This window comes from Propithecus coquereli, unplaced genomic scaffold, assembly GCF_000956105.1.
Source record: "Propithecus coquereli isolate 6110/MARCELLA unplaced genomic scaffold, Pcoq_1.0 Scaffold85, whole genome shotgun sequence".
Taxonomy (NCBI): domain Eukaryota; kingdom Metazoa; phylum Chordata; class Mammalia; order Primates; family Indriidae; genus Propithecus; species Propithecus coquereli.
Genome location: NW_012154729.1, coordinates 2392724 through 2464812, shown reverse-complemented (window position 1 = coordinate 2464812; position 72089 = coordinate 2392724). Strand labels below are relative to the sequence as shown.

Sequence of the window (72089 nt, the reverse complement as noted above, 5' to 3'; positions counted from 1 at the left end):
TTGTGCAGGAAAGCAGGATGTTTGAGATCATTGTAAACAGGAACCCGGCGTAGACTTGTGGAACTCAAAGCCCAAATTTTCAGTCCAGAGAAGGACAGAAAGAAAGACTTTACTTTCAGCAGTCTTTACGAGACCTAGACTTCTGTCTGAATCACAGGTGGAGGAAACTTGAGTTTTTCCATCTGAGATAACATTCAGAAGACCTTGCTCTCCTAAATGCACAGACTTCAGCTCTTTCTGAGCAGCATGCACTGTAGAATGGAAATTAAAGAGCTCAGAAAACATTTTTATTGACCATTCTTATTTTTAACTTAGATGCTTTTTTGCTCCAAAGTATTAAAAATTATCATTTATCAAAGACGTAAGAGGGGAAACTAACTTAAATGAAAAATTATCAGATGGCGGAGATCAATTACCGTATAGGCTCAATGCAAAATAATATCGAAGACGCATAAGAGCAGATGCTGTGCTTGGAAACGTCTCCATAAGCACATTTCTATAAACACATATGGTGTAGGAGCTTTCCTATACATGCCACCTCAGTGTTTACACAGAGTTAAATAATTCAAGATGGTGTAACCAGCTCACGGAAATGCGATTCAAAAAACGCTTTAAATAAATTGGGTTGCGGCCATGACAAATAAACTAAACAAAAGAAACAATAATAGCAAAAACACTTAGAGAAGAGGAGATTGGGAAGGTCCCCAAACTGGAAGGTTCAGTATTTGTTGGCAAAAACTCGAAGAACAGGACATTACTAACCTGTACCTTGTGTTCCCACCCACAAATGTATCTTAAAGAAATAGCCCAAACTTTCATGTAGGAACGATTTCTGGCCTTGAAATAGTATTTGTCATTATATGAGTCAGTGTCACCCAACACCATTGCCGATATCCAGAGCTTTTTAAAACTTCTCTTGTAGGACTCCCTCAGAGACGGACTACCTACCTCACAAGAAAATGTTTTCCTTTACTTTTTTTAATCACTTCTAGATTTTCATGATGTGCACTGTCCAGGATGGCTTTAGAGGACCAAGAATGACCAACTCGTCAAGACCAGCCTGAGCAAGAGACCCCGTCTCTACTAAAAATAGAAAAATTAGCCCAGCGCAGCGACACACACCTGTACTCCCAGCTACTCAAGAGGCTGAGGCAGGGATCACTTGAGCCCAGGGATTTGAGGTTGCAATGAACTGTGATCTCTCACCACTACACCCTAGCTTGGGCAACAAAGCAAGACCCTGGCTCAAAAAATAATAATAAAAATAAAATAAAAATTTAAAGAAAAGACAAGTGAAGAATATGTTTCATGGGAAAAGGGAAACCAGGTCTGAGCTGTCTCCAAGCAAAAGGTTCAGCAGGCAGCTCTTTCTGACGTCTTGCTAAGCACTGAGGATCTAAAGTGAAACCTTCTAGAAGACATTGCCATTGGCTCTGGACAGACCTCAGCTTCTCTTTCTGGCTGCTCTATGCAAACTCCCCTTGGGAGCACTTTGGGTCACCATCACTAGATGTATTTCGTGCTTCTTGTATCTCCAGCACGCCAGGCACTTTCCAGTTTTTAAACCACTCAGATCCAGGAAGGCCTGCTACCAGCCAAACCAATGGGCCCCATGACATCAGCCATCCGAAGTCAGACATCCGTCAGCTCACACATCTCGGAAAAGTAGCCCAGTGGTGAGTTGTATTCTGGCATTTATGTTTTCCCCAGCCTCAGAAAGTGGGGGTTAAACAATCTCCTATACAACTGAGAGCTAGAAGAAAGGGAAAGTCCAGTTTATCTTTGCTAGTGAATGATGCAAGAGATGAGGTCAAATATTCTCCCACCTCTTTTGACTCCTGGTTTGTCTCTAGAACAAGCAGCAGTGAAGCATCTGAAACTAATGGAACCTCAAATGGATTTTATTCATTTTTGCCATTTTGGTGATTCTGACATTTCACTGGGACCTACAATCCCAAAATAATAGAAAAGTAGGCTGTAAAGGGCCTCTGAGTTAATGTAATCCAATCCCATCATTTTGCAGAGTAGAAAACTAAACACTAGAGAGAGGCCACTGTGATTTAGTGGCAGAACTAAATAGTCTCCCTTCCATTATCTTTCTAGTGCACCATATCACCTTGATTTATAGCCTTGTTTTATTATGGCTAGACCCTAATGAGAATCTTTCTGGAAATCAAATATCCTCTTGGATCAGAGGATGGCCCTTGCATTAGTATCTTTAAGACCACTAGAAAGATCCACCCAGTCTTTAGCTTATAGCTCCTAGGAAATGAAGTCAGGAGCAGGGAGGATGGAAGATCAGGGAAATATTTTCTTTACTCCCCCGGTGGCTTTAAATTAGAATAACAAGCCTAGTTTCTTTGCCAGAAAAGGAAATGTTTTACATTAAAAGTAAATGATACAATGTAAAAGGACAGTGTTCACTCTAGTAGTTGAACTCCTTTCAAGAATATATTAGCTCATGAATCCCTCTAGAAATTTTAAAAATTATTTTTCCATTTTGCATGGATATTATAAGTTTATATTAATAAAGTAATTGTAATCTTTTTTAAAAACTGTAGAACTCTGTATAAATGCAATAGATTTATTAGCCAGGTGTGGTGGCATACACCTGTATACCCAGCTACTCGAGAGGCTTAAGGCAGGAAGATCTCTCGAGCCCAGGAGTTTGAGGCTCCAGTGAGCTATGATAACGCCACTGCACTCTAGCTCTGGCAAAAGAGCAAGATCACGTCTCAAAAAAAAAAGAAAAAAAAAAAAATTCAGGAGATTTATTTAGAATACTTTATTATTAAGACAAGAAAATTGGAAGATTGTGGTTTTACATCTCCAGGAATTTGAGGTGGGAAAAATCTTAACAAACTGCAAGCACATCATTTTAATATAATTTATTGCAACTAATATTTATAATAATGAAAGTGCTTCTACTCTCCTCATTATTAAAACTTAAGAAACAATCAATGAACATAAACCTTTAGAAATCAAAATGCTATTTAAGTTTTGTTTAGACACACAGTTCTTGGGTTCCTAGAAAAACAAATCCTGAATCAACAGGTCTATTTAAGAAAAACACAGTATTTTTTTTTCCTACCTAATAAGATGATTCCCATGGCTTAAATCCTGGTATTATACTGATTTCAGTGGTCTGGAAGCTTCCTCTGACCTTTCCTTTATATAAGCTTTCCTATGATTTCCCTTCAAGTTTTACAATTTGGTTTAAAACACAAAATCAAAGCCGCAAATACACACACACACACACACACACACACTCATTCTCCTCTCCCAGGGGTCTCCTACTAATCTGATTTATTTTCAAGGAGATTGGCACCTCCTAGGGAATCTTCATTTTCTCTCCATGCTTGGTCGTCCAGGAATGCCAAGCACTCGCTCGAAGATTACACTAGACATGTTGTCCCGACAGCAAGAATAAGCTCTGGACTCAAGCAACTGCCATAAACTGCCAAGAAAAACAGCACCCTCATCTTCCCCACCCTCCACCTCAGGAACTATGTGAGCCAAACCAGATTTGTAATCTGATTAGGATCCAAATTTCTAGCCTAGAGCGTACCAATAATGGCTCCAGGCCAGGCACCTAGGATTCTTCTGACCTGGAAATGACCCACTAGGCAAGTTAAAATCCACTAACCCAAGCTAACCTAACCAGAATCTGTCTCTGAACTAAACCAGCAGTTACTCTTCCTGCAATGACTTGATTAGCTTCTCGTAAAATTAATCAAAGAGGCTCATAACTCCACTCTTTCCAATATACTCCCTGAATATGCCATTGGCAATATACACCGATGTTTAATTGAGTGCTATTGTATTACAGTAATTAAATTTATAACCTGGGATTATTTGATAGTAAAAACATCTTGATTTTCTACATCTGGATTATATGGATCAGAAATTTAATCCTATAAGTAGTATAAAAATATATATAAATAGTATAAATATCTTTATACTAATATTATAAAAGAGATACCATGGAACAAAAAGAAATGGCGACAAAAATTCATGATTTTGTCATAATCTAGAATGTAAGTGTGTGGCATTCCTATGTATATGTTATATAAAAATATTAACTGCTTTTCCGTCTGGGACTGTGTGTTGCCCTTCCCCCTACCCTCTCCCAGCCATGGGCCCCAAGCCCCAGCAAGGAAACAATTCTGAAGTGTCCCGACTTTAAGTGACCATGAAACCACTGAAGTCAAGTGTGTTTACCTGGAAGCAACAAAGTGCCATTTTCTGCATCAGGAAGAATGAGCAGGAGATGAACTCTGGAGGTAGAAATATGGGAATGTAAATCATAAGTTGAGTTTTAGAAAATAAGTTACATTTCTAGCACACCCAATTTTGTGTCCTTAATGCATCATATCCACTACCCACACACATGCACACACACGTACACACATATACACATACAGCTTTGCATATTTGTAAACAAAAGTGGAAGGAATCCTACTGTGCATGCTGTTCTATAACTGCTTTTCTCATTTAATATTAACATATCTGGAAGAGCTTCACATGGACCAAACTTTGAATGCCAGACTGAAACATGCTCAATCCCCCTCACCTACCAAAGAGGCCTCACCAGTATCTCCCAGATGCTCTTCTGCAATATGACCTTGCATTCCCCCATCAAAACGTAGAGTCTAACTCACCTCCCCTTGAATCTGGGCTAGACTTAGGACTCCCTTGTATCAATAGACAGTGGCAGTGACTACTTCATGACTTCTGAAACTAGGTCGGGAAAGGCCACTCAGCTTCCCCTGTTCTCTTGGATTGTTTGTCTGGATGCTCTCTCTTGGAACCCACTTGACATGTTGTAAGAAGCCCAAGCCCCACAGAGAGGCCAAATATAGATGTTCTAGGTGACAGACCCAGTGAAGTCCAGTCATCAAGTCAAGCCAGCCCAGGCACCAGACACGTAAGTAAAGAAGTCTCTAAATGATTCCAGCTCCTCACCTTTTGAGCTACCCTTAGGAATTTGCATATTCCCAGCTGAGACCCCAGACATCTTAGAGCAGAAACAAGCCATTTCCTGCTGTCCTCTTTCAGATTCCTGGCCCACAGAATCCGGGAGCATAATAAAATTGTTGGTCTTTTATATCACTAAATTTTATGCGTGGTTTATTCTGCAGCAATTGAAAACCAGACCACAGGTCCAAGAGTTTCCCTGGAAAACTAACATAATGTTGTCAACTGCCTAAAAATGAATTAACAAAGTAAATCCTTTGTAAATAGCCAATGCAGTATAATGAAAGACAAGCCCCGATTTAAAATTTTTTCCAATTGTCTCTGCTCTCCTATCCCCTTCATCAATGCGTGGCTTCATCATGTGTGGCTAATGCATATTATGTACCAGACACTTTCATTTCATTCACAAGAACCCTGCAAGAAAAGCGTTTTCTCCCCATTTTACAGATGACAATTTGAAGCTCCAAAGAGTTACTTGGCTAATAAATCGTAAGGCAGAGATTTGAACTCATATCTTCTGGCTCTAAATTGATGTGCTCTGCACACTGTACTACAAGATAGCTGCTGTATAGAACTTGCAGAAAGCCTACATAGCATAGTAAAAGCATAATTCCACCACACCCCTAAAAATACAGAAAGGATTACAATGCAATCTGGTCATGGGGAGGATTCTATTACCTTATTCCTAGTTCTTTTCTATGCTGGTATACTCTGGAAATGCATCCACTAACCTTTTATTTCACAGGGATGTTTATATAAGTTAATACCCTTTTCTCAGCCAAAATTTTTATCAAACCAGTTTGTCAGCACATTACAAGTATAAAAGACCCCTCTACCAAGAAACATCAAATATGAGATTGTCAATACCAACATGCATTGAGCTATTCTTTTCTCTACTTTGATTTTCATAAGGACATACGTTGACTGGCATTTATGGTCATAATGCAGGACAGATCAAGTGGGGAGAAGATGTAGGAAGGTAGTGGGTATATGACAGAGGCATTTATAACTTATCGGGACATTAGCACTAATCCTTCCTGGTTTTTTTAACCAAAAAAGGGGGCTCTAAATGTAATATCCAAACTATAATTCCTGAGACATCAGTTATCTAATGTACTATAATGGTTGAGTTTAATATCATCTACTTTGATTGTCCTACACCAACAACAACAATACCATCAACAAGATTAATAATAACAATATGAGGTTGTCATTAGGGAGTGCTCACCATGCACTAGGCACTGGGTTAAATGCTTTAGGCTCTACCTCATTTAACCTTAATAGCACCTCTGTGATGTATCCACTATCATCCTCCACATTTCACAGGTGAGGAAACAGCCTTGCAAAGGTGTAGCAGCTGACCCAGAGCGACTCAGGTAGGAAGCTGTGGGGCTGGACTTGAACTGAGGTCCATCTGACTCCGTGCTCCTAAGCCTGTCCGTCCTCTTTCGATTTGGCATGTGTCCTATTCAGGGTGCCCGTATCTGTGTGTATAATTCCCGTGTGTGGAGAATTTTCCACATTATGAGTCCCACTCTCCAAGTTAGAAATCGGAACTTGGCCTTCTCAGCCTTTCTTACTGCTAGGGTGCTGACATGTGACATAAGCCCTACTAAGCAGATACACCCATATGGAGACTCAATTTGCTGGAGAACAACACAGTGCACGGAACCCTTGCTTCTGGGGAGAGTGCTGGTGGAGGTGACCTTCTCATGGAGGTCTTCACAGCAGCCAGCGGTTGACTGGTCACATCAGTAGCTGACACTGTAACGGAGTCACCCGTCACTTGCTTCTGTAGCCACCATGTCATTTGTTCCTGGTTGTCAAGCCACAAAGCCTAACTCCAAGCTATCAATTAGAACTTAATAAATTAAGTTTTTTCTTTAACTAGCTAAAATTTTGTTACTTGCATGTAAGAACCTGACTGGCACAATCCGTTCAGAATTCAGGAACTAATACTTCAAGCAGAACTACAAATACCTATCTGTTGTTCTGTTTTTCACAAGCTACAATCGATTTCATTATTAATGATTTATTTTAAATGAACACAGCTTTTCCTAAGTGGGTGAGTCTTCTAATAATTCATCAAAAGCAGCAAGGCTGGCTAACCTCCTCAGCTCTATAGAGAGGGCTGACTTTTTTCACCAACTGAGAACCATCGCTTTGTGAGTAGAAATCCCAAAATACTTCAAATATACTTTTTCCCCTTTAGAAGTATTTTCTTACTTTGCTTTTTTTGTCATTAATATTAATGTGATCTTTCTGGTTCTAGTTACAAATTTAATCAAATTCTTATTCTATTGTCTTACCTTCATTCCTAAAGCCAAACTCTGAAACTTTTATTAATTCTGGTCAGATATTTCATTCTTATAAAACGTCATCCTCATCCTCTGTTCTACTGATGGATTAAATGACATCACATAATTGTGAGGCATGTAGAACACTTTTTAAATCTGATTTTGTCTACTGGTTGTCAACTAATTGACAGTCTGCAATGTTACATGTGGTGTCCTTATGGCAGACAGAGTTGGTTGCCCACTTGACAGCAATTTCCCCTTATTTCTTACTCACAGAGCCCCAGTTGGTGCAGGCATAAGGCAGAAATATGCTCCAGATGGCGGGCTCTTTCCTCCACTGGTTTCCCTTTCCTTTTGCTGTGATTGATTTAAGGATGCACATGTAGTAGGCATACAAATCTGACCAATCAAACTGAGGGTGGTCTAACTTTGGAATCATTTATCTTCCTAATAAGATGAGATGAATACATGAAGAAGAACATCTGTACTTTTCTGATTTTGGATGTGTTCACAGGTGGATGTGAGGTTTGGAATTGCAGCAGCCATTTTGTGATCATGAAGATTTTTTTTTAAAAAAACATAAATCCACAAGGTCTGGGAGAACAAAAGAGGAGGCAATATCAAGAAATATTAAAATAGATGGATGAGGAGTAACTGATGACAGACCCAAGAAACTTGAATTCTAAGCTGGTAGTAAGAAAAACTGAGAACCAACTCGATTAGCACTTCAGAATCCTCCCGGGTCTTAGGAAATGGCAGCATCAGGGACCTCTGGAACTGGAGGTGGGAGAAGATGATAAAATAAAAAGGAAGCAGTTAATGCCCTAGAACCCTTGCCTCATTCCACACATTTAGATCAATGCTCCTTTCCCACATCAGCAAAATATTTATGGTTTATTTACTGAAAAAGCAAAATAGAGTTCTCTAGGCTTGAGGATAGTTGAGCTAATGGACATTGTACAGAAATCAGGAGTATTAAGAAACTGTGTGTTCACTGTAGGCTGAATGCTGAGACCCTCACCCTGTTATCTCACTTGGATCCCAAAACATTGGCAACCAGACCTTAATCCTCTCAGTGGGTAATTGGAACACTTTCCGAGTAATCTAACAGGTTCAAGAGGAAAGACCAAAAGACACAGGCTTAGGGATGGGAGAGAATCACTCAGGACATCCACAGTGAGGCTCCACCCACACTCAGAACTACAAGTTGTCTTTACTTTCTTTCTCTGAATCAGAGAAAGACAACTAAGAATTTCCAATCAGCTGAGGGAAGCCCCTAGCATAGACGCTGGAAACCAAACAAACGGAAGTGGGGAAAGTGAAGCAACTTGAAGGACACAGAAACTGTAGAAGAAAACTTCAAAAAAGACTCTCTAACATTCTCAGAGAGAAAAGATAATATTTTCCTTCCATAAAACAAGAAATAGAAATAAATGCTATTTTAAAAGTATAATCTGGCTGGGTGTAGTGGCTCACGCCTATAATCCCAGCATATTGAGAGACTAAGTCAGGTGGATTGCTTGAGGCCAGGAATTTGAGATCGGCCTGGGCAACAGAGCAAGACCCTGTCTCTAAAAAAAAAAAAAAATAGTAAAATCAGTCAGGCATGGTGGTGCACACCTGTAGTCCTTGCTACTCAGGAGGCTGAGGTGGGAGGATTGCTTAAGCCCAGGAATTTGGTGTAGCAGTGAGCTGTGATGATGCCATTGCACTCTAACCTGGGGAAAACAAGACTCTCTCAAAAAAAAAAAAAAAGTATAATCTGAATGTAAAAATGAGCACTTGAAATTTTGAAATATGCTAACAGAATTTAAAACTCAAAATAAGGGTTGGAAGATAAATTTGTACAAATCTCTCAAAAGTAGAGCAAAAAGACAAAGCAAAGGGAAATAGCAAAATACAATTTTAAAATTAGAGGACTAGCCCAGGAAGTACAACATCCAGATAACAGGAGTTCCAGAAAGACAAATCAGAGAAAATAAACAGAAGAAAATAATCGATCCAGAAAAATGTCCCAGAACTGCAGGGCATGAGTCACCAGATTGAAAGGACTCTCTGGGAGCCACACACCACGAATGAAAACAGAACCACTCATGAAACATCAATGTGGAAATTCAGAACCCTAAGGCACAAAGAGATTATTCTACCAGTTCCCTGAGAGGTCACCTATAAAGTATTAGGGATCGGGCTGGGCTATATGGCTCATGCCTGTTGTCCTAGCACTCTGAGAGGCTGAGGCGGGAGGATTGCTTGAGGTCAGGAGTTCGAGACTAGCCTGAGCAAGAGTAAGACCCCCATCTTTACTAAAAAAATAGAAAAAAAGTTAGCCAGGCAGCTAAAAATAGCAAAAAATTAGCTGGGCATGCTGGCACACGCCTGTAGTCCCAGCTACTTGGGAGGCTGAGGCAGGAGGATTGCTTGAATCCAGGAGTTTGAGGTTGCTGTGAGCTAGGATGATGCCATGGCACTCTAGTCCGGCAACTGAGTGAGACTCTGTTAAAAAAAAAAAAAGAAAAGAAAAGAAAAGTGTTAGGAATCAAAAATGGCTTCAGATTTCTCAACAGTAATGCTAAAAGCAAAAAGACTCAGTCAGGATTTGACTGGGAAAACAGATGCCACTCTGGGTACAGAAACAGAAAGAGCTTTAACAGAGGGAATCAGAGGCTCGTAGAACTAAGGGTTGAGGATGTGTCGGTCAGGAGAGCAGCCAGTAGAAGTAAGTGGTACACAGGACTTCACCTGCAAGCCATGAAACATCTCAGCAATCCAAGGCTTCAATCCCAGCTGCCGGCACCACCAAGGCAAGAAAGTCTCGAGAACTCGCTTCGGCCCATGTGTCTGCCTACAGCTGCCCCTGGAGAATAATGGTTTCTTCTTCTTTTTTGCTTTCCTTCTCACACAAGCGCCTCTCGTTGGCAAACTCCAACCCAGAATCATATGAACAAGGGGATTCCGGCACTGTTTTCTCCTCTTTAACGCAGAAGCGACTCTAGAAGGGATAATGGAGATACCAAGTCAGACAACAGAAAATCCAGTACAATGACAGTGAAACATTGCCTTCAAAATTTTGAAGGCAGATAACTTGCAGCTGGAATTGTATTCTCAGCTAACCTATAAATCAAGTATAAACATAAAATTACTTCCATGTACCCACTCTCAAAAAGTTCCAAGAAGGAATCATGAGCCAATTAAATCTCGGCCTGGAAGCCAGAGACAGGAGAAGTCAGAGGTTAGAAGCATGACGGGATTTGGTGCTCCAGAAGTTCTATGCTGGCCCGGAAGAAAGCAAAAATCCATGTTGTGAACTGTCTGTAGGGGCCACGTGACAAGGAACTGCAGGCAGCCTGAAGTTGCTGAGAGTAGTTCCCAGCTGACAGCTAGAAGGGAAAGGAAGACCTCAGTCCCACGACTACAAGAAAATGGATCGCTGCCAATGACCTGTGAGCTGGAAGAGGCCCTGTGAGAACCAAGAACCACGACCCTGGCTAACATCTTGGTTTCAGCCCGGTGAGACCCTAAGCAGAGTATCCAGCCATGCTGTGAAACTTTGAGATAATAAATTTGTGTTGTTTTTTTTTTTTAAAAAAGAAGTTCCAAGATGATTGGCTCTATCAAAATAAGAATAAAGCAAGAAAGAGTAAGAATTAAGAGTAAGGAGGAAGGAATGGGATGCAGGAAAGAGGCAATCCAACATAGGAGAGAAATGAGGGGATGCTCAGGAAGATGACAAAAAGAGGTCCCCAAATGATAACTCTGTGTCAGATGCAGAGGACAATCGGTCCAGATTGGAGCAGTGTGACACAAGACACAGACACATCAAAGGAGCTGTCTCCAAAATACCCTTTGCCACGGGACCATCTTTTTAACTCGAGGTCAAGAGGCCCTGGTGGGTCTGACCTAGATTTTATCTGTGGTTGGCCTCTCTTGACTATGTAACAATGAAGTTTCTACTGTCATCTCCATGGTGGGTAGAATTCTAAAGTGGCCTCTATAGTCTCCAACCCCCAGTGATACCCCCCATGATTACCTTACTTTACATGGCAAAAGAGATTTTGCGGATGTAATTAAGGTAACTAATCAGTTGACTTTAGGATCTATCCTGGTGGGCCTGATTTAATCACATGAGCCCTTTAAAAGCAGGGCATTTTTTGTGCCTGGTAGCAGATGAGAAAGCCAGAGAGATTCTAAGCATAAAAGGGACTCAACACAAGGGAGTGTCTCCATTGCTGAGTGGACGAGGCCACCTGAGAGCAGCCTCTAGGAGCTGAGAACAGTCCCCCTGAAAGAAAGAAAATGGAGCCCTCAGTCCTACATGTGCAAGGAAGTGAATTCTGCTAACAACCTGAGGTGGCTCAGAAATGGACCTGGCCCTAGTCGAGCCTCCAGATGAGGATGCAGCCCACTGACATCTTGATTTCAGCCTTATGAGGCCTTGAGCAGAGAAGCCAGCTAAAATGTGCCAAACTGCTAACCTGTGGAAACTATGAGATAATAAATGTGTGTTGTTTTAAGCTGCTGCGTTTGTGATAATTTGTTATATGGTAATAGAAAACTATACCCCACGATGGCCTGCTATCTGGACGAACTGAGGAAATTCACTTCATCCCATAGAAGGGGTCTTTTTAAATTTCCTCTTGCAAGTAGGTGAGAAGCCATGGAGAGCTTGAAACCTGCAAGTAGAGAGTCTCCCACTCCTTGACTATATTTCTGCAGATGTCCATTACCTGACCCCAAACTACAGCCCCGTTAGATGTCTCAACTGCGGTGTAGCCTGTATTTCCCAGAACTCATGCTTGACCCTGACCTCTGACTTCCCAAAAGCGGCTCTTGCATTCTCTCAGGAATGCTGAAGTTAAACTTGACCCAGAGATTTGTTCAGCTTATTTTTTGAGAGCCTGCCGCAATGGTTGTGCTTGACACCCAGTTGTCAAAAATAAACAATATAGTATTTAAGAATACATATAGGTGGTAAAAGTATAAAGCAAAACAAGGAATAATTATCCAAAAAAAAAAAAATCAAGAGAGTGGTTACCTCTCAAGAAGGAGGAAGAAGAAGATGTTTGAAACAGAGTACATGGAGGACCTTCAAGTCACTGGCAATGTTGTACTTGTTCACCTAGGTAGCAGGTACACAGTGTTCGTTTTACCGTTATTCTTTAAAGTCTGCATATTTTTATGCAGTCTTCTGTGTATACTATAACATAGAAATGCTTAACAAAAGATAGTGTTATTGTAAAATGAAGACATGCAAGACATGAAACTACAAATTACAATTTCATCCTGACTGCTTTGCACTTGAGTTTTTTTCCTTAGAACTTACTAGAATGTTAAAAGTTTCATAGGAAATAGTCTCTGAAAATGAGGAATCCTTTAGAGTTTCCATCAGTGGGGAAAATATGGACTATCTGATTAACAATATTAGATGTGATTCATACCTCAAACCTTACACCAAAATAAATTCCAGATGGATCAAGATTTATATGTGAAAAATTGAAAACTAGAAAGTAAGAGAAGAAGATATGGGAGAATTATAATCTGGGAAAGCCTTTCTAAGCATGATACAAAATATAGAAGCTATAAAAGGAAAGAAGCAAAATATAAACACATTTTTTAAATTCTGCTTAGTAAAAACACCATAAACAGACTGAAAAGACGTGAAAAACTTGGGAACAACTATTTGCATTCCTACAGATTGATAAGAAAAAGAACAATAATTCACTGAAAAAATGGGCAAAGGATATGAACAGACACAGTTCTTAGGAAAGAAATTTCAAATGGCTTTTAAACATATGAAAATATGTTCTGTCTTCTCTGTAAGAAGGGAAATGCAAATTAAAACTACCAGATTGGCACAGATAAAAATTTTGATAACACCATGTGGATGAAGGTTAGAGAAACAGATGCTCTCACATATTGCTGGTGGGAGTGTAAACTGGCTCAACCCCTGTGGAGAACAACTTGACGATATCTATCAAAATCTAAAACGCGTGTTTTGGCAGGCACCATGAGTTGTGTACCCCAAAATCATCCCTCCATATTTCTTGCTAACAGAATCCAATTGCTCAGGTGGCAATGTGCCAAGCCCCAAGTAATGAATTTATGTGTTGGTTCATTCACATTTATTAAGCACTTACTATGTATTAGGTACTGTTCTGGGTTCACTGAAGGAAGCAAACTAAATCCCAGCCTCCCTGACAATCCTGTATCTACTGATGGAGATACCAGAGCAAATGGCCACAGTTTTTTTTTTTAAGGGATGGATCTCGCGTGCTGCCCAGGCTGGAGTGCAGTGGCCACTCACAGGCACAGTCCCACTACTGATCAGCATCGGAGTTTTGACCTGCTCCATTTCTGACCTCGGTCACTTCACCCCTCCTTAGGCAACCTGGTGGTCCCCCGCTCTTGGGAGGGTCGCAGTATTGATGCCAAACTTAACTCAGATACGCGATCAGCATAGTGCTCTACAGCCCGGAATGCCTGGGCTCAAGTGATCCTCCTGCCTCAGCCTCCCAGGTAGCTGGGACTATAGGCATGGGTGACTGCGCCTGGCAACAGTGGTATTTTGACACATATTTCAAATAATAAATGACCATATAATTTTTCATTCAACTTGGGACACTTTTGAGAGTCGATGGAGTGCTACTATGAATACACTGGGACAGCAGGCACAAATTGGGGTTGTCCCAAGCAAAGTGGGAAATATGGTCACCCTTAGTAATCCTAAAATGATGATGGTGTCAATACTGTCTCAGTTGCTTTTCTAAATGATGCCCTTCCATTCTAAAACGACTCTGCCAGGAAACTGGAAGAAAACTGGTGCCCGAACTAGCTCTGGAGAAAATACCAATGACAGATAAACATGAAAAAATGCTCACCCTCTTTAATAATGAGGAAAATTGGATTAAATCAATAATAAGATGCCATGGAAAGATTTGAAAGGTGGAAGGATGTGGTCAAAATGCTTTCAAAACACATGCAACTTTGATTTGAAATTGTAATCAGTATTTAATTTTCTGGACATATCTCCTGACATATTAGATAAAAATGATTAAAACATCATTGTAGGCCCGGCGCGGTGGCTCACGCCTGTAATCCTAGCACTCTGGGAGGCCGAGGTGGGCGGATTGTTTGAGCTCAGGAGTTCGAGACCAGCCTGAGAAAGAGCAAGACCCTGTCTCTACTAAAAAAAAAAATAGAAAGAAATTATCTGGACAACTAAAAATATATAGGAAAAATTAGCCGGGCATGGTGGCGCATGCCTGTAGTCCCAGCTACTCGGGAGGCTGAGGCAGGAGGATCGCTTGAGCCCAGGAGTTTGAGATTGCTGTGAGCTAGGCTGATGCCACGACACTCACTCTAGCCAGGGCAACAAAGTGAGACTCTGTCTCAAAAAAAAAAAATCATTGTGGAATTAATGAAAAACAGTATTATACTAATAGATTTAAGTTCTTAAAACAGCACAGAACACTAGAATACAAAAAACTGATATTAGAATCACTATCCCATCCCTTTTGCCTGATAATAACTTTCCCAGCTTCATTGTGAACCAATAGTGGTCAATGAAACAGGGAAACAACTGCCAGAATTCTTTTGGGAAGGCCTTCTTCTGTTCAAAGTGGCAAATTTAAAAGGAAAGTTTGCTGGAGCTACCTCTTCCCTCACGCTCCAACCTTGAAAGTGGCCGTGATGCCTGCACAGCTATCTCGTAACCACGAAGTGACAATCATGAAAAAAAAAAGTCAGTTTGCTAAAAGTTGCAGACAAGAAAGGCCCAGAAGAAAGAGAAGAAAGAACTCAAGAGACTTGGATGACCTTGTTGAGCTGCCTGACCAATTCTGACATCACCCAAGAGAACTGTAGTTGTGACTTAGGGATGGGAGACTTTCTTCTGTGTACATTTTGGTACTTTTTGAATTTTGTTCTATGTGCATGAATCACCTATTCAAATAAAGGTGTATGCCTGAGATCCTATCAATCAAACCCGTAAACCAAAATCATCTACTTTTTCTTTTTTTTTTTTTGAGACAGAGTCTTGCTCTGTTACCCAGGCTAGAGTGCAGTGATGTCGTTGTAGCTCTTTGCAACCTCAAACTCCTGGGCTCAAGTGAGGAGTAGCTGGGACTAAAGGCGCGTGCCATCAGGTCCGGCTAATTTTTCTATGTTTTGTAGAGACTGGGTCTCGCTCTTGCACAGGCTGGTCTCCAACTCCTGGCCTCAACCAATCCTCCTGGATCGGTCTTCCAAAGTGCTAGTATTACAGGTGTGAGCCACTGCGACCAGCCTTTCATCTACTTTTTTAAGTGGAAATGTAACTTTAAAAAACACACAGTTGGGGGGGGAGGACGCGAAAAAAAAACCCCACAGTTTGATGAAAAATGCAATACAATGAGGTATATTACAGACAAAAGAGGCCTTCAGTATCACCTCTCACATACTGATAAATCTCAAGGTATTTGGATCCCTTTCACCTATTTGCAATTAATCCAAAGTATTGATTTATGTTGTACTTATGGAACAAAACTTGACTTTCTTAGTTTTACAACCCAGAAAGCAGTGCCAAATGCCTTGAGAATTGACTTACTTACTATTAGATTTTTTTTAAAATACTTGCAGCCCAGATGCTGCTTTTAACTTTTTTAAAAAAACTCAGTATCCATACTTATAGGGTCTGATTAAGTTTCAAAGACTAAGCCTGTCTTGCTTGCGGGTGTGTGATTCCTTCCTCCAAGATTCCAAACATTCATCTCCAGGCATCGCCAGGCATACAGAGCGCTGCGTAAAAATGGCTGTGATCTTTGTGCGCTGTGCCTGGTTATGCCTCACTGGGACACCAGAGGGCGCGAGGAGGTCCGGCACTTGTTTTTCTTCAAATCTCAAATCAAAGTCCGTGCGGAGAACAACAAAAGATCCGGAACACAGGGGCCTTGAGACAAAGGGACCAGGGGGAAAAGGCTGCACGCCCTGTTTCAGCGGAGCTGAATTTGCTTCCTCACCGCCCTCACCCTCCAATCCCCTCCTCCTGGCCTTCAGAAACTAGAAATAAACAACTTCAGCTGCAAAATAATGAAATCTTCGGGTAACAAAGAAAACCAGACTAGAATACATTAATCAGATAGGGCTAGGAAGACCGTTTCAAGCCATTTGCTTTGCCTCATATTAGTAAATTTTTTTAAAAAAATTTTTATTGTTTGCTTTTCTGAGCTCAAGAATAATATGTGCACGTAGTAGAAAATTTAGAAAATACAGAAAAGCAAAAAGAACATAGATTATCAGCACACTCTAACACAGATATAACTATTTTTAATATTTTCACTCATTTCTTTCCAGATTTTTTCAGTATTTTTAAATGCATAGAAAAAATAGACTTCTGCATGCCATTTCGTGCTGGCTTTCTTCTTATTAACTAGATCAACTTCATTTTTATCTCTCTTTCTTTTTTTTTTCCTTTTTTGCAGAGACAGGGTCTCGCTTTTGCTCAGGCTGATCTCCAACTCCTGACCTCAAGTGATCCTCCCAGAGTGCTAGGATTTATCAATAAATTCTGATAACAAAACTTTGTAATCACATGTGTTAATCACAGGTAAGAGAATAAAAATTGCTACAGGCATCTTTTTTCCAAAGATAGCACCAACTTGAATGCCAAACCTGAGTCACACATTTGAAGCAAGAGATTTTCTGTTGCTTTGAGTTTAGCAGAGGAAACAAGACCAAAGAAAAGAAGTAAAAACTTTAACAGGCAGATGAATTTGTCCTTTCCAGCAGACTGAGTACTTACCCCCAAAAGGCCAAGGCAGAGTGTGGGTCACTAGAACCCTCTGTTCCTCCCACTGGGGTTAGTGTTTGCCTTAAGGCCAGACAGGTCAGCAGGTGGTCAATGAGGCAGGAAAAATGTCAGGAACAGAGAGGTCACTGATCTCCCACTGGCTTGGGGCCAGTAAACTTAGACCAGCCCGGGCAGATAGCCATAAGGAAAGTGATGGCAAGATCTGAGGCCCTGGAAGCCTCCAGTGGACACCTACCCCCTGAGCCCGCAGATTCCTTTACATTACAGCTACAGATAAAGGAAAGAGTGTTGATGTTCTGGCCACAAGAATCTAGTTAAATCACTGGAGCCCTCTGGGCCTCAGTCTCCTTATCTGTATAATAAAAGGGTCAAAAAGATGTGTAAGGTTTCTGCCAGCTCCTCAAAGTCTATGATTTTTAACTCTCCCCCGTGCACTACAATGAAAGGTAAAGACTTTCCTACCTCTCGCCACTCTAGTCCTGGAAGCAGCAGGTCCCCATTGCTACTTGCTGTTTCCCAAACCCCCACATGCTCTTTCATAAGCTCTGAGCCTTTACGTTAGTGTCTCCCTCTTCCCTGAGTGCTGGGAAACGTTTCCTACTTTCTCTTTCAAAGTTCTTCATCCTTCTTTAGGGCCCATCTAAAAAGCAGGTCTTCTTCAACCTCTCCAGTCCCTCCTTCTCTGTGATTCCATAGTATTTTGCACATGCTTCCATCAGTTTCTACCTTTGTGGCTTTAACCTTCCTCCGCCTCAGTGTCTTCATTGTAAAAGGGAGAGAACCATTATACTAAACTCATGGGATTTAAATAAGGATTAAATTGTGTTTAACAAAAATTATAGGAAGCCATTGGTTTGGACAGAGCTCCTGCACTAGGCCCAAAAGACCAAACCAAAATGGAGTCACTCATACTAAAGTTCCACATCACCAAGCCAAAACTAAGTTGTTTTTCTGAGCTTCCAAGAAACCAGGAGAGTGAATGATGATAGCCAAATACCCCAAAAAAAGCCAATTTTAGCCAGAATGATAAAGAAGTCCCTTCTGCTTTAACCTTTACAAAGAAAGTAACTTTAAACAACCAATCCACTTTTTGTTCTCTGTTTCTGCTTTCCTCAGCCCTTTTCTGCCTATAAAGCCAACCTCCTCTGCTCAGGTCATTGGAACTCTCATTCTATTATATTTTTATGGAAAGAGCTATTGCCTGATTTTAGAATGGCAAATAAAAGCCAATTAAGATCTTTAAGCTAAACTTGTAATTTTGTATTTTGACAATGGTTGATATTATGTAAAGCACTATAAACTCTGCCTCATCTATAGCACTTACCAAATAGTATTCTACCAGTTAGAGGGTCCACCTCCCCCAAGAAATTTGAGTTCCTTGAGGGCAGGAAATGAGTCTTCCTCATTTTCTGTCCCCATTGCCTAGCCCTATGCCTGGCACAAAGGATAAATCAATAAAGATTTATTTTTTTAAATGAAGAGGGAAAGAAAAGACCGAAGTGCTGATTGAACTGGAGGGGGACAGATTTTGCCTCTCAGTTTTAACTTTAGATTATTGTTTAAATAAATTAGGCTGAGCAATAATGAAGTATGAGCATCCTCAACAGTTTTTTCCCCCCTCTTAATAATCTAAACATGTAACCCTCTAGTCTGTCCTCCAAGCCCAAATCATAAATATTCACCTTTGAATTTTATTGTTTATGGAGGGCAAGTTCCCATAACTGTTTGGAAAATTTGGGGTTTAATAAATATAAATAATGTTTCTGTCAATGAATGATTACAGAATCCAAAAACTACCCAAGTACAATTTGGGTAGGCTCTTCAATTATGGGGGAAGAAGGAAGGGAAGAAGAAAAGTTTCATAGTGAGCTGGTCAAAGTTCTCGTTTACATTCTCTTCAAAGGTTGAGTTGAGGATGTGAGAATAATAGAGGGGAAAAAAAAAGGAAGAAACACAAGAAAGAAAAACCAAGTCTCCTAAACTCTATTTAAAACCTTTTCATAGTTTCCCATTATTCCTAAAATAAAAACAAAAGTCCTGCAAGAGCCTGAAAAGACAGGACTCAGCTTAGGAGAAAATGTTTGCAAAAAAACATATCTAATAAAGAACCTGGGGCTGGGCGCAGTGGCCCATGCCTGTGATCCTAGCACTTTGGGAGGCCAAGGCAGGAAGATCACTTGAAGCCAGGAGTTAGAGACTAGCCTGTGCAAAATAGCAAGACCCCATCTCTACAAAAAAAATTTTTAAAAACCTAGTGATGAGCCAGGCACAGTGGTACATGCCTGTTGTCCCAGCTACTCATGAGGCTGAGGCGAGAGGATTGCTTGAGTCCAGGAGTTCTGGGATGCAGTGCTGTATGCCAGGTGTCTGCACAGAGTTCAGCATCAATATGGTTACCTCCAGGCATCAGGGGACCATCAGGTTGCATAAGAAGGGGTGAACCGGCCCAGGTGGGAAATAGAGCAGGTCAAAACTCTGGTACTGATCAGTAGTGGGATAGCACCTGTGAAAAGCCACTGCACTCCAGCCTGGGCAACCTAGCACAACCCAGTCTCTAAAACACAAAACAGAACAGAACCCAAAAACAAAAACAAAACAAAATCCCTGGTAATCAATATATAAAGAACTTTCAAAGCTCAATAAGAAGAAAACAACCCAATTAAAATGGGCAAAAGATTTGGATGCATAAATAAGTCCATGAAAAGATGTTCAACATTATTAATCCTCAGGGAAAGGCATATTAAAACCATAATAAGAGCCCACTGTACACCTATTTTAAATAATGGCTCAAATCAAAAAACCTTACAATACCAAGTCCTAGCAAAAGGACCTCTTGGTGCAATGGTAGCACATCTGACTGCAACTCCTAGCAAAGATGTTAAACAACAAGAATTCTCATGTATTTTTAGTGAGAAAGCAAAATGTTATAGCCAGGTAGGAAAAGTGTAGCAATTTCTTACAAAGATAAACATATGTTTACCCTAAGACCCAGCAACCCCATTCCTAGGTATTGACCCAAGAGAAATGAAGACATATGTCCACAGAAAAACCTATACACTTAGGTTTATAACAGCTGTATTTATAATCATCAAAAACTGGAAACAACCCAAATGTCCATCAACTGGTATGTGGATAAACAAATAAACATCCATACAATGGAATACTAATCAGCAATTTAAAAAAAAAAAAAACTAGCAACATCATGGATGACTCTCAAAAGCATTGTGCTAAGTGACAGAAGCCATATTCAAAAGGTTCCATACTGCATGATTCTATTCATATGACATTCTGGAAATGGAAATCAGACCACTGTTTGCCTGGGGATGGAGGGAGGGTATTGACCCCAAAGGGACATAACGGAACTTTGTGATGAAAGTGATGGGAGGATGGATATAGTCTATATCTTGATTATGGTCAAAATTCATAGAATGGTATGCCTAAAAAGAGTGAATTTTACTGGTATGCAAATTATACCTCAATAAACTGTAACAATAGCAAATAGCTAGGGAGGTAGGTGGGGATAGAGAAGAAGGAAGGAATAAGAGGCTCCCCAAAAGTTCTCAACACAGCCTAGACCCTGCTTTGTCCTACTCCCATCAGCCTGTTGGGCCCCATCTCCTTACTTTCTCTGTGCTTCTTACACTTCAGCCTTCTTACACACGCTCTGCTCACCAGGTTTCCTCTGGTCCTATAACCTTTGCACATCCAGTTCCACCTAGCTAGGAAGCTCTTTCCGCAACTGAAGCTTCTCCATCTTCTTAGTAACTGTCACGGTTTCACTTCTACATTTTGTTTTGTTATTCTTGTACTAGTGATTTGTTATTCTATTATTAGCTTTCACTAAAATGAAAGCTCCTCAAGATCAAAGGTCAGTCTTTTTTCATCGCTGTATCTCCAGAACCCAATACTGTGTTTGACCTACACGATGAGTACTCAACCATTATATTCAATTGACTCCTCCATGTCTCAACCTTAACACCCAAAACTGAATTGCTGATCATCCCCGCAGACCACTGCTCCACATGGTAGGCTGCCATGGTGCACAATTCCAAGGAGTGCCATCCGCAGTGTGGTCTCTGGGTGGCGCCCTGCTTCCTCCCCAGTCGTGCCCTTCGCAGGAACTATGGATGTGAAGGGTGCCCTCTGAAGTGGTGCATTGTCACTCTTTTGCACCTCAGTGATGGCAACTGCATCCTACCAGTTGCTCAGGCCAAAAATTTTGGAGGCATCTTTGACTCCTCTTTTTCTCTCATATTTCACATTCGCTCTATTGGGAAATTCTGTGGGCTTAACCTTCAAAATCTATCAGCACCTTTTACCTTCTCTACCAATTCCCACTCTGGCCTGAACCACTATCATCTCCTTCGTGGATTATTGCAATAGACTTCACAGGTCTCCTTGCTTCTGCTCTTGCCCCCTACAATCTACTCTCAACCCAATAGCCAAAGACCCTTCAAAACATAAGTCAGACCATATCACTACTTTGTTCACAATCCTGCAGTTCCCACGGAAGAAGAGAGTAGAATGATGATTACCAGAGGCTGGGAAAGGGTTGGGGGTGGGGGAGCTGGTGACGAAGAGAGGCCAGCTAATAGTTACAAACACACCGCTAGAAGGAATAAGTTCTAGTGTTCAACAGCACTAGGGTGACAGTAGGGTGACCATAGTTAACAATAATTTACTGTTGAGACAGAGTTCCGCTAGTCTGGCTAGAGTGCAATGGTATCATCACAGCTCAGTGCAACCTCCAACTCCTGTGCTCAAGTGATCTTCCTGCCTCAGCCTTCCCAATAGCTGGGACTGTAGGCACATGGCACTATGCCCAGCTAATCTTTTTTTTCTATTTTTTTTCTACTTTTGGTAGATGCAGGGTCTCAAACTCCTGACCTTAGGCTATCCTCCTGCCTCGGCCTCCCAGAGTGCTAGGATTGCAAGCATGAACCACCATGCCTTGCCTCTATTTCTGCTCTTATCACTGCCTAACATACTCATCTATTTATTTATTATATTCATTGTTTATTGTCTTTCTTTTGTGAGAATAAAAGTTCTACAAGAACAAAATTTATCCACTAAACCTCCTTATGCATCTAAAACAATGTCTAGTACATTTTAGGTTCAATAAGTCAATGAAGACAGGTGCCATGGCTCGCATCTGTAATCCCAGCTACTTGGGAGGCTGAGGCAGGAGGATGACTCAAGCTCAGGAGTTTGAGAACAGTCTGGGCAACATAGGGAGACCCCGTTGCAATTTTTTAAAAAAGTGAATGAATAACTACAGTGACTGCTAAATAATTAGAGATTAGCAAATATAGGAACAAATATAGGAACAAATACAGGAACAAGTGTGACACATGTTGATACCATTTATAAAGTTTTTCTCTCCATAGCATATATTTATTTGTGTGTGTGTGTGTGTGTGTGTGTGTGTGTGTGTATACGTATGAAACTGTGCAGCAGGGTGAAAATTAAACAGGATTTACAGTCAGAAGTTGGGCAATTCTGGCCTTTAACCACTTGCTATCTGTGTGACCTTGCACAAGATTCTCTTTATCCTCCTGGAAAACAGAAAATACTTGCCCGCTTGACCTCACAGGGATGTTGAGCAAATGAAATGAAAGTGAATCATTTTACAAGATGTGATAAGCGATATAGTTCTTTAGGCAGAGCAAGATTTGGAACTTTCAATAACACTGAATGCCATCATGCCATTTACCTCCAAAGAGAGATCTGTGTCCTCTAGACCGCCAGGCAGATTTTAACCTTTACTTTCTTCCGATGCCGACAGCGAGGAATCTCTGAGCTCCCTTACCATGTTCAGGATAATTGCGCTCTCTTTTCCTTTCCATTTTAGGAAGGTGGACAGCAGGTGCTTGCTGAGTTCCCTGCTCCCTGATCTCCGCTGACTCAGGCTGCTTCTTAGTTTCCCCAGGGAAGAAAAAAGGGAGCAGGGGCAACACGTGTATGTGAACACTGGCTTAGCTTGACCAGAGCTTCAGTGGAGAGAATGTTGTCTCTACTGGAGGGACAAAGATTAAGCTGCTTCTCCCAGAGCGTGGAACAGGGGGCAAACACGATTCAGGACACCTGGGTTCCCACTGCCCTGCAACTCTACCAACAGAGAGACCTGGGGCAAGTCCCTTAAATCTTACCAGTTAAAGGACATCATCATAGTTATCACAGTGCCCTCTGAACCTCACAAGAGTTATTGGAGGGTCAGAGTGGAAAGAGGCCCCAGGACAACAACAGGTTTTTTGAGGCTTTGGTGTATTTAACAGTAAAAAAAAAAAACAAAACAGGCCTCAGAAATTGCCATTTGTTTACAATCTGCATTAAACAAATATCCCTTACATCAGGTGAAAAATACCACGTGATCTATGATCTATAAAAGTACATTCATTCATAGCACACTACAAACAAGGGATTCCTTAAGTTCTGTAATGAAACCCTTTCAAACATATCAGTTGATCTGTGGGTATATATATGCTATTTAAAAACAAAGTCAAAAATTTACAGGTGAGGCTCCCCCCCCTGCCCCCCAGTCCCAGAGGCTTGATCCTGTTTATGAAAAGGCTTAGGATGATACGCACTATCCTATTAGTACACTTTCCTAAACCCTAGGGTTCATCATTGGCACGTCCTTGTTCTGGGTTATTTAAACGTATTATTATTTAAGCACGTACGTATTTATTTCTGTCACTTTCAAATAAACTGTAGGCGCCTCAGGAGAGAACGCAACCCAGCAAAAATCAGGTGATAAAATTTCATTTGACCACAGCTGGTCAAATGCGAGAGCGCTTTTGTGTTACGAAAGCTTAGAAATTGTTTGAACAGGCACGAGACTGTGGGACAACCCTGATTGTCCCAGACATCTGGCAACCAGACGATATCCTTGAACTTCAAGTTCAGAATGAAAATATACATTCGTGAGGGTAACGCTCTGCTGCAACTCATATTCATTCACGATTTAAAAACAAAAACAAAAATACTCACGCCAGCGACCTAAATCATTTGGAAAGCGTAAAGAGCCCTGGGAAACTATTTTCATCCAATTTATGAACGTTAAATTTAACGTGTGTTTGCTTCATTTATTCTAAACCTTTTCTTCTCTCCGTTAACGAAAAAGAGTCCAAGGCGCCCAGAGAGGATAACAAGCCCAGCAGCGGTTCCAAAAATGAGGTTTCTACACCTCGGCAGAGGGAAAGCGGACGAGCCCCAGAGGGGCCTCAGTATCCTTGAAGGCACATCTAGGAAACACAAAAACAACGGCTCCTCGTTAGTATAGTGGTTAGTATCCCCGCCTGTCACGCGGGAGACCGGGGTTCAATTCCCCGACGGGGAGGTGATGACCTTTTACTGATCCACTAACGTCCTCCGTTGCACTTACTTGCACGGTGGTCCTGTCAAATATAATACGCTAAAACCTGTCTCTTAAGTGCCCAACCATGTCTTCTCAAAATGGTTACTTTTAAGCTACGTGTTTAATAAGAAATGAAAGCCACCCCCAGAGAAAGTGCTTTATTTTGTTGGCAGAAGAGGAGGGAAGGGATAAAGAAAACGACCTGAGAAGCCCCAACACTTGCCCCCAGGCGCCAGCTGGCAAACGCCTGCGCGTGCGCAGTGGCGCCCCGCCCGACAACTCGAGGTCAAGAACTCAGAGCGCAGAACCCGTGGGGGAGGGGAGAGAGAGGGCGGAGTCTCCGCGCCTAACGGGGCGGGGGCAGGGCGGGTAAGAACGGAAATCGCTTGCTAGACAGGAAGGACCCGTTTCCTTTGACCCTGAGGACCCTACTAAACGGAAAAGTCCGTTCTCCCGCCTCAGCTCCTTACGTTCCGACTTCGGTAGGGGGTCGACTGTCAGGAAAGTTTGGGCACTGAAAGAACGGTCTCCAGCTACTACAGATACTGGTGAAAGGGCAGGGGGTGAAAGGAAGAAAAGGCGGCATGCTCCTCGAAGAAACCCCCGTGTTATCCGAGTCCTAAGAAACTGCACGAGCCACAGCCCAGCAGGACCTCGTGGCGCAACGGTAGCGCGTCTGACTCCAGATCAGAAGGCTGCGTGTTCGAATCACGTCGGGGTCAAGGCTTTTTTTTTTTTTTTTTTTTTCCCCTTCCCCCACTTTAAACCACCTACTTCTGTAAACCTAGGTGTAGTCCCGCCATTTTTTGAAAATGCTTTTAATGCTAGAATTATCTCTTCCTCGTTCAAATATTATCTTAGTAATGCTTGGTCTGCAGAGAGATGAGGCTTACTACTGAAGAGCCATAAGGCTGATATTTTTTCTGTTTGGCCTTTTAAAGTGAGTTTTTTGTCATTTACCGTGCATAATGCGTAGAAAGGTGGACTGTTACTGCTGTGCATGAGTGGGCATGTCAGTCCACCGGTCCATCACAGGAAGTGTACGACATATACTGTACAACCTGTTTTTCCAAAAACGGTTTTAGACTGTTTGCCTTTTGAAAGCGAGTACAATAGAGTACAGTTTCTAACTTTGAATATTATTGTAAAACTGTACATGTTTTAGCCCTTACCATGTGCCAGACACTGTAAACAAATCTTGCAACGTGAGATTAATATCCCACTTTTACAGACGTGGCTTTCGCACACAGAGAATTAGTGACCTATCAAGGGTCCCCCAAGATTACAGATCCCCCTTTATAATAAATGTTTTATAATAAAAATGGAAACAAACTGTTGAAAGAATGAGCTAGAAGCCGTTGGACTTAAGTGATACGCCAATGCACCTTTATATTTTCACCGATTCTTGCCCGTGGTGACTAGTCACATACCACTTTTGACTATTAATTTCTTTAGCAGGGAGCAAAGCTTGCTTACTCACCTTTGTAAGCTCCAGGACTCTTAGTACTGAGTAGTGCCTTGCAGGTATGCGTCAAATATTTGTTGAACAAAAAACGAATAGCAAGACTATGAGAAATTAATATTTTTAGATTTTTATTGGATATGTTCCACAGAAGTCCTGAGTTTTTCTGCTCAGTACTTTGAAACTATCAAATACTAAGTTCTTTGGATTCAACCTAATGTAGCAATATAACTGGACATTGTATTTTCATTTGGTGTAGTTCCCTCTCCTGTTTGGTTGGATTGAAATTAATCATTCATTTCAACAGATAACTTACGTACTGCCAACTATGGTGAACCTGATACTGTGCTAAGCAATGAGGATGAAGATACACTAAGTGAAAGTGGAGTTTTTTGAACGGCAGAAGACAGATATGTTAACCCACCAAATACTGTCATTACGTTGGGATAAGTGCTGTGAAAGCATGAACAGAGTGGTGTGGAGGTGCTAAAACAGCAAAATTAACTCAGCCTTGGGTTGTATCTGCCCATAAAAAGGTGATACAACCTGCTCTTTCACAAAGACCATAAAAAATGGCTAAGAGGTGTTCCAGGACCAGCATCCTAGGAACAAGTTAGAAAAGCAAATTTTCAGGCCCCACCCCAGACCTACAGACTCAGAAAACTCTGGGCGTGAGGCACAGAACCAAGCCTTCCCTGTGATTCTGATGCATGCTAAAGTTTGAGAACCTCTGGCCTCTAGAGCAAGACAAGACTGGAGATCCTACTTACTTCACAGGTTGTGAAGAGAATCGAATAAGGTAAAATACATCAAAATGTTTTCTAAACTGTAAAGCAGTATATACATGCTATTATTAATACTGTCATAGCTCTAAAACTCACTGCCCAGGTCTCAGATTCTTTCCCAAGGCTGGACATTTGTAGTTTCTTAGAATGGCCCATCTGCTGACTTGCTGTAAGTTTGAAACTACCTAAAATCCAACACTTCATTCTAACTTAATGTGCTACAGTCATTTATAGTGATGATAGGTGGAAAGAGGTTCCAGAATAGACAGATCCATGCTTGAATTCCTAAATCCTAACACTTAATAGCTCTATAGTTTTGTTCTGTTTCACTAAAAAATGTTGTCTATCATTTATTCTTCCAAGAGGATTTAATCAATAGTATAGAATGCACTGAGCATTTATTTCACCTGTTTAATAACCTAACTTTCTCTTCTGAAATTACTTTAAATGGTTATCTAACATTGATGTACTCTGGATGAGCTGATAAAATGGAGCTTTGGGATATGCAAAATTAAAAAACAGACTTGGAATTCTGATAAGTCAACTGATTCCCCAATTTCTTACACTAATTTAAGAAGAAAAATATTTATGGTTATAAAATCATATGTATTTTCTATAGAAATCTTGGGGAATACAGAAAAACACAGAGAAGAAAATAAAAATCACCTGTGTGCCACCATCCAGCAGGAACTACTACAAATATTTTGGTGTATATTAACTTATTATTTCAGCCCAGGCACAGTGGTTTAGTCCCAGCTACTTTGGAGGCTGCCAGCTACTCAGGAGGCTGAGGCTGGAGGATCCCTTAAACCCAGGAGTGTTTTTGTGTGTGTATATATTTTAAAATATACATATATCCACATACTTCTTTATATATGTTCTTTATAGAACTGAGATCTTTCTTTAATATGGTTCTCCATTTTTTTCTATTTGTCTTTTTATTTAGTGCTGTATTGTGGACAGTGTCATATTCTTAAATGTCAAGACATGATTTTTATGAGCATGCAATATTTCATGACATGGACATATCATAAGTTACTTAACTATTAATAGTTCCTTATTGTTGGAGACTTAGATTTTCAATTTTTTCACCATTAATGAAGCAATAAATATCTTTACAAAAAAATAAACTCCACATTTATTTCTTTAAAATGAATTTCCAGAAATGGCTTAAGGGAAATAAACATTTCTTAAGGTTTTTGGCTTCTCAGTCTTTGACATCACTTGAAATATAATTTATTCTGCTCTGTTTGAGGTGACACACTTAAATTCACAACCAATCCTATGCAAAACAGAAAAATGAAAACCAAAAATGTAAGCTTATGTTAATAACATTAAGAACTTCAGAAAGGGAAAGGAAGGCAGTTATCCAAGTGGTAAAAAAAAGTTATGGAAAAGTTTTCTGACAAAATAATTAGATCAATTCTTTTTATTTTTTTTAGTTTTGGCTTCACATGGAAATATCTTTCCACTCTTTCCAAAGGTTTAGGTATCAATACTGTGGGATTTTAAGGATTTTTTTCAAAAACTCCAATAACTATTTCAACAAAAAAGATAACTTTTTAAATACTGGATGAATGTAACACAAATAAAACACCAAGTCTTTCTTTTTTTTTTTTAAGGGAGTGTGGGGTCTCGCTACGTTGCCAAGGCTGGACTAAACCCCTGGGCTCAAGTATCCTCCCCACCTCAGCCTCCCAAGTAGCTGAGACTACAGCTGGGATTACAGGTGCGCGTCTCTCTCTTTTTTTTCTCCCATAAAATTTTATAGGGAAATGAGAGGTATTTTTTGTTTGTTTTTTTTTTTTTTGATTTGTAACAGCTAGTCTTTTTTTTTTTATTTCAGCATATTACAGGAGTACAAATGTTTAGGTTACATATATTGCCTTTGCCCCACCCAAGTCAGAGTTTCAAGCACCCAAGTCAGAGCTTCAAGCATGTCAATCCCTCAGATGGTGGACACCGCACCCATTAGGTATGACTGTACCCATCCCCTTCTCCCCCTCCCACCTGCCTGACACCCGACGAATGTTACTACTATATGTACGCATAAGTGTTGATCAATTAATAGCAATTTGATGGTGAGTACATGTGGTGCTTGTTTTTCCATTCTTATGATACTTCACTTAGTAGAATGGGCTCCAGCTCTATCCAAGATAATACAAGAGATGCTAGTTCACCATTGTTTTTTGGCTGAGTAGAACTCCATGGTATACATATACCACATTTTATTAATCCACTCATATTGATGGGCACTTGGGTTATTTCCACATCTTTGCAATTGTGAATTGTGCTGCTATAAACATTCTAGTACAGATGTCTCTTTTTATAGAATGTCTTTTTTTCCTTTGGGTAGATGCCTAGTAATGGGAGTTTTTAAAAGGCTTAATATTCTGAATCTTTCATCAGAATGTCCAGTAGAATCTGGTGATCCATGAGAAAGGAGATGACAGAAAGAATCGAGTCCTTGAGGAGAGAAGCGTGATCCAGAGTACAAGTGCCGGAATTTACTTCTGATAGGATAGTCTTCCATGGAAAATGGTTGCAAGAGAAAATGAGCACAGATTTGACAGCCTAAAGTTGAAGAGTTCTTGAAGATGGTTTCTATTTTCTCATGTATGAGGCAAGGTCACCAGCTGAAAATGAAGACAAGGGATGTGAGAGATTTGAAGAGAAGTGAAGGTATGAATGGTTAATCCAGAGAATGGAATAGTATCGCTAGCCAATGTTGAGTGCCCTGGGAGGACTAAGGTCATGAATTAAAACCAGTCAGCGTTTTAAACTAAAAATAAAATCTTGACCTCCCCTTGCGTCCCAACCATCCAACAACTGAATGGACCCCTGTTGGCCAAGGGGACTCCAGAAAAACCTTAAAACTGAGTTCTCAGCCATAAAGGAAGGGAGGTCAGGGAGGTCGGACATGCCTTATACCCCGCTCCCTTTTGGAGTTTAGACTAATTGCAAACTGGACCAGAGGCCATGCAAGGCAAAAGTGAAGTCATACCTGTAGGCCATCAATTTGCTTAACAGATCACTTCCAGTGGGTATATTGTGCCTTACTCTCTGATTAGCAGACCCCCAATTTATACCTTCCATGTATTGATTTTTGGTGTTACCTGCAATTCCTGTCTCCCTAAAATGTATAAAACCAAACTGTAACCCAACCTGGCCGCCTTGGGACCACCTACTCAAGGCTTCTTGGATTTGTGGATCTCCAGGCCATGGTCACTAATATGGGCTCAGAATAAACCTCTTTAAATTATTTTACAGAGTTTGGGGTGTTTTTTTTTGTTTCCCATTAACTGCCTGTTGTATGACTTTTCTTCAGCAGTGTTTGCTGTTTGTATGCAAACAGTGAGGAAGTTCAAGTTCAATCCAAGCAAGAAAGAAGACAGACTTTGAGATAAGAGTGGAAAATGTTTGCAAAAGAGTGATGACAAGATTGATCAGGGAATCTAAGTTGGGTGAGTTGGAAAACAATCATATGATGGCAGAAGCAGGCTAATAGATTTTTTTTTAATGTTGGGGTTAATAGATTAGAAATCTTAATTAGGCAAGTGAGAATACAGTTAAGTTAGCCGGAAGAAAGGTTCAGAGTCTTACTACTGGAGTGGTTAAGATGGAATAGAGGAACAAGTTGTTGGAGATAAAAAGATCAGAGGTCTAAGAGGCCAAGTGTTGGTCTTGCATCGGTCACCTACAAGGATGTTGAAGTCACACAGAATGTAGAAAAGAAGGGATGGGAGGAAAACCTAGGACAAACAGCTTTATAATTTCTGAAAAAGCGTGGCCAGGAGGTTGGTAAATGATAGCAGGAAAGATAGGAGAGGGTGATTAGCCAGATGATATGAACTTGAAATGTTTTTGAAGGAGAAATAGTTTGGAAGTAGTAATCAGGAAAAAAGGGGCCACCCAAACTCAGTAGCCCAACCTCTTAGGCATTAGATACATAGCATATGAGAGAAAAATAACCTCTTCTTTGGACCTCTACAACAGAGTTAAAAGCAAAAGTTACCTTCATTGCTAAAAATAGTGGTGTTGGGATATACCTGGGTGCATCTAGAATGATTCCAAGTCAGAATTTGGTAACTCAAGGTTTGACTAGAAAGATCTAGAAAGGTAACCTCACTCTGGTGGCTTATGACAACCATGTCTCCTAAGAAATGTGGAATCTTCAAACAACCTATTGATAATGTCCAAGTGTTGCCAGAGGGCTGGGTAAATAGGAAATCTCAATACCCTACCCACTATCCAGATTCTTGACTTCGTGGCATAAAAGAATTTACGGGTGACTCAGAAGAAAAGCGAGAGCACTGAAGTTAGGAAAGCGGAAAGTACACACTTGGGAAGGGAGTGCCCCCGGAGATCAGGGCTCCCATATTGTATGGGTGAACATAATGAAGGCGGGGAATATTCCATGAGAAGGGGTGTGGTTTTCTGGTAATTGGGCAGGCAATTCCTATATTTAGAGAGTAACACCCTCTTTTAGTGGATATGGTCAATCCGGAACTGTCCTGGTATTAGGTGCATCATGCGAATGGGAGGTTTCCCTATGGAAATGTTATGGTAACAGGTAGAAAGAAGCTAAAGGTCACCAGTTGGTTAAACCATTAGCCATCTTGGATTTAAGCAGTTTGAGCCGGTTTGTAGCCACTGACAGACCCAGCAATCTGTGAAGTCTCCCTCAGTGGCTGTTATCGGGGAGACACTGACCAAACTATTATCCTCCCCTTCACTCCTGACTGTTGTTATTAGGCTTAGAATGGAAAGAAGCATTGGCCCCATGATGAAAGCAGTTGGTTATGGGTGTAACTGATAGATTACATGTAAGTTTTAGTCTTGCCCTAATGAGGAAGATTAGTAAATACAAGATCCCCAAGTAAAGAGCTACCTGGTGTTGAGGCAGCATATACTTTCCTGGTTCCGGTCCAAGGGATTGTTTTTTCCTGAAGAGGAATTTCAGATCTTCCACAGTTCACAGATATATTCTGGATCCTCAGTTGATGGCACAGAGTCCTCTGAAGACTTGGGAGAAACAAGTTTTATCCTAGGCAGATGCACCCTGCTGTTGCTTCCTTGTGGTTTAACTGCAGTAGTGCTCAAGAGCACCTGATGGAGACCTTTCCATTTAGGTTGAAGTAGGTCAGTGAGGGGATCCCTCCTTCCAGGTCTTTAGAAGGACTAGATCTCCACGTTTGACCATTAGCTGATGTGGGGTCTTGTCAGGGGTGAGGAGTATTTTATTTCCATAGTCCACTAAGGCTTGCTGTACCTGTCCTAGGTTAATGATATATTTTATTAAATTTTGAACTTCTGAGTCAAACAAAATATCAGAAGTCAGAAAGGGCCTTCCATCAGTCATTTCAAATGGGCTGACTCGTAGAGAGTCTTTAGGAAAGATTCTCGTTCTGCGTAATGCTATAGGAAGTAGTTTTGTCCATGGTTCAGAGGTTTCTTGACATAATTTGGCTAAAGTCTGTTTTATTAAATGGTTAACTTTTTCTATGGTTCCTGAAGATTGGGGCCTCGAGGAGGCGTGGAGATGATATGATATCCCTAATGCTGTAGAAATTCCCTGGGTTATTTTAGCTACAAAAGAAGGTCCATTACTACTCTGAAGTGATGGGGCAATCCAAATCGAGGGATAATCTCCTTAAGTAGGGTCTTTGCTACCTCCTGGGCCTTTTCCGTTCTGGTAGGGAAAGTTTCTATCCATCCAGTGAAAGTATCTGTTACTAACAAATATCTATAGCCGTGAGCTGAGGGCATCTGAGTAAAGCCCATTTGCTAGTCTTCCCTTGGGTATGTGCCTCTCCTCTGTACTGGGGTCAAGAGTGGGGGTGGCCTTATCTTTCCCCCAGGATTATTATGCAAGCATAGTGGGCAAACTTGGTTACTTCTTTAACTGTTTTGGAGTACCCCATTTCCATTAAAAGAACAATGTACTAGAGAGATGAGTGTGTCTCTCCCCAGGTCGGTAGTGGCATGTAGTTCTTTTAGAATTTTCCATTGGCTACTTTGAGGGATCAAGGGTTTTTTATCTTTTTCCCACCACCTACCAGGGCTTTTCATGTATCCATGTTGTATTGCCCATTCCTCTTCTTTTATGGTGTATTGGGGCCTAGCCCCTGGAATATTGGCTGGGGAATTATGGCCATTTTCTTTTCTATCTTAAGTGTGGTTCTTTTGGCTGCTTGGTCTGCCAATGAGTTTCCTCAAGCCAGTATAGAGTCCCCACCTTCTGGTATCTTTTACAATGTATGATTGCTACCTCCAGGGGCTGTAGTACTGCCTGTAACAGTGTGAGGCTCTCTGGTCCATGCTTGATAGGGGAACTCTTAGCAGTTAATAATCCCCTTTCCTTTTCTATTGCTGCATGGGCATGTACAACAAGGAAGGCATATTTAGAGTCTATATAAATATTGACTCTTTTTCCTTTTCCTAATTATAATGCTTGGGTGAGGGCAATAAGTTCAAGTTTTTGGGCAGAAGTATTAGCTGGAAGGTGTCCAGCCTCGATTACTTGTTGAAGGTTGACTATTGAATATCCTGCTTTCCTGATACCCTCTTTCATGTAGCTGCTTCCGTCTGTAAACCATTCGTTGGGGTTTTCTAATGACGCATCATTTAAGTCTGGTCTGCTAGAATAAGCTTGTTCTATCAATTCTGTGCAGGGGTATAATGGGCTGAGTGTTGAACAGGCATGAGGGTGGCTGGGTTTAAAGTTTGACATACTTTAAGGACTACTTCAGGTGTGTCTATGAGGCGAGCTTGATATTTTGTTAAGCAGATGACTGTTTATTTCTAAACCCCCCTATACTTGGTGTGAGTAAAGACCACCAAGATTATCCTAGAGTTAGTTTAGAAGCCTCATTGACTAATAAGCTGGTGGCTGCTACAGCCCACAGGCATGCTGGCCATCCAGAAGCCACAGAGTCCAGTTGTTTTGAAAAGTAAGCCACCAGCCCAGGAATTACATCCAGCTTCTGAGTGAGTACTCCCAACACTATCCTTGGGTTTTTGCCACATACAAGGAGAAAGGTTTCTCTAGGTTAGGGAGGCCTAGGGCCAGAACTGAAGTCAGTAGCTTCTTAATGGTTTGGAAGGGTTTTTGATATTCCTCAGTCCATTCTAAAGGAGTACTTTTTGGCTCCTTTATAGCCTCGTATAAGGGTTTTTGCAGTAAGCCCAAAGTTAGGGATCCAAATTCTGAAAAACCCAGCCATCCTCAGAAAAGTCCTAAGCTGCCTTCTAGTGTTGAGGGAGTTCTAAGCTTAAGCTAGTAGTCTTGCATTCAGTGGCTAGAGTTCTTTCCCCTGGAGTTAAGATATAGCCCAGGTATTTTACAGACTGATTAGAGATCTGAGTCTTGGAAGGGGAGACTTGATATCTTCTCTTCCCCAGGAGTTGAGAAATTGTATGGTATTCTTATCTGAAGAATCTATCTTGCCCTAATGTCTTGGGCAAGGATGTTACCGAAAGGATGGGGACTGTCCCGGAAGCCCTGCAGCAGTACAGTCCAAGTATATTGTTGGGTGTGGGGGAAACCCAGAGAAGTCCATTCAAAAGCAAACAAAAATTGAGATTCGAGGCATTAAGTGGATACAAAAAATATCATTAAGATCCAATACAGTGAACCATCTGGTGTTTTCAGGTATATGGGTTAGTATAGTACAGGGGTTAGGAACAGTGGGAATGATTAGGATCACGGCTTCCTTAACTGCTTTAAGGTCTTGCACCATATGATAACTACCATCTGGCTTCTGAACAGGGAGAATGGCAGTATTACAAGGGGACCGATGGGACCAAGAGGCCATGTTGTAGAAACTTATCTATTAAAGGTTGGAATCTTCTTTTAGCTTCTGGCTTGAGGGAATATTGGCATCTATTGGGGAATATATTCTTGAATATATTATATTATATTCTTGAATATATTATATATTATATTATATATTGTATATAAATATATCTATATTTCAGAGAGACTAGAACTGGTTTTAGTAGTTTCTGCCCTCCCAAGGATCCCTTGGTCCCAGACCTGTGGGTCACCTAGCAATTGGAACATGGCAAGGATGTTTTGATCTAAGACTGAGGCCTGAGCTAATAATACAGGCCCTTGGAATTTTGGAATTATCAAATGCAGGGTTGCCCCAAAGACTTTCATTAAATCTTGTCCAAACAATGGAGTAGGTCATTCAGGGATAACACTAAGAAACTATGGGAGATCATAATACCTTTTTTTTTTTTTTTTTTTTTGTGAGACAAGGTCTCATTCTGTCACCTGGGCGAGAGTGCAGTGGCTTCATCATAGCTCACTGCAACCTCAAATTTCTGGGCTCAAGCGATCCTCCCGTCTTAGCCTCCTGAGTAGCTACAACTACAGGTGCACACCACCATGCCTGGCAAATTTTTATATTTTTGTAGAGGTGGGATCTCACTCTTGTCAGGCTGGTCTCTGAACTCCTGGTCTCAAGCAGTCCTCCTACCTCAGCCTCCCGGAGTGCTAGGATTACAGGTGTGAGCCACTGCACCTGGCCCATAATATCTTTAATTCTTTTCTTTCTATTTTTATTTGAGACAGAGCCTTGCTCTGTTGCCTGGGTTAGAGTGCTGTGGCATCAGCCTAGCTCACAGCAACCTCAAACTCCTGGGCTCAATCAATCCTCCTGCCTCAGCCTCCCAAGTAGGTGGGACTACAGGCATTTACCACTACACCTGGCTAATTTTTTTTCTATTTTTTAGTTGCCCCCCTAATTTTTTTCTTTTTTTCTACTTTTAGGAGAGATGGGGGTCTTGCTTTTGCTCAGGCTGGTCTCGAACTCCTGACATCAAACGGTCCTCCTGCCTCAACCTCCCAGAGTGCTAGGATTACAGGCTTGAGCCACTGTGTCCGGCCTAATTCTACAATTTAAAGGCAGGGTGAATCTTCTAATTTTGAGTATTATATCTACCTTAGCAATAGCACAGTTCTTATCAGACAATGGTCCAGCATGAGTAGTCAGGACAGAGAACTGGCCCCTGTATCAATTAAGAAATCAGTTTTCTTACCTGCCACCTCTGTGGTTACCCAAGGCTCCTCATCAATGACAGTGAAGTTAGTGTTGGGAGCCTTTAGAGTCCCTGGGCCCCTTTAGTCCAAACTGGCCACCATGGCACTGAGAGTCTCATCCCCGCTTTGGGAGAGGGGTAGTCCCTCTTCCAGTGTCTTGTTTTTTTGCATAGTGGACAGGGCCCTAGGGATTTGTTTTGAGGACAGTCCTTTTTCCGGTGTTCCAACTCCCTGCACTTAAAGCAGCAATCCTTCGAGGCCACATTCTCTTTCTCCAGTTTAACAGCCATTATGAGTTTTCTAAAGGATGGCAGTTTGCTATTAATAGCAATAGCTAATAGGTGGGCTTGTCATTAATCCAGCGGCCTCTCATGTTGGGCTTTTTCTCCCTTTTCACTTACATCTCTATTAAACACCTCAAATGCCTTGTCTAATAGCTGGTGAGTAGGGGTTTGGGGTTTCATGACCAGCTTTTGTAGTTTTCTGTGGATATCAGGGGCTGACTGGTTTATAAATGGGTTCACATATATATATTTGGCCCTCATGGGAGTATATTTTGTATGTTTTCTGATGGCATCAATGAAGCATCCCTGGAAAAGGGCTGGGTTCTCCCATGGTTCTGGAGTTATTTCTCTGACTTTTGTCATAATTTATAGGTTTCATAATACATTTCTTTATTCCTTCCCAAAAGCAAAGAAGCATACGGTCCCCTTCCTCCTTAAGTCCACCTGTCCTGTCCGTTTTGATAATTTCCTTGGGGGTTTTTGCTAGGTACAGCGGTGGCCCTTATGGCATATTGGCCAGGCTGCCCAACTGCTAAATCATCAGCATGGGCCTGAGCTGCCTCACAAATGTGGCATTTCTCTTTGGGGGTACAACAGGTAGATAGACTAACATGTATATCCCCCCACGTCAATTCAAAAGACGACAGGGTTAGGAATTCTTCTAAGAAGCGAGAAGAGTCCTCAGAAAATTTACCTAACTTTTGCTTACATTGTGCCAGGTCAGTCATGGAGAAAGGGACGTGCACTTGAATGGTCCCAGCATCCCCATTTGTCACTTCCCTTAGAGAAAATAATTTGGCTGGCAGATTAGGCTGGTAAGAGGTTCCACGCCTGGTTAGCCATGCAGGGCTAAGTTCTGGGTGGAGACAGATCCTGTTTTGGGCTCTGATCTGGGTTTGGTCCCGTGGCCTTGGGAGCCTAGGTAATAGGTGGTATATTCCCAAGGAGGGTGGTCATTGATGATATCGGGCTTTTCTTCCTGCTGGGTCTCAAGAAGAAACGTATATATACAAAATCTGGCAGGTTTTCCTGAGGTCTGGGTTCTGATACAGAGCTATAAAAGCCTGGACTTAAGGAATTTATGACTTTTTGTTCTCATTTACAAAACAAATTTAATTGCATTATAGGGTTATAATTTAGAGTCCATTTTCAGGCCGTATCTGTCCATCTCCTAACTCATATTGTGGCAAAGTGGTATTATAAAAGAAAGTAAGCTTTTTCTTTTATATCCCATCCAATTAAAAGGTTCCGCAGTTACTCAGGATGCAACCTAAAGGGGAGTCCATAGGAATGGACTGAGAATCACCCACCAGTGCTTATCTCTATTCCTCTGGGAGCGAAAACGTGTAAGAAAGGGAAAAAGGACCTTGTTAGTGAATCCCTAGTCATCTGTTGGTCCAACCAGCACCCAGGTGTCCTTGGGGCCCCTAACAACTCCCTGCAGGAGTTTGAAACCTGGCATCCGGGAGGAAGAATAGAGGGCTACACTTGGCGTTTCCAGGAACCTGAGTATCCCTGAAATTGGGCCTAGTCTAGCTGGGTCCATTGTAACAGTGATATGCAGAGCTGCCTAGCACATAAGTTTTGGATGGTGGAGGCCTTAAACGAGTGTAAGTCTTTTAACAATTGTAAACACCAAAGGGATCGATCAGCATTTCCTGGGATAATCTGTGGCTTCCCATGACCAATTGTCCTTTCTGCTTCCCGAGCATAGCCCAAACTTACATAGAAGGTGTCTCATCAGGCATAAAATGGAAATAAAAGGATATTTGTGGGAAGCAAAATGAGGAAATTCCATGGAGCTTGCTCCTTCTCCAAAATCTGACAGAAAGCATCTGTAGCATGGCTGCTCCGGGTCCCTGGATCTGCAATAAAAAGTAGCCAGTCTTAAGAGTTGATCAGGGCTGGTAAGTGCCAACTGAGACAAAAAAAGAAAGTGGTAATAAATTGTGGTGTCGGGGTAAGTCAATGAAAGGAAAAGAGGATTAGGAAGGAGAGAGGGGAAAAGGGGAGGGGAGGAATATGCGCCGTGTCCCACCAGGGAAGCCTGCAGTGTGGACAGCTGGAGTCCATGGGATCGTGCATTCATGAAATCTTGTGATCGTTCAATGTCCCAAGCAGCTTGGCCATATAACTGGAAGATGATGAAAACAAGGACCTGATCTCTGAGGGATTGTGGGGATGGATCGAAAAAAGGAGGGGCTATATGATGCAAGAAATGAGAAAGAAGGTCTCTTTTACACCATGTCTAATCAGTGGAACACCTAGAGCCCCCATTTCGGGAGACATAGTAACAGTTAAAAAGATGCCTAACAATAATAGTGAAAATCTGTAGGGAATGAAGCTGAGTATCCAAAAAGAATAGTCAGAATTGGCCAGCTCTGTGGCAAGGACACGGTTCTTCTGGACAGCATGATTGGGGAATGTGAGAAGTATGAAGGAAATATGAGACAGATCCTATGCTGAAGAGTGAGCAGCAAGAGCTTGGAAGTGTTCAGCGGAATTGTCTTAAACAAAAGGGAGTAGAGCCATGTTTATGAGAGGAAAAGAAGTAATTTTCCAAGCACTGCATGGAAGGAGAACTAAGCCTCTTCCACCTTCAGGGCTCTTCTGTTAAAGAGGGTCTGAAACCTGGCTGGAGGGAGCAAAGACACCTTTGACAGCGGGAAGTGTGGCTGTAGTAGGTTTCAGAGGAGGGAGGAAACAAAGCACTCTCTAGCCAGAGGGGCGAGAATCAAAGCTAACTCACTGATGGTTGGGGGGCGGATAGTTTTTCCTGCCTAGCTCAACAAAATAAGGATGAGAAAAAGAGAGATAATTAATGAAAAATATTGAAAGTGTTTGTGTTTTTGCTCAGGGGAACGTTAATTGCAGGCATCTAGAATGCAGTTCTTTGTGAATCATATCTTGAATGTGGGCCTGTAAGGCACAGTACTGTATGTTGAAAACAACTTTCAGACTCAACAGGTGATTGTTTTTTGTTTGTTTTTTACTTGTGGGAAAAAGTAGGATGAGTTATTGTCTATAAGGATTAAACTACCTGGAAAATTTCTGGGGCAAAGGTCCTGTGGAAAAAGCAGCTCCAGTGTGGCATCCTCAGGTAGCTGAGACTCCAGTGTTATATTCTACTCACATCAAACTTAGGTAGAAGAATATTATTTTCAAGTATCAGTGATGCTGTGTCCTCTGAGGATCCACTTCAGGGACCTAGCAGCCCAGCTATCCTCATACCATAGGGTAGCTGTCAGAGCCTGGAGACCCTACTATGTATTCCACCTTAGTCAGGTGGAGTACAAATCTAGCCTTGGCAACTCTGACCCATTTCAGTCAGAACAGCAAAAACTACCTCTTAAAAAGTATTAGTAGAGACCAGGCGAGGTGGCTCACACCTGTAACCCCAGCAATTTGGGAGGCCAGGAGTTTGAGACCAGCTTGAGCAACATTGCAGGACCCCTGTCTCTACAAAAAAATTTCAACAATTAGCCAGGCTTGCCCTGTAGTCCTAGTTACTCTGGAGGCTTAAAAAAAAAAAGTATTAGTAGTGTCAGGCTAGAGCTAGACTCTTTAGCTAGCAGCAAAGTAACAATTTAACAGGAGAAAAAAAAATTTTACTTGAGGATAATTTACTCATCGAAATAGGGTAGAATAAACCCATCAATTGTGCCCTTGCAGAGATAGAGCTCAGAACTTCGTTGCTCTGCCCATTGTCATTTGAGTCTGTACTGGAAGAAATCATTGACCTGTGTTAGACATATTGCAGACTGTGATTATTCCACATGCATTACATTTGCTGGGGTTACCAGTCACTGCAAATCATGGTCCTCTGCCTCTCAGCTCAGTTTCCCTTCTGAAGATAAACACGTGCTTATGGGCCCAGGGAAGCTGTGGGGGCAAAAAATGAGCGACTTTTACAAGGCATCATAAAAATCTACAAAACTTGCTACTTAAAACACAATTTCTAATTTGCATTACTGACCTTAATACTATTGCTTAAAGATATGTGAATACTGAGATTTTTAGAAAGGAATTAAAATTGCCTCTAGAAAAATGATTGTTAAAAGAAATAACATCTCCTCAATCTGAACAAAATGGCTTAAACTATAGAAAACATTTTTAGTGTAAGTGTTGCCTTAAATTTATTCTAACTTAAACAATCATGTAGAAATCAGGTAAACATTTAAAAAACACTTTTTTTTAAAGCAGCTTCTAAAGCATAGCTTGGAGCCCAGAATCTTGGGAAATGATTAAGACACCCTAGATCCGAGATCAGCTTCTTTCCTTCCTAGGAAAACGTATCTTGAAACATATGTTCATAAAAAATACAATATTTGTCATCAGTGGTACTTGTTTTCAGGAAGACTTTTAATTGTAGCAAGTTTCTGAGTCTACCAGGTTTTAATGTGGATCAGTAATATGGGTTTGATTAGCGTTCCCCGCCTAATTATAGGTCACTAGGTTACCTCTAGGATTAAAATCTAGTATGCACCTTCTCGGTTATTTTAGGTTTGCCATTAAAAGGTTCCTAAAGGTTCCATTTCATTTTGCTAGGTTATCAAACGTTAGGCTTAAGTTACGGTAAGATACTTATGGGTGGGGGAATCTAACCCAAAGACGGCTTTCAATGAAAATTCTTGCATGGATTTGTCTTGAGTCATAACTGTTCAAATGAAACTTAGAAATGCCCCAGCCTTTTTACCTTAAGAAGCGAATAACAATACAATTTTGTTCCCAATTCAAGGACAATCTAAAGTGCCCAGTAGTAGAAGTCTGGCTTTTCCTGAATTTCAGGAACAAAAGAAGCGTTCCCGAGCGGAGAGCGGGGGGGATTTAACTCCCTGCCCTCCTTCGCCCCCGCAAGTAAATCAAGGAATATGAGTGCCTGCAGACATGCCTCGCTTCTTTCCTTTCCCTTCAGGGGTAGCGTTTGGGGAAGGCAAGGCTGCGGCCACTCTTCTTCGGTGGGTCAGTGTCCCGGGAGGAAGAAAGGCCCAGCCAAGGGTCCTCGTAGCTGGCGTGGAATTCGGCCCGTTCGACCCCAGAGAGGAAGGCTGCTTCTTAAGCAAGGAGAAGGAGAGGAAACGGCGCCCCAAAACGGTACGACTTGTCCTTTATCAGCGTCTGAGGGAAAGGGTGGAGGAAATGAAAACAGAACCGGACCGGGTGCCTCGGCTCCCGCCCGAGCGGCTTTTAAACTGCGTTTCTACCACCTCTCGCTCGGCGCTGCGGCTAATGGAACCCGCGCGAGCCAACCCGCCAATGACCGCCACGCTTCCTCCCGCTGCCCGCCAATGGCGGCGCGCGTTCTTGGGGCGTGGGCGAAGCAGGCTGTTCGCCTCCTGCCTGTAGTGTGTGGGCTGGGGTTGGTGCGGGCTTCTAGCTTGGCCGCACTTGGTCCGTGGTTGCGCTCCGGGGGCTTTTGTGTCCGGGGCTGAATTTGCTTTGTGTCCGGGAGTTTCTGCTCTGCTCCGCGGCGTTCGTCCCGGGCGGGAGCCGAGAGGCTCGGAGGCGGCCGCGCGGCCCCCGGCCAGGAGCTAGCGCGCCGGCGTGAGCGACGGCTGTGAAGGCTGCGGGGAAGGGGATTCGCAGATCGCCGAGATGCCGGAGTTCCTGGAAGACCCCTCGGTCCTGACAAAAGACAAGTTGAAGAGTGAGTTGGTCGCCAACAATGTGACGCTCCCGGCCGGGGAGCAGCGCAAAGACGTGTACGTACAGCTCTACCTGCAGCACCTCACGGCGCGCAACCGGCCGCCGCTCGCTGCAGGCGCCAACAGCAAGGGGCCGCCGGACTTCTCCAGCGACGAGGAGCGCGAGCCCACCCCAGTCCTCGGCTCCGGGGCCGCCGCTGCGGGCCGCAGTCGAGCCGCCGTCGGCAGGGTAAGGACGCCGGGCCGGGGCCACAAAGGCGGGCGTTTGGCGGTTGCGGCGCGCGCTCGCCCCCAGCCGCAGCCCCTCCCTCCCGGGCGCCGCGTCGCCGAGCTCCCCAGCCGCAGGGAGCTGGCCCTGGAAGGAAGGGTGCAGGGGAGGGAGGCCTGAAGTTGGAGCCGCGGGGCTCGCGTCTTTTGACGCTGTGTGTGCGGGAGGTGTGAAGTTGCGTTCGCGATGGCTATTTTGCGCGCAGGTGTGGGCTGCGCGGGTGACTCGGGGCTCCTGGCCCGCCGACCGCCGGGAGTGGGCACTTAGGAACTTCCGTGTCCTTTTCGGAAGCCTCGGGAGGATCCGCTCTAAAATGCTGTAGGTTAAGTTTGAGCGATTTCCCGCTTTATTAACTGAAATGTCTTGCAGCAGAGTCTCAGAGCGCTCCCTGGAGGGCAATTTGTGACATACCGATTTCTAACCAAAGTTTGAAATAATGATATTCCCGCCTTTTTATATTTTTGCATATGGAGGGTTTTTTGAACCGTTAATGTTTTCTTGTTTGTTTTAATCTTTTCCCAGCAACAAACCGTCTTTCGGCGGGACTGCTTCACTGTAAAATGAGCATTTTAAAATACACTTTTATTCCCCTGTATTGTTCAGCAGGAAAAGAAATGAAAAAAAATTTTAAGCGCTTATCATAGACAAATATTTTAAAATTACTAAGAGTTTGGATTGGGGTTTCCCCCCAATTTGGCAAATTTTGCTTGAGAGGAAAGACTTCGGATTCAGGAAAGATGTTTATTTCATGACATTCCTGCGTATTAGTATTGCAATTTGAAATGTTTGATCTCAGTTAAATCTCAGTTCAGTTCCACCAAATGCATATTTCGTTGAGAACAGTTTGCTTTCTGTTCTGTGGATTTTTATGTGCTGTTTTGTTGGTTGCATGTGCCTACCTAGTTACTGAGCTTTAAATCATAATAGAATGAAGTGATTGGTGTAACTTAAAATGCATCGTAAGGCACAATGAATGTGGTGTTTGGAGTTGTTACTGCTGGTTACTAGTATAACTCAAAATTATTGCTTCTTTCAGAGCAAATTTTAAAATACATATCTAATGTGTTTTCCTGACTACTCAGGCAGAAATGAGAGACATGTTATTAACATGTGTAAATTTAATTGAAAATCTTAGTCTGAGCTTTAGAGAAATCGAAAGTCTTAACAAATGTCTTAAGTCAGTGCTTGGCACAAAGTAGTGCCAAATAAAAATGTGTTCAGTAATAAAAGACCAGTTACACTTTTTTGTTTCTCATGTCTTGTTTTTGTGGATTTGAAGAAAGCCACTTTACCATTCTGTAATAAACAGAAATTTACTTTTGAAGTAAGGCATATCCCTTATCCATTATCCTCCACCCACTCTGAAAAAGAAGGTAGTATTCACACTATTTCAGTAAAGATTTGGTTGAAAATGAAATATTTTTAATTTAAATCAGCACATTTAAAAAAAACAGTTCTTCTGTATAACCCTGTGTTGGTCTGTGCAAATGTATTAAACCATGAAGTTTTTGGTTGTATTCTTGTAATAAGAATACAAGAATACATTGTATTCTTATTGATTCTTACTTATTTTTATGATGGTTCCTTTTTGACAAAAACAACCATCTCAGTTTTGATGTTTTTCCTTTACCACTTTGCAAAAGAGAGTTCATGTCCCCATCTACCCTGTGGTCTTTGAGGTGTAAGAAGACCTAAATGGCTGGTCACTGTGGCTCACACCTGTAATCCCAGCACTTTAGGAGGCTAAGGCAGGAGGATCGCTTGAGGCCAGGAGTTCGAAACCAGCCTGGGCAAGACAGCAAGACCCTGTCTCTACAAAAAAATTTTAAAAATTAGCTAGGCGTGGTAGTGGTTGCCTGTAGTTCCAGCTACTCTGGAGGCTGAGGTGGAAGGATTGCTTGAGCCCAGGAGTTGGAGGCTGCAGTGTGCTATGATCTGTGCCATTGTACTCCAGCCTAGGGTACTGAGCCAGACTCTGTCTCACTAAAAGTAAAAAACGTTCAAGTTGGTCAGCACCATGAAAATAAATCTTGGATGAAAAGAATTAACATTTGTTTGAGAGTACCTCCTATGACGATTGGCATGCTAAGCCCTTTATAGCTCATCTAATGTTTTCATCCATGTAGAGAATAACTTTCATATTCATGGATTTAAATGTTTTCTCTACCTTGAGTATTTAAAACTGAAAAATGTTTACCCTTGGCTGGGCTCAGTGGTACCAAGAAATTGAAAAAGTTGATATTGATAGTAGCATCATTTTCTATTTTAAAGTACGTTAAGTAAAAGTGAGTTATATAATAATTTAACTTACGAGTCTGATGTTTTTATCAGGCATAGGATAAAGTAATTTGAATTTACAAGAAAAGAACCTTAGGACATTTATAATAATATGTAGAAAATTATTCATGTCACATTCCTTTTATATATACCATATTTTATGTTTTAGTCATTTTTAGCTCCATATAAAATAACGGCATAGGGTCTCATTTCTTATCTTGGAGAAAGCCAGATTATGTTTGAGAGTTGCAGATAAGGCAGATTTTTAAGTGGTGAATTTTTAACATTTTACATTTAAAACAAAAATTTTTTTAGAGACAGGCCCAACTCTGCTGCCCAGGCTGAGTGCAGTGGCATGATAATAGCTTACTGTAGCCTCTAACTCTTGGGCTCAGGCAATCCTCCTGCCTCAGCCTCCCAACTTGCTGCCATTACAGGCATGAGCCACCATGCTTGGCTGAGAAATATTTTTAACTAAAGGAGAAATTGTTTCATTTCAGCCACGACAGTAGTCTCTTGTCTTATATTCACTGGGTGTGATATGACAAAAATTTCTTTGTTAAAAGGTTTATTTTGGTTTTGTTTTTTTCTAAGCCTTTTATGCACCTAGATGATGCTGGTGTTTTTAGATATTGAAATTATGTAGATTGTGGACCCAAAAATAAACATTTGCAGAATTGGCCTTTTTGTTCTAAAATGCAGAGCATAAAGGTGTAGCTATTTGGGATCTAGTGGAACATAGCATTCTTGAATGGTCTGGTCTGGTGAATTATGTATTCTTAACAGGAAATATTTAAAGACTTGGAAAAGAGCAGTTAAAAGTATGCTAGCGGTGGTAAATGTTGATTAAATCACTAATTGACCACCATGCTGTATAGTAAGGTGTTAAGTGTACAGACTTCTAAATTAGAGAGTTACAGATTCCAGTTGCAGGTCTGTCACTTATTCATATGACTTTGAACAGTGAATATTGCCTCTCAAATCCTCCATTATCACCTGAATTAAAGAAAAAATCTGACAGCTACTTAATCAGATTGAGGATTACAAGTGGTTGCGTATGTGAAGTGTCTAGTGTTCAGTAGTTGATACCTATTATAACATGACCTTTGAACTTTTTTGTCTTTATTTAATGCCAGAGCAATACAATACAAAGTTACTAAAATATAGTTTTCAAAAAAGGGTGAGATGAGTATGTGAAAGTGATGTATAAAATCTGTTCACTCGTAGGATAGTATGAAGATTCCTGAGTTAGCCAAGTGCAGCCTTGGACCGCAGTTTCCTCACTTGTAAAATGAGGATATTTGTATATTATAGATTTTTAGGATTCTGTAAGTGAACCCAAAGGCACTTAGAACACAACTCAATGCATTATAAGTGCTTAATTTAGTCTGTTTTATAATAATATTGTTCAATATTATTGAACAATAATTGAATAATATTGAACTACAATAATAATATTGTAGTTCATTCTCTTTGCTACTAGAGGAAGAGATTGGAGAAATTAAAGTAGCTCATAGGTGTTAATCATAGAACCATTGGATTTTTTAAACTTGGAAAAGACATTAGAGATCATTTGGTAGCTGGGAAGAAACTGGACAACAGTTCCTGGTAGGTAGAAAGTACTTGATATTTTTGAATGAAACTCTTAAGAGATCAAGTGATTTATTTAAAGGAACAAAGCTCTCTGGAGGCAGAATTGAGTACAGCTTGTGGTTTCTTCCTGATTGAAACTGCTGGCTTGCTAATCACCATACAGCACACTACCTATCTTACAATTTTTATTCTTATTAAATTTGATATTTATAAAATGGCATAACTTCTGAAACTTTTCTCCCCACAGATAAAAAATCAGGTAGCCTGTTATGAACAACCTCTGCTCTATTTGACTTACCTTCTGCAAATTTATTGGCATAAAGTTATTTAAGATTACTTTGTTCAGCTAAAGTTTTTCATTATGTTTTTAAAAAATGTAAGGGAGTTAGTTGGCTTCCTACTTCAATTTGATAAGCCTATGTTATTTCTAATAAGAAATGGGCTTTCAAAAACAAATGACTTTTTTCTTCCCAACATTGTACTTGTATTCATTCATTTGATAAAACATTTATCAAGTGCCAATTTCTGTGTGAGGTACTCTTTAGAAACTTTTAGATGCTTGGTATAAAAATATGAGTATAATAGCGATCCTCCTTTTTACTGCCTGCTTAAATGCTGCATCCAAATCACCTGAGCTACACCTTAAAAATACACGTTCTGAGGCTCAAGATTAAGAATCAGAATGGGGTAAGACCTTTTAAATTAGAGATAATTTGTAAAAGAGTTAAGGTATTGATAACCTTAACTTGAAAAAATTAATATTGATAGTCAGTAGGATCATTTTCTGTTTTAAAGTATATTAAGTAAAAGTGAGTTATTGGGACCTGGGGACTATCATTGCTCAGGGAGTTAACCATTTGGAGAAGATAAAGCATGTACTATAGTTATAACTATTAATAATAAAAAGCAGGTGGAACATGTGGAGTGCCAAAGAAAGATTTCTTGAAAACTGTTGCAAGAAGTTGGAATGCCGAATATTTTACTGATAGTAAATTTTTTTTTAATGGCTTGGATTTTTATTGTCATTAGGATGATAGTAAAATTTAAACGTTCTTATGGTGGGAAGGATTATCTACAAGTAATTTGAACCTTACTAATTGGAGTTCTTCTCCCTTACCTGACTGCGGCTTTTGGGAAATTTGAGTAGGTCTCGTAACACAGGATTAAGTCTATTTGATGAAAATAAACCTTTTCTCTAAAGAATTCAAGTCTTTAAATAAGAACTGTCAGATTCTAGGTAACTGTTTTGACATAATGGTGTGGGTTCCTTCAAGACTCAAGCGTGGTGATTCTAGATCAGTGCAATATATGTGTATTAAAGCGTTCTGAAAGTACCCTCACTATAACTTCACAGCCATTGTTTTAAAGATTTCTCTTGAATGGTCATCAAATTTTTATTTGTTAAAAACATAGAAATTCTAGTACATGGCCAAATAATGCCTGATTTTTTTCCCTCTAGCATTATTGGAAAGTAAACAGTCAGTACAACTTCATAATTTTAGCCATTTTTTGTTTAGTACTCTGATGCTTTCTGGGATTACTGAGGCATTTGTAAGGCTATTTGCCACAACCTTAAAAGGTACCCATACTTTTGCTTCCTTTGCATGTTTAACCTTGGAAATTTATATAATTTTTTCAGTAACTACTGCTGTTGCTTAATTTAAAAACTTAAAATTTCTCTCCAAGTTTGTTCCATGTTCTTTTGACTATTCTTAGCAAAATGTTCATATAGAACTTAATCTGGGGGACTAAACCGTTGGAGACGATATGTAACCATGAAGTCTGTCAGGCTTCTTTCATGGATCATAAACTGTTAGGTCATTAAATGTGAAATGTCTGATTTCGAATCAAAAGTTTATTATATCTCAAACAAGAAACAGTACAATTAATCAAAGTATGCGCCTAAACTATTGACAGAGTTCTGCCATTTTAATGATAGCTTGTTTATGCCAGCAGCAAAAGAAGCCTGGAGAGCTAGTGGCGATGAAATTTTCCATAGCTTGTTCAGAATTGAAGTGGTGCAAAGCCTGGAAGTAGTAATGGTAGTCAGTTGGTGCAAGGTCTGGTGAATGCAGTGGATGACAGAGTTTCCAAGTCCAGCCTCTGTAGTTTGAGCCTCATTTTTTGTGTGACATGTGGTTGAGCATTGTCTTGCAAGAGGATTGGCCTTTCTCTATTGACCAATCTCAGCTGCTTTATCACAAGCAGTCTCATCATGTCATCCAGTTGGTTGAAGTTGGTTGAAATAGACATCCACTGTAATTGACCAGGTTTCATGAAGCTGTAGTGGATAATACCAACTGCTGGACCACCAAACAGACACCATTAGGGTTTTTTTGATGAATATTCAGTTTTAGACTGTGTTTTCGGCACTTCATCTTTATCACAAATGCTTGCGATTGTCAAAAAGAATCCATTTTTCATCATATGTAACAATACGGCATAGAATGGTTCACCTTTATGTCACGACAGCAAAGAAAGGCAAGCTTCAAGACAGATTTCTCTTCTGACGTTCATTTAATTCATGCAGTATGGTACCCATCTATCCAGCTTCTTTACCTTACCAATTCGTTTCCAATGGTCCAACATTATTGGAATAGTAATGTCAAATCTTGCTGCTAATTCGCGGCATAGGTTGAGATGGATACGCTTCTACTACAGCTTTCAGCTCATCATTATCCACCTTGGTCTCGGTTGCCCACGTGGCTCGTTGTCAAGATTAAAATCACCTGAATAGAACTTCTCAAACTATCCACATACTGTGTGTTCATTAGCCACATCCTTCCCAAACACTTTGTTGATATTTCGAGCTCTCTGTGCTGCAGTGGTTCTATGACAGAACCAATTTCATATTTGAAAATAATACAAATTTTTGACTTATGCATGGTGTCACAAAAATAGCTGTAAAAAAAATTTTTGAAAGGTAATCACAAGCCAAAACGTGCATTTGAAAGGCTGAGGATATACCTTCACAATAAAAATAAAACAAGTGTCAAAGTGAAATGTCAGAGATTTCAACAGTCAAACTTAGTACTTAAAGAAATCGGACATTTCATACTTAATAACCTCATACTAAAATAATTATGTTACAAGGAGAATGCAGTTGTCCCTCCTATCCTTAGGGTGGGAATTGGTTCCAAGATCCCCCCTGGATACCAAACTCCATGATACTCAAGTCCCTTATATAAAAAGGTGTAGTAATCTACACACATCCTCCCTCATACGTTAAATCATCTCTGGATTACTTATAATACCTAATGCAATGTAAATGCTATGTAAATAGTTGTTATACTGTATTTTTAAAATTCGTATTATTTTAATGTATTACTGTTTTTTATTGGGTTTTTCCACCTGAATATTTTTGGTGAATATTCGGTTTTAGACTGTGTTTTAGGCACTTCATCTTTATCCAACCATTGTGCCGAATGCTTGCGATTGTCAAGCTGTTGGTTGAATCCACAGATTTGGAACCCATGGATATGGAGAGCCGACTGTATTCATTCATTTGACCTTCTTTAAGTTCTCATATGCTGTTTAATGGAAATCACTTTTATATATAACTAGTATGAACCTTTGTGGTAAAGTCTTAATTTAAACTTTTTTGGATTAATTTAAGCTTTTAAGAATTATCAAAAGGTCAATAGTAAATTGTGTTCACAGTCTGGATGAAAATTTTAAAACCCAGTCTGGCTTCTCTTTGCAACTTTCATGCTAATCTGTCTCCATTGCCGTCAGGAGTTATATGCTTTAAGAAATACAGTATAACTTTTGCTTGTTTAAAAGATAACAAGCATAAATTTTATTATAATACAGATATATAATATTATCCAGAGTCAATCAGCTTTAGTTTTTATTTACTTTTTTGAATTTTTGATGCCATTACTACCCTTTTTAGATAGTTAATCCAAAATTAACTATTTTAGTAATAATAATGTCTTTAAAATTTGAGTTACATAGTTGGCTATTTGGTTTGTATACTTAAGCTGAACTTAGAAAATATCCTCAAATAATGAGCGGCTTTTAATTGAACCAAATTGCTAAGGCCTAATATTACTGTAAATTAACTTGAAGGTGAATTTGCATGTTTATTGTATACTGAGTGTTGTGTATTTAATAAGTGAACTTTTTAATTCATGTGGAAAGTTAACTGAACTTTGTTTACAGAAAGCCACAAAGAAAACTGATAAACCCAGACTAGAAGATAAAGATGATCTAGATGTAACAGAGCTGACTAATGAAGATCTTCTGGATCAGCTTGTGAAATATGGAGTGAATCCTGGTCCTATTGTGGGTAAGTTGATGAAATTTCAAATACAGTATCTTTTCCTGTGAAGCAGGACCCCAAATTGTTTTTCCCTCTTGCTTAGCAGTTAGAATTTGTGTTCTAAGGACTGGTCTGTCATTAATCATTTATATGCCCAGAACCTTAGTTTCCTTGACTCTAAACAAGGGAAATAAAAATGGGAAAATTGAACTCTAGATAATCTCCAAAATTACTTCTATTGCTAAGATTGTTTTATATGGGGCTCATACCACACTGCGTGGTGAGACACATGGTTCTTATATGACAATTGAGGAAAATCTGAGATAACCTAGTTGGCCAAATTCATCCAAATCAGTAAAGTTAGTGACAGACTTGTTAATATAACTCAAGTTATTCAATTCCTAGCATAGTGCCTTTTTTCAGTTATCATGAAAAGTCCTTTTTAAAAAGTTCTGTCTTGGTTGGAATTCAAGAACCATACCGAAAAGAACAAACTAAAATAAGAAAACTTAGAACTAAACAGACTGGATTTCCATCATTGGATTGCTTTTAGGTGATGATTATTTTGTAAGGTTGATTATGGCTTAGTTTTGGAGGGCCTTGGCAATAACTTCAAGACGAGAAAAATCCATTTTGATCTTCTGTGTTGTGAGAAATTGTGAATGCTGGAGATTTGGTGAGTTTTGCTGTAGTTATAGTTGCAAACAAGAATTTAGAATAATTTATATACTGCTTCCAAATAGATAATAATAAGCCTATTAATATAATTACCAACAGATATATAATACTTTTTAAATTTTTTCATTTAAAATTCCAAAAGGGAGACACTGAAAAATGTGTATTATATATCAAAATACATGACATTACATGTTGGTGCACTAGCTGTTCAACTTAATTAAGACCCCTTATATAACATTTCTAGATACATGTTATTTCTTAAAAAATGTCCATTATCATTTTGTTCATCTTACAGAAATTAAGCAAAGGTGCAGTTAGTATAAAACAAAATAAAAGCTAGTTTTTGTTTTAAACTGTCATTGATGTTGAAATGTGTCAAGAATTTGTGATCAATTTTTGTTTGTAATTTTTATTTGTGATAATATTTTCTCTAAAAAGTCGTTCTAACTGTAAAGTTTATTATAGTTAAATGCAATTTATAGAAATTTTCTATAAGTTAACTGAATGGCTACTTACAGGCATATAATCTCTTAGAAGAGTTTAATCATAGTTACTCTACAGAGGAGAACAATCTGTTTAAAAATGATTTTTCTACGTAGGCAAGTACTGTTATTATATAGTAGTGTGGAAAATGTACAAGTCCAAGACTTTCAGTCAAAAATAGTCATACATGGCTCTTCAGTAGGTGATCTACAGGAAGGCCTATATCAATCTAATATGTATTCCATGCTATTAAAAAAAAGTTGAAATCACATATTAAAATCCCAGAAAAACACCTATTATAGGAAAGTCCATTATATACTATTAATATTTTTAAGCACCTGAGTTTAAAAAAGGAAGAGTAAGCTTAAGGAAAGTAAGCTTAAAATGTTGCTGAAGATAGTGTCTGAGCTAGACCTTAAATAAGACAATACAAGTACTAAAGCGAGTTTTGCCTTAATTCAGGAACAACCAGGAAGCTATATGAGAAAAAGCTGTTGAAACTTAGGGAACAAGGAGCCGAATCAAGATCTTCTACTCCTCTGCCAACAATTTCTTCGTCAGCAGAAAATACAAGGCAGAATGGAAGTAATGATTCTGACAGATACAGCGACAATGAAGAAGGTAAAATTGAAAAAGATGATAATTGAATACATGTAATTTTTTTCAGACTCATACAGTGACCATGAAGAAGGTAAAATTTAAAACTATTGGTAAGATATGTATAATTTTTGTTCATATCATTAGAGTAATCCTCAAAGTAATTTGATTTAAGTATTTTTTTATTGATAATTCTAAGAGACAAGTATAAATGTCCAATTTTCCATCACTTAAAATTGACAGTTAACTGTCTTTTTTGCTTCAAATCTCATTTTTCTAACAGAATAAAATATTACAAGTAAAGGCAAAGTTCCACCTACGTTTTGCCCATTATCACTTACTTCCACAGAAGCAATCACTATCATTAATTTGATGCTTATCTTTCCACTTCATTTTATATACTTTTACATATGCATCCATCTAATATGTGATATTGTTCTGTACTTTTAAAAATCCATATACATAATATGCTAAATCTTACCACTTGCTTTTCTTTACTCCATGTTATATTTTTGAGATTTAATTTTACTGATTTATTATATATGTTTATTCCTCATTATTGATACGTAGTGGTAGCATTTGAATATGGCATATTTTCTTTATTCTCAATTGATAAACATTTAAATTTTGTTCACATTTTTGCTAAATAATCTGATTTCAAGGCAACTTTAAAGCAAATGTTTTGGCCATATTTTTAGTAAGACTATGCTATAAAAATTTGACCGTGATATTTTTGAGACTAGTACATGAAATAAATGTTCTTTCAAAACTTCTTGTAAGTACAACTTGATCTTTATAAACTTTTAGTTCATATTACTTGTTTGTTAATATTGTGATTATTTAATTTGACCCAAATTGTTTGTAGTTCCATAAGCATTGCCTACCAGGGCACAGTCTGCCAAATTGGTTGTTCAGAATATGAAATATAGAGTCTTTTCCTTCAACAGCACTATTTTAGCAAAGAGGCAAAGAATCAGCTCAAACACGAGTAATGCTTAAACTTCCTGCCTCTTTTGCCTCTACAGGAAAGAAGAAAGAACACAAGAAAGTGAAGTCCACTAGGGATTTTGTTCCTTTTTCTGAACTTCCAACTACTCCCTCTGGTGGATTTTTTCAGGGTATTTCTTTTCCTGAAATCTCCACCCGTCCTCCTTTGGGCAGTACTGAACTACAGGCAGCTAAGAAAATACACACTTCTAAGGGAGACCCACCTAGGGACCCTCTTATTGCCACAAACTTGCCTGGCAGGGGACAGTTGCAGAAGTTAGCCTCTGGAGGGAATTTGTTTATTTCCTCCAAATCTAGCCATGATAGGTGTTTAGAGAAAAGTTCTTCGTCATCTTCTCAGCATGAACTCACTGCCATGTTGGTCTCTACTGCAGCTTCTCCTTCACTGATTAAAGAAACCACCACTACTTGCTATAAAGACATAGTAGAAAATATTTACAGTGGAGAGAAAAGTGGAATTCAACCATTATGTTCTGAGAGATCCTATATTGCAGATCAGTCAATTGTCTCCAGTGAAAGGAAAACACTAGAAGAGTCTGAGAGATCACAACTAATTTCTCCACCACTTGCTCAGGCAATCAGAGATTACGTCAATTCTCTGTTGGTCCAGGGTGGGTTAGGTAGTTTGCCTGGGACTTCTAACTCTACACCCCCACTGGACATAGAAAACATATGCAAGAGAATCGATCAATCTAAGTTTCAAGAAACTGAATCCCTGTCTCCTCCACAGAAATTCCGTAGACTCAATGAGAAGTCAGTAGAGGAAAGGGATTCCGGTTCCTTTGTGGCGTTTCAGAATATACCTGGATCTGAACCGATGTCTTTTGCCAAAAGTGTTGTCTCTCACTCACTCACTACCTTAGGTATAGAAATGTCTAAGCAATCACAGCATGGTAAACTAGATGCCTCAGAACTATCTTTTCCCTTCCACGAATCTATTTTAAAAGTAATTGAAGAGGAGTGGCAGCAAATTGACAGGCAAGTGCCTTCATTGGCACACAACTATCCAGTTTCTTCCAGAGAGGCAACACAGATATTGTCAGTTCCAAAAGTAGATGATGAAATTTTAGGGTTTATTTCTGAAGCCACTCCACCAGCAGGTATTCAGGCAACCTCCACTGAGTCTTGTGATAAACAGTTAGACTTAGCACTCTGTAGAGCATATGAAGGTGCAGCATCAGCATTGCAGATTGCAACCCACACTGCCTTTGTAGCTAAAGCTATGCAGGCAGACATTAGTCAGGCTGCACAAATTCTTAGCTCAGATCCTAGTCGTATACACCAGGCACTTGGAATTCTGAGCAAAACATACGACGCAGCCTCATATATTTGTGAAGCTGCATTTGATGAAGTGAAGGTGGCTGCCTATACCATGGGAAATTCCACTGTAGGTCGCCGACATCTTTGGTTGAAGGATTGCAAAATTAATTCAGCTTCTAAGAATAAGCTGGCCATTACATCCTTTAAAGGTGGAAAGTTATTTGGAGGAGAAGTATATAAAGTAATTAAAAAGCGTGGAAATAAACACTAATAAAGTAAAGAACAAAGACATCTATCTTATCTTTGATATGGGGAACTTAGGAACTTTTCTAGGAATTTCAGGTATTTTTATGCCAAAATTTTCTTTTCTGTTAAGGTCTTTGGTTTCCAGATGAGGCTAATTTCAAAATGTTATGCTTCTACCCATCAAATTACTGTATAAAAGTAATTGCCCATATAGAACTGCCTTTTTTTTTTTTTTTAAGATTTGCACAGATAGAAAGCCTGGTACAATGTAAAACTTTCTAGATCACATATTTGTCTCTAAATAGTTTGCTATTTTCTATTTTACTTATGCTTTTACAACTCTTCAAAAGTAAGAAAATTCCAATAACTAGAATATAAGTGGAGTCTTTACTGTTGTTTAATAGCATGATATGCGTTCTCTTTTATATCTAGGACAAAATTAAACACTTGTTGCACATTCAAAACAATGATTTTTTTTCTTTTTGATACTTCCATTAAGTATCTTTTCACTTTCTAGAACTTGTCCATGTTTTTGTTCCTATTTTCTTTCTTTCGTTTGTTACTGCGTTTGCAACATCATTCATAATATTCTAGACCAGTGCAACTCACAGTGCCAGTCCACAAACTTACTGATCCAGAGACAAGATAAGCAAACAACAATTTACATCTTGTGACACTTTTTAGGTCAATGACAGGATTTATTTTTTAGTAAAATTTTAATAATAGCAGTAGCTATATAATGTATTGTTTTACATTCCGATGCAAGTCACTCATTTCTTCGTGGTCTGGTAGCAGACAGTTCATGGGCCAGCACTAATCCATGAGAAACACTTCTTTAGGTCATAATAGATACTCTGGTATAGTGCATACTCACCATAACTCTATTTTGTCATATGAACTAGACAATAGAAAAATGAGACCTTTTTAAAATAACACTTTTCTTTTAAGATATGTTGTATTTTATAGACGTTTAGGCTTAATCTAGACTTTAAAGCAAATTTAAATTTTTTTTAAAAACCGTAAGAAATTATATTCCAGTATCTGTTTGTGTGTATAAAGCAGTTTGTTGTCCTCTTTTCATTTCTATGATTGTAAGATAAGACAGTAACTTACCTAGTAGAGGCATTGTGGTAAATAGTAGTCTTAAGTATAACAAAATACGGTCCCTTGAGTACTTTCTAGCCATTACCATACTCTTAGACTACACATGTCCATCTTTGCAACTTTCTGGGAGTAATTTTGTTACTTGTCTTTTGAAATGTACATGTATCCATGTACCTACTAAGTGCTGTGTGATTTTTTTAAAATGTATTACTGTAGAATGCTTCTGCAAATTCAATAAAGTTGTTAAATTTGAACATTTTTGTGTGGTCTCTAGAAACATGTTGTATGTGTGTTTTATTCTTGGAGTTGCAACAAGTTAAACAGTTGTGGATGAACATCCCTTTTCCATTTCATCATTGAAACTCACTTGACATTTCTAATTGAAAATATTGTGACTATTATCATAAGATTTTTTGTCTATTTGAGGACCATGTTTTTATTGGCTGTTGGAATCTAAATTTGTAAGAAGAATTAATCTGTACCCTTACACCATATTTGTCCAATTTCTGATAAACTACTAATGGATTTTTTACTTGGTGCTTTCTAATTTTTAGAGTTAACAGAGTATAAAAGTAGATTTTATATTGCTGGGCTGTATCAATCATAGATAGATATATTTGTTGATAGATGCATTAATGGAAGTGTTGAGAAGATGGGAGGTGGAGTTGATAGCTTAATCCTAAATAAAGATTGAACTATTTGAACTAACTTGGTAAAAATCACTGTTCTTTTTTTTTTGGGAAACTTGGGTGTAGTGTCTGGACTGACTAGTATTACACTGGAAAATTAGCAAGACACATAGCTATCTTAACCACGTTTTAATACAGCTACATTGAGTTCATGCAAAACTAAGCTTAGTGTAAAAATTGACCCCATTCCTGCCTCTTTGGTAAGAAAGTAATACAAGTTAAATTTTTGGTAGTAGAAGTTAACAACTGACTTTACTGGTTTTACTATACTATGATAAATGGCCACAAAAAGGGAGAAGTTAACCAAAATTTATCAGTCTTTTTTATTTTTTTTAGAGACAGAGCCTTGCTCTGTCTCACAGGCTAGAGTGCAGTGGTGCAATCATAGCTCACAGCAACTTCAAACTCCTGGGCTCAAGCGATCCTCCTTCCTCAGCCTCGGGAGTAGCTGGGACTTTAGGCACGCACCACCATGCCTGGCTAATTATTTTTTGTAGAGACGTAATCTACTGTGTTGCCTGGGTTGGTCTCAAACTCCTGGACTCAAGCGATCCTCCCACCTTGGCCCCCCAAAGTGCTGGAATTATAGGCATGAGCCACTGTGCCTAGCGTATAATATCAGTCTTTTTTAAAATCTAGATCTTCAAGTGGTGATAAAATCAAGACCAGGGGAGGCCTGCTAAGAAAATATGTATCTTTGAGTTGTTTGGTTAATTACTGTCATGATAAGTCAAGTAATATAGAAGTATTGGCTTCTCTCCAAAGAAATGCTATTTTCATTATGGGTAAGAGAAGTGACCTGTGATTGATTGTATTTTTCTGTGAACAAGATTCCTCCTTACCTCAATTGTACCCAGGTTTTTTATAACTGCATCAAAAAAGAAAAGAGGGAGACTTAGTATTAAAGTACTTATTAATGGCATTGGCAGTTATTTTATTTGTTATTAAAGGCTTGATACCATACATGTTTTTTTCTTTCCTAAAATTTCCTGCAGCTTTTTCCCTTTCCCATTCCAAGTTTGAATTTAATAAGCTAACCTTTGCAATATAGTAGTAGCATACTATATGGACAAAACAGTGGTAACAACTGTGTATTTTAATTGTACTTTTTCCACGTCTAAATTGATTTTTAGTGAAAAGTTTCCATGGGAGCATTTTTAATTCACTTTATGTTTGATGCTGTTAGTCCCAGAAAAAGGAGAGGAGAATTAATAGGAAGAAGTGGTCAGATTAAACAGTAAGGGAGATTAAAAAACAATTGAATAAAATAATGGGAAAAGAAAGTTTTTAAGACAAACCGTGGTTAAACAATTTTGGTCTATTGCGGAATTACCAATGGACAAACTTGTTTTACCTATGAATGTGCCTAAAACCAGGGTTCCAAAGTAATATTAGGATAACATCATAGTTTATTGTGTGTCTTAGAGAGTAATGGTTTCTTCGATGTTATTTCCAGACTCTAAAATAGAGCTCAAGCTTGAGAAGAGAGAACCACTAAAGGGCAGAGCAAAGACTCCAGTAACACTCAAGCAAAGAAGAGTTGAGCACAATCAGGTATCTAGTTTTGTGATCACCGTGTACAGGGATAAGTAATATCTTGACAACACTAACCTGTCTTGTGTTTTAGCCTTTGTTTAATGGTTGACAGCCAGATTCCAGCACACTCAATAAACTTAATCCATTGTCAGTTAAATGGCATTTGAAATCTGAACTGTGGATTTTGTCAGAAGTGTAGTCTATGCTTACTGCAAAAGCAGGTGTTTAATAAATGTCTCATTTGTGTTTGATTCTGTGCTAAGTGTAGTTCAAAGCCAGTTAACTGCTTTTTGAGAGAAATTTTTAAAAGGTGGAAATGCCTAACCACTTTTGACACAATTTCTTTAAAAGGCAAAGGAAGAGTTTTTTATTTGTGTCTTTGTCTCTAGATTTCTGACTTTGTTTTTATTTTTGCCTGCCTTGTCTTCTGTGGCTTTTCCCTAAACTCTGAAGCTAATCTGGTCCTGAGACCACACTGCTTTCTTTCCTTATTCTAGATGAAAATTTGCCTTTTTTATTATGGTAGAGGCAAGATAACAATTTTTCAAAAGGAAAATATAGGAAAATAAGCATAGGTGTAAATGAACTAGTTTACAAAGAACATTGGCTCTAATGTAGCGTTGATTTGGCTGACGCTTTACAAGACTGCTATCCCTAGAGTCTTTTTCCTTTCCCTTACTCTGTCTAGCTGGAAGATTTGTCTAGTTGGTTACTCATCTTTTCTGTCTCACGTTTGTCATTTTAAAATCATAAATCTTCAGAGGAAGTCTTCTTGATTTCTTAAGCTATTTCCCTCTCTTCATTTGATGTAGTTGATAAGTTGAATTTCGAAACTATTTGTTAGAGATGAACTTGGTGACTGGAGAATGTATAGAGCACTGAATGAATGAAGATTTTGTTTAAGAGAGAACCAAATACTGGGATAAATATTTTATTGCCGTGTTATCTAGTGTTGCCAACAAAACACGGCAGGAGCATGCCACAGAATAAGGAAATAACAGAGCAAGAGAAATTAGGAAAATCTGATGAAGGGCACTGAAATAGACAAGCATGGAGAATTTGGGTCCAGAGTATGAAGGCAAGACGATATCGTGCTAGCAAGCATGTGTGGCTAATCAGATAGTAGGTTAAAAAGAGGAAGCGGAAATGATATTAAAAATGGTTTAAGGGGTAGTTGTTTTGAGTTGGGGACTCTAAACTGGGGTAGAATAAAGTCACAGAACTGTAGGTTTAGGAGATGACAGGCAGAATTAGACAATGGCCTTATTACAGAAAATTTAGAAAAGTGAAGAGAGTAACGACTCTCCAGTCACAGATGCTGAATAGTTATGAGTGTTTTACCAATTTAGTCTGTTCACCCACACCCTCCAGCTTTTTAAATTGCTTTTGGTTTTGTTGTTTTTGCCTTTTACTGGAGTATATTAAAGCAAATCTCTCACATATCATTTCACACATTAAAATGTCAGTATTTTAGCATATATCTCTAAAGGATAAGAGCTGTTCAATTGATAGTGCTACTGTCACACCTAGTAAAATTAATTCTTACATGTCTAATTCTTGTTCCGATTCCTCTAGTTTCAGAAATGTCTTGGTTATGATTACATCATTCAAATCAGGATCCAAGCAAGATCCATCTATCATATTTGATTTTGGGGGTTTTTTTCTTAAATTTGTAATAACTGTTTCTCTTTGCTCCATTTATTTGGTGAAGAAACTAGGTCATTACATCATTTCCCACGTTCTGGATTTGGCAATTTGCTAATGTCATTTACTTTGCTTTTATTTAAATTAAACTTAAATAGCCACATGTGGCTAGTGGCCTGCCATATTAGACAGCACAGAATCTAGAGAGTTGGTTAGATTTGGGTTCGGTATTCAGTTTCGCAAGAATGCTTCATGAATGATGCGGCCTTCTTATTGCATCATTTCAGGGGGCACAGGATGTGATGCTAAAATTAATTAGTAATAGGTTCAGACATTGAAAGGCTGATCCATCCATTATGAAGTTCCACAGCGCCCTTTCATTTAATGGCTCTGGCAGTCATTGATGATTATTGCCTAGATTCATTATTTTGAACTTACAAAATAGTTGTTTTTCTCATTCTCTCATTCCTTTTACATCTATAACTGAAATTCCTTTGTAAAGGATTTTCCCTCATGAATTTCATAGTGACCTTGAAATAAATTTATACAGGAAAACCAGGAGAAATGCTTCTTGCCTTTTGTCAGTTTTCAAATTAAAGTACCTTAGTCGCTTTAAAAGATAATCATACATTTTTTTAATATTATGGCTTTTTATATATTTGATTTATGATCAATTTCCTACATTCTTTTTTCATGTTCACATTGTGCCATCTTTAGCTAGTGGGAATTACTAAGTTGGTTCTTGTATTTTTTTATTGCTTTCCACTTACCCCCATTTGTCTTTGATAGTTTCTTGTTTTCTGACACTGTAAGATGTTCTGGGCTCATGTAAACTTTCTGCTTCGTATCTGGAATCATCCATTTTTCCAAGGAACCCCGATCCTTTTAATGGAAAGTATTATTTGGAGTCTATAACCCGAATGCTAGAGTGTTCATTCCTACTGGGTTGTTACTGCTTCTAGGTCTTTTCAGTAAGTAGGGCTAGGTAAATAATGAATTCATGGTGATATTTCAAATTTATGGATATAGTCTATTTAAACTTTTGGGTGTTATACTTGGATCTCTTTTCTCTTATGCTGAGTATCTTGGTTCTTCAGATGATTTTGTTACTTATGTATAACAACATATATATGTTTCAAAATAATACAGTATTACTACTAACAATAATGCTTCTAAATGCAATTTGGTGAAATATTTTTTCTTGTCTTTAGGATATATCCCACTAGGATATAACATCAAAATACCGTGCTTAAAATCATTTGAAAGAATTTCTTTGTGTCATGAGGCCCCCAACTTAATGTATAGCTAGATTTTTTTGTTTTCTAATACTGGAGTTCCTTTTTCTTTCTTTTTTTAATTGTTGAGAATATATTTGTAGTTTTCTTTAGGCAAAATAAGGTGGAGTCAGAACTCTCATTTCTATCCTTGTCTCCTCCATCTATAGATAACCATTTTTATTAGGTTTTGGTTTATACTTGTTTCTTTTTGAAAATAAACAAACATAAATACATGGATTTTATATGTGTTCCCCTTTGCTTAAAAGGTAGCCTACTTTGCACATTCCTTAATGTCCCCCCTCAACTTAAACACACATCCTAGAGATCACTCCATGTCAGAATATAACCATCTTCCTCATAGCTTTGTACAACTGCATTTTATGTATTGCATTTTATGGATGTACTGTAATTTATTCAACCACTTTCCTTTTGGTGGAATTTGAGTTGAGTTAGTTGTACGCTATTATAAATAATGCCAGGATGAACCAAACAGCCTTTTGCAAGTGTCATTTTGTATTTTTGCCAGTTTATCTTGGGGAAGTCTGCAAGTGAAATTGCTAGGTAATTTCACTAGATACTATCAAATTCCTTTCCATTTTCCTTGAAACATTTTGCATTACCATCAGCAATGTGTGAAAGTCCCGTCCTCTAATGGAGGCGTATAGTGCTGTTTTTTAAAAAAAGTTAGTATGAGTAAACATATTGGTCATGTTTTACCTAAAATCACTCTTTAGGATAAGGTGGCTCTTAATTATCTCATGAGCTTTAAGAATTAATTATGCCCAAGCCCTTCTAGAAGAGATTCTGATTTAATTGGTCTAAAGTAGAGTTGGGGCATTTGATGTTTTTTAAAAGTGATACAGTGCCGCCAGGATTGAGAACCTCAGATTGTGAAAGTATTGTTCTCTTCAAATAGTCAGGAATATGACTGTTAAAATGCATTTATTTGTTTATGTGATTTGCTTACAAATTTGTCTTTTGACTAATATTAATTTTGCATTCAGCAAATATTTCCTAATTGATAGCAGGGTAAGGAACCCAGATATTTAGATTGTGAGTAAAGCTCTTATAATGTCAGTTCCAGATACGGATAAATATAAAATGAGACTGTGTCTGTACCTTGTGGGGTTTTGGTAATAATACTTCTAGCCAAATAAGCATATTTATTGGATGACTGCTCTTGTCACAAGAGTGAAAAATAACTGTTTTTAAATTTAGTAGACATTGACTTGGACACAAAACCATCAGTTATCTAGATAAAATATCGAAAGCAAAATTGACAACATAAGCACGCTCTATTGCTATAATACCAATCATTGATGGATATTCTCTACTTAAAAGAATTGAAAAGAATCATTTGGTAATTGTGGTTTCAAAATTGAAAACCTTGCTATTTTGAATGCAGAATCTCAGGTCCCATCCCAGAACTACTGAATCAGAGTCTGCATTTAACAAAAGCTCCAGGTTATTGATAGGCACATTATAATTTGAGAAGCACTGGTCTAATAGGTTTCAAACTAGTATGTAAGAACTGTTAAACTTTTTTTAAATGAAAAATCAGTCGGCTCTCTGCGGGAGAAATGAATCTGGGGCTGGGAGATAACAACTATTACCTTCCTGTCTGTCTGTCTGTAGTGAGTCTTGGGTAGCATTGTGATTTGACAGTAACATATTAGGCTTGTGTATTCATGAAAGGGTTTCTGTTGCTGCCTAATTTTGATTCTGTTTCTGAGAAGAGTTTGACACCTGGAAATTTTTCAGTTCAGATAGTTATGTATAGATTATAATTTAAACTGATTCTACTAAAGTAATTCTAACCACATGGAAAGAATGTTTAATCTGTGCTAACAATTATAAAAGTTTGTATTTTTCTTTTACAAGGAAACTGACTTGTTACAACAAATGACTTTCTCTTAAGTCTTGATTAGTCTGCTTTCTGTTTAGACAAAGAGATGCAGCTCTAGTACTAGAGCCAAATAGCAAATAGCAAGTCAAAAAAGAAGCCAGTGATAATTGATGCACTTTCTTCCTCTTCGCTTTTATTATAATTTGTGAGCTAACTGTAGGTGGACTCTTTAGTATATTTCACCATCCTTCAAGTATATTCTGATGCCTAGGTATCTATTCATTCAGCACCTTTAGGAATATTTTGAGGACATGGCATTATTTGTTTTGCGCATTGTTTTTATATGCTGGCATTTGGAGACTTTTCATGGCTTCTCAGTGTGCTAATATGGCCATTATTAAGGTGTTTAATGTTAGAATATGACTTTTTAATGTGTTGATGCTTGACTAGAGCTATTCTCAAGTTGGAATAACTGAGACTGAATGGACAAGTGGATCTTCAAAAGGCGGACCTCTGCAGGCATTAACTAGGGAATCTACAAGAGGGTCGAGAAGAACTCCAAGGAAAAGGGTGATGCAAGGCTTATTGCTTAGAACTGGGTTTTCAGATTGGTAGGGTTTTAGTGATTATTTTATATTTATTGTTTTTGTTTTGTTTTCAACCTAACAGGTGGAAACTTCAGAACATTTTCGTATAGATGGTGCAGTAATTTCAGAGAGTACTCCCATAGCTGAAACTATAATGGCTTCAAGCAACGAAACTTTAGTAAATATTAAATATGTTTCATAAACTATACGAGTGGTATTCTTTGTAAATTACCCTTTAATTGGAAATGGGGAGGTGGTAATTTTGGCAAAGCTCAAATTTACATGTTTTTTAACATTTTAAACTGATTTTCCCCATAAGGTTCTGAATTTTAGAATTTTTCTATATAGCCAATTTATATAAGTAAATTTAGTTCTTTGTAGAAGAATCCTAAGTATTGTAAGGATACTTTTTGCTAAAATATTTGAAGAATGATAAGGCTTCACATAGAAGCACTGAGTTGTATTCATTTTTAGGCTCTGTTGCCTAAATTTTTATTAAGGGAAAATTTCAAATATTATAGAAATAGAGTATCTTTCTTTTCTTTTTAAATCTTTGTTATGTTTGGATAATTCTGAGTCTGAATAATTTGAATCTTGGCAGGTTGTCAATAGGGTGACTGGAAATTTCAAGCATGCAACTCCTATTCTGCCAATCACTGAATTCTCAGACATACCCAGAAGAACACCAAAGAAACCATTGACAAGAGCTGAAGTAAATGAATAAAATTTAGATCGATGCTATCATTGATCTTTCAAAGAGAAAATGGAGTGGGAGGGAGCAGAGCTTTCTTTATTGGGTGGTGTGTGTATATATGCATATATTTTAAAGATACACTTTTATTAGTGAAAATGGAAATTAATATAATATGACATGCTAATACTATCCTCTTGCTACTGTGTGCCTCTTAAGTTCCAGTTTTCAAGGGAGTGGTCATTTGTATGCTGCTTGTAATATATTCTGTTTGTCATGGATGCAAGTTTGAAAGTGCTGCTGGGCTGTGAGGGGAGGCTATACTTTCATTTGTTGAAAGGTCAAATAATGGGACTTTCAAGTGACTTTGTATGGTGCTTGAATTGGTTAACTCCTGTATAATTAAGCTTTAAAGTACTAACTGCATGGTGCATTATAATTTTAATGAATCTTTGCCAAAGGAGATGAAATATTTATTATTTTGATCTGAGAATAAAGGTAAACAGCAAAATAATCAAGCTGAAAAATTATTTTATGCATTTTAAGTTGAGAACATTGCACTGACTGTAGTTTAAAACATACACTATTATAAAATTTGTTAAAGGGCCATGTTAATTGGCTATCATATATTTGATCATTTATTTTATTAAAGAATTCTTAACATACAAAGAAACAATATAGTCTTAATGTTTTATTAGTATAAAACATGGAAAATCAGTGAGGGAATTTACACTGCCATATTAGGTTACTGAAATTTTTTTTCTATTTATTTGGATCTGTGGTGATTCTTTCCCCTAATAATCACATTAAAATATCTTCATATGGAAGAAATTTGAAGAGAGCCTTGGAAGCATGTGGATACCTAGACGATAGTGAATTTAGAAATGGCAGTTGTTAAAAGCTAGGCTAGATTTAAAGGCATTTTGTTCTCTAAAACTTCTATTTAAAATTATGTTTTAATTATTGCACATGTACTCTAAATTTTAACTTGTGGTTGTTTGTTTGTTTGTTTCTTATTAGGTGGGAGAAAAAACAGAGGAAAGAAGAGTAGAAAGGGATATTCTTAAGGAAATGTTTCCCTATGAAGCATCTACACCAACAGGAATTAGGTACTCAGATACATTGAAACAAGTATTAGTGTATTCTACTAGGGAATCTTTTAAAATTCCTCATCACAAAGATATTGTACCTCTGTACTCAAAATTAAACTGTTCTTTTGGGAGCAGTTTAATTCCCCTAAGGTACCAGTGTTTCATATCCTTGAAAGTTGAATCAGTTTCAGAATTAACTTTGTTAAGCTGAAGGATTGTAAATAAATCATTTACTTATTATTTAGTTCATATTTTTAAATCTAAATGAAACCTTAAAAAGAGGGAAATAATTTTTCCCCCTGAGTTTTTCTTTTCTAATTGAAAAGGCTATATTTAGATATCTGTTTAATTATTTCTTAACTGAAGGAATCACAACCAAAACTGTCTTACATTTTTCCTCTTTCCTCCTAAATATATTAGCTTTGAAAAAGCCTTTAAGAAGGCGGGTTTAGTGAATATTATCAGTATTCTGAATATTTTCTAATAAAAGATGCATCTAACTTTTAAAATGAAAAACGTATAGGAGTTTTAAATAGGTTGACTGACCTCCCTGCTTTATATATGTCAGTTTTCTACTGTTACCTCACAGAATGTACTTGGACTTAGGAGTGGCAATGACATTTTGTTATTTATCTAAATCATGACTTTATCTAAAATTATTTTTCTCTCCCTCCTTTGCTCCCAACAGTGCTAGTTGCCGCAGACCAATCAAAGGGGCTGCAGGCCGGCCATTAGAACTCAGTGATTTCAGGATGGAGGAATCTTTTTCATCTAAATATGTTCCTAAGTATGTTCCCTTGGCAGATGTCAAGTCTGAAAAGACAAAAAAGGGACGCTCCATTCCCATGTGGATAAAAATTTTGCTGTTTGTTGTTGTGGCAGTTTTTTTGTTTTTGGTCTATCAAGCTATGGAAACCAACCAAGGAAATCCCTTCTTTAAGTTTCTTCCTAATAACTCTATAAAATCCAACTGAATGATATCTCTTTGGCACACTCAACTTGGTCTCCTGCTTTTAACAACTGTATTGAAAAACATTTGTGTACATTTGTTGACTCCAAGAACTAAAAATAATGTGATTTCACCTCAATAAATGTAATATTCCATTGAAAAGCAAACAAAATATATAAATGGACTTCATTAAAATGTTTTTGGACTTTGGACTAGTAGGAGATCACTTTGTGCCATATGAATCTTTTTTAGCTCTGGAACTTTTTGGTAGGCTTTATTTTTTTAATGTGGGCGTCTTATTTCATTTTTGAAAAAAAATGTATATTGTTTTTGTGTATTTTTGAAACAAGGGCAAAACATGATAGTATAATGTGAAGCTACACATTTAAATACTTCGAATTCTTACAGAAAAGATTTTAAGAATTATTCTCCGCTAAATAAAAACTTCACAGACGTGAAACAGTGAAATTTGGTAAGAGAAAAAGTAATTTGGTTGTACTTTTTGTAACTACAAAATTTGATGGTATTTAGGAGGAAAAGTACAGCAATAATCTCTTCTGTAATTTTATTAATAGTAATGTCATTGTTTTAGCCCTATCATGCTTTTTACAACATTTCTAGTATTATGAAAATCCTACTTCAGTAAGACCCATTTAAATAGTTGATTTTTAGCAGGGATCTTTTAGTGCAACATGTATGTGTTTTAGAGAACTGTTAGCTGGCTGTACATGTCTTAAAAGGCTGGCAGCTAGCTATAAGGCTATAATTGGAAATTTGTACTTTTTATTTACAGCAAAACGTTTATTCTGTCAATCCAGTTTGCTACCAAAATATTTTTTAGATAAGTATATGTGTGTTTAGAAGTTAGAAATTTTAAACACTGGTCTTATGTTCCATTTGGATTCATTATTGCATTGTCTTCTGTTACCAAGAACAAATTTTGCCAAGTTTTTTTGCCCTGTACTTCCCAGAGTAATTTGATTAAAAGTGCAAAAAGTATTTGGTTTTAAATTACATACTAAGCAGTAGTTAATACTTAAAGTTGTAAACTCTGAATGAATTGGGCATTATGATTTTGTTACTCTTGAAATGGTTAACTTTATCTTTGTGATTTTTTTGTTTGTTTTAGCTGAAACTTACCTCGTATAACTTGGTTAAGTAAAGTAGTGGGTGATTGAAATTTCAGAAGAATCAAGTAAAACATAAAAATTTTAAACTTATTCATTTGAGTTTCAGCTTTACAGTGATTGATCATAAAGCACTAAAAATGTAAGTTATTTTTAAATATCATCTGAAATTAAAAGATAATTTTTAAAAAGGAAGAAGCTGAAGATGTATATTTAGACCAGCACACGATTCAATTTGGATTAGCCCTGTTCTGGTATTTAGCTTTTAGATATTTTGTAGACATTTTCACTTACTTTGCAATTGCAACCAGAAACATTTGTAGGTCTGGTCCTGCAGGGTGAGTGGGAAACTAACTCCTAGATCAGAAATGTTTGCCTCTCTGAGTAAACGTGTTTCTTTGAGATGAGCCACAGAAGGGGCACGTTTTACTCAACTTTTCCACTATAAGGTAGTAGCAGTATACTTTCTTTGTTTTTAAACTTTGTTTCCCATATTGTTTTCAGTCTTTTGTTTATAATTTGAAATTGTGAGAAGCTCCATTTAATGTTTAAAATGTGGGGATATAAATCAGACTTAACATGTATGTAAAAATCAATTCTCTAAAAGTATGGTCCAAAATAGCAAAAGTAGTACCAGCTAAAACATGTAGTCATTTTTTTAAAAACATGTATTTGGTCTTTTGTCTGTGTCTATTTTATTCCACTAGAGTAAATGTGTCCTTAATGTAAGTGCAAAGCATTTCTTCCTGATTAAATTGTAGATGTAGACCTTACAGTATAATTAAATAATAAAGTAATTAACCTCTAGTTTTGTCGTTGTAATAAATGATTTTCAGATAACACAAACTATAAGATTTTTAGATAACATTCTTATGTGGTGGTATTTATGGGTTATTGCATTTTAGTTCTCATTTCAGTCTATTCATGTTTTACTTCTATCATTGTAATTAGGTCCTCATTTGTTCCTAGGAAAGCATGTGTAGCCATTGTACTCACGGAATGACATTAGGAAGCTCTCAGAGGCATCTGTCACTCTACGGTATAGTGACTACTGCTTGTCTGCCTCTATTTCCTTCGCCTCCCCACCACCTCCGGTTTTACTGTCTTTAGTACCTACCTGTGACACTTGTGATTGTTAGTCTTGCTTTGAGATTAAGGCAAAGTGTCACTGTGGGATGTTCATCATGGAGCTATGCTTACAAGATAAAAGTGCTGTTATGTCTCTGTCATTCATGTGTCCCCCCACCAAAGGTGATTTTATTTAAATTACTGATTCTCAGAGTAACATATATATCATCACTAATTAGAAAGCGAATAGCATCAAAGGCTTAAAACAACAATAAAGTTTATTGCGTGCTTACCATGTGCTAAGTACTGTTATGTACTTGATATGTATTGACTCACTGAATCCTCATGATAATCCTATAAAGTAGGCATTTTCTTATTCTCTCATTACAAATGAGGAAATTGATGCTCAGAGAAGTTAAGAAATTTGGTCAGGCTTGTACACAGCTGAGAAGTGATGGGTCTGAGTGCATATAATATGACAGAGGGGACCTAAAAGACCAATTCTCTATAAACATACTTTAGACCAGTTTTGTGTTCAGCCCTGCTCCTTCCACAACTTTGGTGGTACCTCTTAGGGGGTTCTTTAGAGTAAAGTAGCTCACTCCTAGTTGAAGCTCTCTGTAGCCATTTAGGTTTAAGCCTTCTTTAATTTTGCTCGTTCAATTTCTATTTCTTAATCTGTTTTCCATCTTCCAAAAAATGTTTTTGAATTATCTTTTGTCTCACTCCTCTTTGTCATTGTATTAAACACTTTTTATTTTGTTTGCCACTAATACAGTCTCAGTAGGAAGAGGCTATAAAACAAATGTGGTCAGTCTGTCACCTTGAATTGGCAGTCACTGGGAGCTTTTCAGAGTTCACATACCATCCTTTCCACCAAAGATTTGAGAAGGAAGGAGAGGAGCAGACATAAAGTGTTGAGTTTTAAGGGGGATCCATGTGATTCTGTTACATTCCCCCAATATGGAATCAGTAGTTGAACTGACAGTGACATTTATGCTATATTTACAGTGCTTTTAAATTGAAATTTATTGCTTACAGAAGTTTGCCACCTACTCCAATAGGTATTTATTTGATGCTTCCTCTGTACCAAATATAATGTTTGGTGGTGCATGGGTACAGTTATAGAAATTTCTTTGAACTTGTGTTGAGGCAGTCTTGGGGAAAGTAGTTTTTTAATAAAAGCATTTGGCCATTCCATTAACTACTAGCCATATTGCTTTATTCACAGTTTAAATATTGCCATTAATTATTCTTTATCATATTGTGAGAAATTAGTAACGACTTTGTAGTTAAAGGACCAAATATATGTCAAAGTTTATTTGGAATAAATCAAAGCTGATTTTGAAAATTCAATCCTGGCCAAATGCTTTTTATAATAGACCACTATTGATTTTATTGTCAGAGACAAATAAGTTATCTATTACCGTGTGGTAAATTACCTCAAAACTCAACAGCCTAAAATGTTGTAGTTTCTGTGGGTCATAAATCAGGGAGTAGATTAGCTGGGTGAGTCTGCTTTAAGATTTCATGACACTGCAGTTGAACTATCTGCCAGGCTGTGGTATCATTTGAAGGATCAGCTGGGGCAGAATCTGCCTCCAGGCTCACAAAGTAGTTGGCAGGCCTTAATTTTCCATACTGGCTATTGGCTAGAGACTTCACAGTTGCCTGAGTGCCTTCATGACATGGCAGCTGGATTCTCACAGATTAATCTACGGGAGAGCAAGTACACCCAAAATTGAAATTGCAAGTTTTTATATAACTTAATCTTGGAAGTGATAATATCACTTGAACCATATTCTGTTGGTCACACAGATCAATGCTGTTAAAGTGGAGCAGGGACTACACAAGGGTGTGAATACCAGGACATGGGGATCATTGGGGCTCATTTTGTAGCTTGGGTACCGCAACTACTCTCTAAATTTGAGGGGTTCTATAGCATTTGGGAACTATTAAGTATTGCCTTAAAATTCATACAGACAGTTCTTTGAAGTGTTCACTTTGATCTGTTCATTCAGAAGAATTGATTATATATGAATGAATAGCAATGAGACTGGAGAGAAATAGATTTTAGTTATCTTTCAGAGGTAAAGTCAACAGATTTGGTTAATTAGATGTGGACAGAGAGGGTTAAGTAAAAAATAAGCTAGAGAGTTTTTTGGTTGGCTTAGTGGAAGGTGGCGCCATTCACTGAAAGAGAATTCTAGTAGAAGACCAAATTTGGAGGAAAGATAGACTTTGGATTTGAACACATTGAATTTGATAATCCCTATGATAAATTGTTATGGCCTAACACAATGCAGGAATATGTGAGATTACCCACAGAGATTTGGAAGAGTGAGAAGGGGCTAGAGATGAATATCAGCATTTAAGAAGTAGGTAATGAAGGACGACCAGGAGAGTGAAGATGGTCAACAGTTTTACGTTGCTGAGTAAAATGTGGGCAGAGAAACAGTGGTCTAAATTTGCAATCAGGTGACCTTGGTGAGAATAATTTCACTGTTAAGACAGAGGCAGAAATGTAGACAGCTCTCAGAGAAAATAGCAGTAGCTTGAGAGTAGACAATATGTCAAGGAAGGGTTTTTGTTTCTAAAACGAGAAACCAAACAGCCAGCACACAGATGAAGAAACATTACCAGTCCCCCAAAGGCTCTCACCTCCCTTCTAGTTTCTGTCCTTACCCCTGCTTAACATAACACTGATTTTGTTTTTTTTAATTCTCATTCTTTTCTTATAATCTGTAGATCAGAATTGTCCTGTTTTTGTTGCTTGGTTGGTTGGTTTGTCTGTTCCTTTGTTTTTTAAAGAGACCATTCTGTCGCCCAGGCTGGCGTGTAATGTGGCACAATCATAGCTCACTGCAGCCTCAAGTTCCTAGGTTTTTGTTTTTGTAGCTTTATAAGTAAAATCATACATTGTATACATAGAACTATTTGTTTTTCACTTTTAGGACGGTAAATAAATTATATGAGATAATGCAACACTTTTATAAATCACTACTATAAAATAGGCTTTGTGTTACATCAGCGGTCCCCACCCTTTTTGGCACTAGGGACCAGTCTCATGGAAGACAATTTTTCCACAGACCAGGGATCGTGTGTTGTGTGGAGCAGGGTTGCGGAGCTCAGGTAGTGATGAATAGCCCGTTTCCTAACAGGCCACAGACTGGTGGTGGGTCACAGCCTGGGGTTGGAGGACTATAGTGTTAGATGATTTTGCAAAACTGTAGGCTAATATAAGTGTTCGGAGCATGTTCAAGGTAGGCTGAGTGTATTAAATGCATTTTTAACTTACAATGTGTTTATCAGGACATATACACCATCGTAAGTTGAAGAGCATCTGTACTTGGAATAACGTGAGTGGACCCAACAGACATAATGTTGAGTGGAACAAGCCTGAGAAAAAATATTGCATGATTCCATTCAAAATTCCTAAGGTAGAAAAACAGGCAAAATATTCTATGATAGGAGTCAGTAGTACATAACTTTGAGGAGGGGTGGGTATTAACTGAGTAAGAGAATCTTACAAAGTGATGATATAGGTGGTAGTTAATATGAGTACATTTATATGTAAAAATTCAATATACATAAAATTTTGTGCACTTTACTGTCTTAAGCCTCAATAAGTAAAAGCAACATTTCTTAGAGATTGAGAAAACATCAAAATTTCAGAAGCCCGGGGCAGGTAGAATTTGTGAGACAAAGTAACAGAAGGAACGTATGCAGAAATACTCCAGAAATCTGCATAGGAATGCCATGAATATTTGACTAAATACCAAACTGTGCACGAATAGAGGGAAGTTGCATGAGACTAGATGAAAAACACCTACCCAGGAATTGTCAGCAGAAGAATTCTCAAAACACAAGGCTAGGAGACATTCAAGTTCCAAACAGCTGGAGTGGAGATACCTTGCAAAATACTCTCAGGGTATTTAGTGTTGATACTCATGAGTCTCACCTGAGTAACACTAACAAAATTTTATTGTAGGGAGTTAACAGAGATCCGACAGTGCAAAAGGTGAGTGAACCTGAAGACAGCAATAAAATTAAACTGATGCACAGAGAGACAAAGACTGAAAAAAATGAGCAAAGCCTCAGTAACTTGTGTGACAATATCAAGCAGTCTTTTGTAGGTGTTTAGAAAAAATTTTGAAGAAATGGCT

The 72089-nt window shown here is 38.8% G+C and overlaps 1 protein-coding gene, 1 long non-coding RNA gene and 2 other non-coding genes across 6 annotated transcripts; 3 read left to right on the top strand and 1 right to left on the bottom strand.

Moving 5' to 3' along the window:
* Positions 1–24325: 24325 nt before the first annotated feature.
* On the top strand, positions 24326–24397 carry TRNAD-GUC. The gene has a single exon. It is a non-coding gene; the product is annotated as a tRNA-Asp (tRNA).
* A 668-nt stretch (positions 24398–25065) lies between these two features.
* On the top strand, positions 25066–25137 carry TRNAW-CCA. The gene has a single exon. It is a non-coding gene; the product is annotated as a tRNA-Trp (tRNA).
* A 15501-nt stretch (positions 25138–40638) lies between these two features.
* Positions 40639–41869, bottom strand: LOC105826116. The gene is made up of 2 exons (XR_001138298.1): positions 41714–41869; positions 40639–41620 (listed from the first exon to the last, which is right to left on the bottom strand). It is a non-coding gene; the product is annotated as an uncharacterized LOC105826116 (long non-coding RNA).
* Positions 41340–66715, top strand: TMPO (thymopoietin). 3 transcript variants are annotated; one of them, XM_012664041.1, is made up of 9 exons: positions 41340–41869; positions 49943–50069; positions 51666–51824; positions 57564–57661; positions 62861–62980; positions 63080–63175; positions 63599–63709; positions 64709–64797; positions 65468–66715. In XM_012664041.1, the coding sequence occupies exons 1-9, from the start codon at positions 41591–41593 to the stop codon at positions 65751–65753; spliced, it is 1365 nt and encodes a 454-aa protein (XP_012519495.1). In that variant the 5' UTR covers positions 41340–41590; the 3' UTR covers positions 65754–66715. The 3 variants fall into 3 exon arrangements, with proteins under 3 accessions (XP_012519495.1, XP_012519496.1, XP_012519493.1); XM_012664042.1 differs by lacking the exons at positions 62861–62980; positions 63080–63175; positions 63599–63709; XM_012664039.1 differs by lacking the exons at positions 57564–57661; positions 62861–62980; positions 63080–63175; ... (1 more) ...; positions 64709–64797; positions 65468–66715 and adding an exon at positions 52826–54339.
* The last annotated feature ends 5374 nt before the right edge of the window (positions 66716–72089 follow it).

What these genes read in the sequence shown, in the direction of transcription:
- TMPO (XM_012664039.1), top strand. Translation starts at nt 41,591, where the DNA reads ATGCCGGAGTTCCTGGAAGACCCCTCGGTCCTGACAAAAGACAAGTTG. An exon ending in GTCGAGCCGCCGTCGGCAGG is followed by an intron (nt 41,870 to 49,942) that starts GTAAGGACGCCG and finishes CTTTGTTTACAG; the next exon opens with AAAGCCACAAAGAAAACTGA. An exon ending in GAATCCTGGTCCTATTGTGG is followed by an intron (nt 50,070 to 51,665) that starts GTAAGTTGATGA and finishes GCCTTAATTCAG; the next exon opens with GAACAACCAGGAAGCTATAT.